General features: G+C 40.7%; 2 protein-coding genes across 4 annotated transcripts; one reads left to right on the top strand and one right to left on the bottom strand.

The window, feature by feature from the left end:
• Window positions 1-15,086: 15,086 nt before the first annotated feature.
• tut4 (terminal uridylyl transferase 4) lies at window positions 15,087-57,843 on the bottom strand. 3 transcript variants are annotated; one of them, XR_013093920.1, is made up of 31 exons: window positions 57,701-57,843; window positions 57,444-57,589; window positions 55,845-56,407; window positions 55,602-55,753; window positions 54,376-54,492; window positions 54,109-54,286; window positions 53,894-53,982; window positions 53,755-53,806; window positions 53,497-53,566; window positions 49,516-49,642; window positions 48,992-49,111; window positions 34,780-34,968; window positions 34,513-34,687; window positions 33,902-34,434; window positions 33,038-33,188; window positions 31,513-31,599; window positions 25,941-26,044; window positions 25,782-25,839; window positions 25,576-25,679; window positions 25,375-25,464; window positions 24,648-24,761; window positions 24,444-24,521; window positions 23,979-24,156; window positions 23,843-23,890; window positions 22,209-22,291; window positions 21,985-22,100; window positions 20,745-20,899; window positions 17,935-18,032; window positions 17,124-17,261; window positions 15,720-15,869; window positions 15,087-15,611 (listed from the first exon to the last, which is right to left on the bottom strand). XR_013093920.1 is itself a non-coding variant. In XM_014411379.3 (31 exons), the coding sequence occupies exons 3-31, from the start codon at window positions 56,326-56,328 to the stop codon at window positions 15,523-15,525; spliced, it is 4,575 nt and encodes a 1,524-aa protein (XP_014266865.2). In that variant the 5' UTR covers window positions 56,329-56,407; window positions 57,444-57,589; window positions 57,701-57,843; the 3' UTR covers window positions 15,087-15,522. The 3 variants fall into 3 exon arrangements, 2 of the variants coding, with proteins under 2 accessions (XP_014266865.2, XP_076732206.1); XM_014411379.3 differs by having other exon boundaries at window positions 15,699-15,869; window positions 16,697-17,261; XM_076876091.1 differs by having other exon boundaries at window positions 16,697-17,261.
• Window positions 57,844-60,198: 2,355 nt separating this feature from the next.
• Window positions 60,199-69,359, top strand: gpx7 (glutathione peroxidase 7). Its single transcript, XM_004572335.2, has 3 exons — window positions 60,199-60,415; window positions 64,920-65,181; window positions 65,363-69,359. The coding sequence occupies exons 1-3, from the start codon at window positions 60,284-60,286 to the stop codon at window positions 65,524-65,526; spliced, it is 558 nt and encodes a 185-aa protein (XP_004572392.1). The 5' UTR covers window positions 60,199-60,283; the 3' UTR covers window positions 65,527-69,359.
• Window positions 69,360-72,089: the final 2,730 nt, after the last annotated feature.

Below are 72,089 nucleotides of genomic sequence, written 5' to 3'. Positions count from 1 at the left end.
CCAACTCGGAATATTCGGTTTCAGAAAGGCTGATAACAATAAGTTCAGTCAACGCGGAGTTGCTTTAACCCCAAGTTAAGCGCGCGCACGAGGATACATAAAGCCCTGATTAGTGGAGCACAGATTAAGCGAGTCACCATGGAGACGGAGGGAAAGAAGGCGCGGTCAATGTATTTTACAGCGCTTGAGGCCGAAATTCTGATGGCAGCATATGCCGATAACGTGCAAATTTTGCGGAAAAAAAGTAACACAGCCTCAGCTGCAAAAGAAAGAGAGCATGCATGGCAAAACAAAGCCGACAGAGTCAATGCGTGAGTGTTAATTTAAACATTGATCTAGGGATTTCCACCCATTTAACACGTTATTTTATTATATTTCATTTTATTTTTTATTTTATACATTTTATTTTGTGACGTGATGTGAGCACAGGTGCAACCCAACAGGTCCCAAACGTTCCTGGCAGCAAGTAAAAATGAAATATAAAAATATAGTCCAAACAGGTAAGGTGTAATTGTATTGTGAGCCATAGTGCTTGGTCTGTTTGTCCGATGTAAATCAATTGCAGTGAGAGGCTACATTAATTTTCTTTCTGTAAGCACTTATTGAAATTATCTGAGCACATTACAAGTACATATTTGCTCTGTATGCTCAAATGTGACCCGTTATAGCCAACAGAAAAAAAAGCGGAGGCCCGAAAAACAGGTGGGGGTCCTCCACCACCACCACTCACAGAGGCTGAGCAGTTGGCTTCCACATTTGTGATAATGTTGACAGCATCACATATGATCTTCACAGTGCACAGTCTCCTTCATTTACTGAAGGAGCAATGATTGGAATGTGAGTGCCATCTACAGTGGGGCAAAAAAGTATTTAGTCAGCCACCGATTGTGCAAGTTGCCCCACCTAAAATGATGACAGAGGTCAGTAATTTGCACCAGAGGTACACTTCAACTGTGAGAGACAGAATGTGAAAAAAAAATCCATGAATCCACATGGTAGGATTTGTAAAGAATTTATTCGTAAATCAGGGTGGAAAATAAGTATTTGGTCAATAATAAAAATACAACTCAATACTTTGTAACATAACCTTTGTTGGCAATAACAGAGGTCAAACGTTTACTATAGGTCTTTACCAGGTTTGCACACACAGTAGCTGGTATTTTGGCCCATTCCTCCATGCAGATCTTCTCGAGAACAGTGATGTTTTGGGGCTGTCGCCGAGCAACACGGACTTTCAACTCCCGCCACAGATTTTCTATGGGGTTGAGGTCTGGAGACTGGCTAGGCCACTCCAGGACTTTCAAATGCTTCTTACGGAGCCACTCCTTTGTTGCCCGGGCGGTGTGTTTTGGATCATTGTCATGTTGGAAGACCCAGCCTCGTTTCATCTTCAAAGTTCTCACTGATGGAAGGAGGTTTTGGCTCAAATTCTCACGATACATGGCCCCATTCATTCTGTCCTTAACACGGATCAGTCGTCCTGTCCCCTTGGCAGAAAAACAGCCCCATAGCATGATGTTTCCACCCCCATGCTTCACAGTAGGTATGGTGTTCTTGGGATGCAACTCAGTATTCTTCTTCCTCCAAACACGACGAGTTGAGTTTATACCAAAAAGTTCTACTTTGGTTTCATCTGACCACATGACATTCTCCCAATCCTCTGCTGTATCATCCATGTGCTCTCTGGCAAACTTCAGACGGGCCTGGACATGCACTGGCTTCAGCAGCGGAACACGTCTGGCACTGCGGGATTTGATTCCCTGCCGTTGTAGTGTGTTACTGATGGTGACCTTTGTTACTTTGGTCCCAGCTCTCTGCAGGTCATTCACCAGGTCCCCCCGTGTGGTTCTGGGATCTTTGCTCACTGTTCTCATGATCATTTTGACCCCACGGGATGAGATCTTGCGTGGAGCCCCAGATCGAGGGAGATTATCAGTGGTCTTGTATGTCTTCCATTTTCTGATGATTGCTCCCACAGTTGATTTTTTCACACCAAGCTGCTTGCCTATTGTAGATTCACTCTTCCCAGTCTGGTGCAGGTCTACAATACTTTTCCTGGTGTCCTTCGAAAGCTCTTTGGTCTTGGCCATGGCGGAGTTTGGAGTCTGACTGTTTGAGGCTGTGGACAGGTGTCTTTTATACAGATGATGAGTTCAAACAGGTGCCATTCATACAGGTAACGAGTGGGGGACAGAAAAGCTTCTTACAGAAGACATTACAGGTCTGTGAGAGCCAGAGATTTTCCTTGTTTGAGGTGACCAAATACTTATTTTCCACCCTAATTTACGAATAAATTCTTTACAAATCCTACCATGTGAATTCATGGATTTTTTTTTCACATTCTGTCTCTCACAGTTGAAGTGTACCTCTGGTGCAAATTACTGACCTCTGTCATCATTTTAGGTGGGGGAACTTGCACAATCGGTGGCTGACTAAATACCTTTTTGCCCCACTGTATACAGTGGGGCAACCGTGAACCGTGAGAATAAATGTAAAATTTAAGTAGTAGTCCAAGTATCACCACATCATGAATTAAGTTTCGTTCATCCTGATACCTGCAATTTTGTGGCATCCCTCTTTGATAAATTTTGTGGGTCTATGACCGGGGAACACCACAGACGAGTACAGGAGACGTTTCAGTGCAACTGTAACATTCCTGACTGCCCGACAGACGGTAGCCTTGGAAACGTGCTCAGCGTCACCAATATTATACAGAAAGCTCCCGTTTGCAAAAAACCGAAGTGCAATACAAATAATATGTACAGAACTGAGAGAATGTCCGCGATGTGTCACATGAGCAATATTACGCCTGAGGATGTTATTCAAATGAATTATAGATTGTGCTGAAAAACGGTAACGTTCACACAGAAAATCATCAGGAAATGATAAAACGCGCTCTAATCACTCTCTCCCGGCGGAGAGCTCTGCGGAGAATTTGGGCTTCAACATCTACTGGCTCTTCAAGGAAGGAGCACGCCATGTCTGACACTTCCTACAGTCAGGTTTCCGACAAAGAGGCGGAGAAAGTCAGGGTTAGTTGAAGTAAACCTGCTAGGGGGCAGGTTAGCTTAGGAGTGTGTCGTCATAGTAACTCACTCGGAATTAATCTAAACTCGCTTTGTGAAACCGAAAACCCAGAGTTTTTGTTAACTCAGGGTATACTTACTCAGAGTTTGCACTAAACCGGCTTCCTGAAATAGGGCCCAGTACAGAAATGAAGCCCAAAAATCATGTTTTACTGTCCTGTGGTCTCAGCCTCAGATACTTATCAAATCACACAAAGCTCTTGTAGCAACAAACAAACAAATAAACAAAATATGTTCTCCTTCATTTCTGTCAAACGAAGTTGTATGACACGTTTCCAGTGGTTGCTAGGCAACCTGGGAAGCGCGACGGAGACTAGACCGTCGCATACAGACAAACTTGCCGGTTTTTTTGCAAATCGAGCTCAACACTGCCCCTAGTGTCCTGGAGCAATTCCCCTTGTGTTTTGGAATTTGCATGTGTTTTGGAATTTGCATGTGTTTTGGGGTTTGCAAGTGTTTTGGAGTTTGTACGTGTTTTGGAGTTTGTACGTGTTTTGGAGTTTGCAAGTGTTTTGGAGTTTGCACGTGTTTTGGAGTTTGCACGTGTTTTGGAGTTTGTACGTGTTTTGGAGTTTGCACGTGTTTTGGAGTTTGCACGTGTTTTGGATTTTGCAAGTGTTTTGGATTTTGCAAGTGTTTTGGAGTTTGCATGTGTTTTGGAGTTTGTAAGTGCTTTGTCTCTAGGGGCCACCGTAGGGGCTAATGACTTGTGATTTATTAAACTAATTGAATTCAATTTACTTTTATTTACATAGTGTCACATCACATCAACAGTTGCCTCAAGGTGCCTTAAAGTCTATAGTTATATGAAAGTAAATATATAAGAATACCTAAATCAAAAGAACAACAAAAGAAGACTAGTTGGGTTTTAATAAGGTAGTTAAACAATTTTATTAACATATAGTCTTATGTTAATCACCTTATAAAAACATGTAAGCTGACTACCTATTTGCTAAGCGTTACTAAAAGAACCTACTATAACACATTACATTGTCTTATCTATTCAACTAATCTGTTTCTTGTAACATAGTCTCACACATTTTCAAACATTGCTACATGTTCCCATGTTTATTTGTCCTTTGGTGACTTGTGAAGGACATCATAATGTAACATATTTCCTGAGCAGGTATCCCAAGCAGAAGGCATTTATAAAAATGTTAAATGACACTGCCATCAGAACTAAAGTAGGCACTGGTGATGGATGACTCAGAGCACAGCAGGAGTGCTGGGGATCCTGTACGTGACGATTTGATCAATGTGTCTCTCCACGCAGCCGGTCAGGAGATGTAGTGCCTGCCATGTTCAGACCCCATTGTTTAATCCAACACATCATTAGCACGCAGGCAAAGGTTAACGAGACAGAGATAACCCATTAAATAATCAATTGATCATTCTTCAATTTACCTAAACTCTTGTCCTTTTCTCACCAACACGGATCACATAAAACTACTCTAAGAAAAACACAGAGGCACAGTTATTCACAAGACATCTAGAAACACTTATAAACTTCAGATAAACCCTTCAGGACTTGCTCTGCTTTATTTATTTCTTGTACTTTCCTCTTTGTGGATTTGTCTGCTTTATCTCAGCTCAGGAATTGAGCTAGCTTTTGGGTGCATTTTCAGTTAGCCTGGACATCCATTATCAGTCTGAGGCAAACCTGATTTAGAACCTCAGAATTATTTGGTGGAGAAGAGGACATAGTCATTCTGTCACCTTCTTCTCTACTGTCAGTCCCATTGCTGCTCTTTAATAAGGCTGCTAATCAATTAAGGCATGTGTGCAAAAGGGTCATCTCAGCCAAGTATCCAAATGAGGCCAACGGTCAGATCAGCGAGACACTGCAGGGTTATTGAACAGAACACATACCTGTCTTCCACATTGTCCAGCTCAACTTAAATTAAGCTGTAAACTGACCATGCACATAAAACATTATTTTCTGAACGTCTGCAGAAAGTTTCTGTTTATCTTGAACTTAGTTAAGGATCTTATGATCCCTTACATGTTTGCCTAACAAACAAAGATGCCTGGTTTGACGCTTGGAGGAGCCACAAATTGCTTGGGGGTTGCGTCAGGAAAGGCAAGTAGCATGAAAATGTAGAAAATCAAATATGCAGAGCTGCATGCTGCTGTGACTGCTCAAATTAAAGTAAAGCCAACAGTCATTATGGCATTTAAAACTTTATCTGTCAAAAATTAGTTTATTCAGTAGAAACAGTGTACTCAAACCAAAATTTAAACCAAACAGCAAATCAAGCAATTAAATTAAATGCAGCCTGCATGGCATATGCATGGCTGTTGTGAGTCAGCTGCTGCTTGCAGAGTCAATTTTTTTATTTGTTAATTTTAGCATCTATGCCCAAAATATTCCCAAAGCTTCTTAGCTTGTGTCGCCTCTGCTTTTATTGATGTGCTCATCACTTTTAGATCAATAGATCAGATGTTGTCTTTGCATTTTAGTCAAATATTTATATGTTGTCGGGTTTTGTTTTTTGTTGTTGTATTTTTTTTTTTTTGGGGGGGGGGGGGGGGGGGGGTATTAACACCAGTGTTTTAAAAGATTGTAACACAACTCCTGGTTGCTTCTAACAGGCTGTGCTCTTACTTTTTTTTCTAAAGGTGTGCTGTTAACATTTGTAAGCAGCACAAAGGCTCAGAATGAGAAGACACAATTTCATAGCTCTCAGATTGGTGAGGATGCCTCTCTACTCATGGCAGCAAACCTTTTACAGCTGCTTTGTTGCTGCTTGCTCGATCATACAGATCCGGACATTGTGTTTGACTTTCACACTTCAGCTGTAGCAGGACGTTTAAAAGGGTCTGTGATATGTAGAAACTGACAATGTCAGAATAAGCAGCCATTTTCACACTTATTAAGACCGTTTAATAAATTAATTCCTGCAAATCAAACAGAGAGACACTGATCTCCTGTGGCTGTACCTGGCAGTGTGCCTGGCTTAGACTCAGTCTGTACAGTGGTCCACCTCCTCCTTATTCTACGAAAAGATTAGAGGGTTGCAGGACTTATTGACTCCTCCAGGTATTGGAGTAATTAATGTAATTAGGCACTGTATCTCTGCTTAGGCCTTTTATCAAAGCTGTTTCTTTATCACTTCTGGAAATTTAATTAGAAAAATTGTTTTAATTAGAGATTTTGTAAAAATAAAATTAACTTCAGTCAGATGATTCCCTTGTTAACTGAAGAAGTATATAAAAAGAATAGTTGGGAGTTTTGTATTAACCACTTAAGTCCCACACAATTTTCTTTAAAATTTCCATCTGAGAAAATGTAGTATATATATATATATATATATATATATATATATATATATATATATATATATATATATACACATACATATATATATATATATACATACATATATATATATATATACATACATAGACTCGTTCAACCATGCTGGTATTTTAGTAATGTGTATGCTCCAAAAGCAGACACAGTGGATACACTGAGGCTTGGCTTCACTAACAGTGACCGTCGCCATGTTTCCAACAGGCTGTGTGTGATGGCGCCCTCTGGTGATTGCTCACTGCATCCAGAACAGTTGAAGTGGATATAACAGAGCAGGTTCGTCTGTAAAACACAGAATTTAAATGTTTTATTGTCCTCTGGTGGATGTGGATAAAGTCAAATTCCAAAAGTGCTATTTCATTGCTGCATTGTCTGTGCTCCACACAATGGATTCATACTGCCAAACTGGACTGTTGCTAGATGACTAGATTTTTCTTGTCTGAAAGCATAGCTGGACTGGCTAATGGAATAAATTTTGTTCCTTCTAATATATGTTCTAAGTATTTGATTCCTTTACCACTCCAATATGGAAAGTTTATCATATTATTGTTTTGTAATATGTCAGGGTTGTTCCAGATAGGTGTACGTTTGCATGGGATTAATGAAGACTCCGTCAATTTTAGAAACTCCCACCATGCTGTCAGAGAGAAGCTGATGTTGATGCTTTTGAAGCATTCATGTCGTTGGAGGTTTGAGCTGATAAATGGTAGATCTGAAATCTCTAGATTATTGCAAAGTGCTTGTTCTACATTTAGCCAAGGTTCGTCTAAGAGGGTATGTTTTAGCCATCCTGAGATAAATTGAAGCCTGTTGGCTAAGAAGTAGTGCTGAAACTTAGGTAGTTCTAATCCTCCTCTATCCTTGGTCTTTTGTAGTGTTTTTAAGCTTATACGTGGGGGTTTATCTTTCCAAAGGAATTTGGAAAATATTGTAGTTTCGATGTTTTTAACTGTATGAGTAGTCTATCAAATTAAGTAATCTACGTGTATTTGTTGATGAGTGCCTACCTTTTATGAAACCAGTTTGGTCAGGACGAATTAAGAGGGGGGTTATTTTCTCTAATCTCTTTGCAGATTATTTTAAGGTCTACATTTATAAGGGATATTGGATGACAGCTTGAGGGATATACAGGGCAAATGCCCGGTGGGCCGATGGTGATTTTTCGTTTTTATGGGCTGTTTTTTTTTTTTTTTTTTGTAACGGTATAAACAATGAAAGGTGGTGGATTGGCCAGATGCTGGTCGATCTGTAAAAATAATTCAGTTGTTTGGTGGTGGCTATGGAGCTTCCACAGAGGCCAGCAGGTGGATGAGGGAAAGGTGAGGCAGGAGGAGAGACCTGAGGTGGCCGCAGGTCAGGTGTACTGAAATTCAGGTAAGAAGTTATGACCTGCAGTCTATCTGGGTCAGATATAAACCAAGTTTAGGTGGAGTTTATTTTTGTTGTGCTGACTTTTTACAGTCAGTTACAATCAGAGAGTAACGCATTACTGTAATCTGATTACTTTTTAAAAGTAACGAGTAAAGTAAGGGATTACTATCGCGAAAACGGTAATTAGATTACCGTTACTTTCCCGTAGGAACGCTGCATTACTGCGTTACTAAAACCGTGATTTTTTTGCGAGAATGTCTCATGACAATGATGTAAGCGAGTGCGACGTTCGTGACAACAGCTGTGTGCAGATCAACAGTGGATCATATATCGAGTGCGGGAGAGAGTATGAGCGTGCAGCGTTTAAAGCGTGGAAGTACTGATCTTACTTTGAGTTTGATTCCATAAAAAGTGACAAAAACATTAGTGTCCGTTGTGCGTGGGAAGAAAACTTCTTTTTACAGCGAAAAAAACCCCTAAACTTCCGAGCAAGCACCAAGTGCGCTACGACGTAATGGGAAATTCACAGAGAAACTCGCGGATTCTTCCATTGACCGCGGCACACCTGCACCACGCACACCTCCGCCTACGCCACTCCTGCTATACAGGTGAAAATAGAGCAAAAGGACCGCTAGTCTGTGACTTTATTTATTTTCTGCTGTGTTTTACTTGCATCTATTTGAAAGACTGAGTGTAAACACAAAAAATATTTTATTTTATGTGCTGGAATTTGCAGAAAATAGATTTAAATGTTAAACTAATTTCTTCCAGTCAGAGAATGGAGCATATAATTTAATTTTTGCTTGATGCATAAAGTTAAAAGATTAAAACTGATAAAACAAGTTTAAAAAAAAGAGACTTTTCCATTTGATTACATTTTGTATGATGGATTATGCAGAAAAAGTAGAATTGGGCTGAAAGATCTATTGCTTTATTACCTATTCAGGTTGTAAATCGTGTTTTTAAAAAGTAACTAAGTAATTAATTACTTTTGAAAATAAGTAATCAGTAAAGTAACGGGATTACTTTTTGGGGGAAGTAATCAGTAATTAGTTACTGATTACTTTTTTCAAACTGCACCCAGACCCAGGTGGTGTTACCCTTTCCCCTGGTGTGGAGAGAAGCAGACCACCCCGACTCAGCAGCAGCAGAGAGGCCCCACACTCCAGACCCCAATCGGACAGCCAACTCCTCCTCCTAGCCCATATGTAGTGTTGATGCATGTGTGTTCTAAGGTGCATTTAAAACCCAGGAGGGCATGGAGCTACCTGCCAGAGAGCAGCAGGTAAGCGCATAGCCCCTCCTGCTAGCCCTCAATGTCTACGTGTATTTAAAATTGAGAGGTGGGCAACGACGCCAGGGGTGAGGTTGTACACCCTGATGGTAATTTGGAGTCTGTGTATCGTGCCCACCCCCAAGATCCTATATGTATGTGTTATGAGAGTGTGAGTAATGTGAATGTCTAAGTTGTGGGATAAAATTGACGCACAGGCAGCCAGAAGGGGACAGAGGGGAGGATGCCTCCCCTGCACCCTGGTGACACACCTTTACCCCAAGGCCCTGCATGTGTGGGTGATTGTGGTGGAGCGGGAAGAGGGAGGCAGCTGGAGATGGGGAGGGAAGGAAGGGAGGGGCAAGTGACCCCTCCCTGGGGCCAGCTCCACCGCTGACCCCAGTAGGCACCCCTACACTCTGCAACCCGCCAGGGAAAGGGGGCCCAGGCCCATCCGGACCGGGGCCCAGTTCAGCAGCACCGCTGCTGTATATTTTGGATAGTAATTTGGGGGTTTTAAGAGTAAGAAATTGTACCACACTTGGTGGTGTTTGTAGTTCGACTTGACCCGGTTTAAATTTCTTTTTTACTATGGATTTAATTTGTTGATATTCTAAAAATCTTTTCTTGTTGATCCCCATATTGTGGAACTAGTCTGTCTAATGGAATAAATTTTGTTCCTTCTAATATATGTTCTAAGTATTTGATTCCTTTACCACTCCAATATGGAAAGTTTATCATATTATTGTTTTGTAATATGTCAGGGTTGTTCCAGATAGGCGTACGTTTGCATGGGATTAATGAAGACTCCGTCAATTTTAGAAACTCCCACCATGCTGTCAGAGAGAAGCTGATGTTGATGCTTTTGAAGCATTCATGTCGTTGGAGGTTTGAGCTGATAAATGGTAGATCTGAAATCTCTAGATTATTGCAAAGGGCTTGTTCTATATTTAGCCAAGGTTCGTCTAAGAGGGTATGTTTTAGCCATCCTGAGATAAATTGAAGCCTGTTGGCTAAGAAGTAGTGCTGAAACTTAGGTAGTTCTAATCCTCCTCTATCCTTGGTCTTTTGTAGTGTTTTTAAGCTTATACGTGGGGGTTTATCTTTCCAAAGGAATTTGGAAAATATTGTAGTTTCGATGTTTTTAACTGCATGAGTAGTCTATCAAATTAAGTAATCTACGTGTATTTGTTGATGAGTGCCTACCTTTTATGAAACCAGTTTGGTCAGGACGAATTAAGAGGGGGGTTATTTTCTCTAATCTCTTTGCAGATTATTTTAAGGTCTACATTTATAAGGGATATTGGACGATAGCTTGAGGGATATACAGGGTCTTTGCCTGGTTTTAGCAGGAGATTAATGTTTGCAGAATTCATATTTGATGGAAGTCTGCCCCTTTCTTTGATTTCCAACAACGTTCTGTAAAAAAATAGTGCTAGAATCGTCCAGAATTCTTTGTAGAATTCTGCAGGAAAGCCGTCTGGACCTGGAGCCTTATTATTGGGCATACTTATCAGGGCTTCCTGGAGTTCACCTGGTGTCAGTGGTGAATCCAGTGCCATTGCTTGAGTGTCCAATAATTTTGGAAGAGTTATGTTGTCCAAAAACTGATCAATTTCTTTTTTAGATGGGTTTATTTGTGGTGCATACAACGTTTTATAGAAATCCCTGAAAATGTTGTTTATTTGTTTCGGGTCATATATTGTGTTCCCAGATGAATCTTGAACAGCACATATAGTTGTTTTTTCTTTATTTATTTTTACTGGTTTGCTAGAAATTGACCAGATTTATTACCATGTTCATAATTTTGTAAGCGTAGTCTTTGTACTAAGAATTTTGTTTTTTTATCAATTATCTCATTTAATTCTAGTTTTGTTTCGCGTATTTTGTTCAATGTTTCCTGATCTTGGTGTGACACATAAGCTTCTTCTAGTGATTTGATGTTTTTTTTCTAATTCCTAAATATTTTTGTTTTCTTCTTTCTTTTTATGTGATGAGAAAGAAATTATTTTACCTCTCATCACAGCTTTCCCTGCTTCCCATAGAACAGAAGCTGATGTTTCGGGAGTGTCATTATAGTCTAAATATAGAGTCCATTCTTTTTTTAAATATTTAATAAAGTCTTCATCTTTAAGCAGTGATGTATTAAATCTCCAGTTGTTACTTGGCGTAGTGTTATTCTTGTGCATTAGTGTTAAAGATACAGGAGCATGATCGCTGACAGCTACAGGGTGAATCTCAGTGTCTGAAATGTCACTCAGCAATGAGCTGCTGACCAAAAAATAATCCAGACGAGAGTAGGAGTGATGAACATGTGAGAAAAAAGTATATTCCTTACTGTTGGGGTGAAGGGAGCGCCATGCATCGCAAAGGCCAAAGTCTGTTTGATCATATTTGTGGACTGCCAATTATGCTGAGTTCCTGCTGTATTGAGCCTATCCATTTCTTCATTTAGTCCAAGGTTGAGGTCGCCTCCAAGAACAAGTGTGCCATCTAAGTGTTCAGAGAGTGCACTGAAAAAACCGTGAAAGAATGAGGGATCATCAACATTTGGACCATATACACTTACAATACATAGCTTTTTATCAAGTATAGATAGTTTAATGATTAAGAATCTGCCCTCTGGATCTATAACTATATCGAGTACTGTGAAATTAATATTAAATTAATTAATATACTGTTTATGTAATAGCATGCCACATCTGGCCTGATTGTGGTTTGGTGTATATGGCCCAGGCTCATAGAAAACAGGTCTGGCCCGGTTCCGGCATCAAGCTGGCACTTCTAACTGACTGGTATCATGGCAGGGTGTATGTCAACCAGATGTGGGCCAGGTCTGGCAATGATGGCAATATTTATGTTCCTATTTTCCTATTTTAGTTAGAAGATACAAATGCCATTTTGCAATACTATACTGCTATGGTGGCCAACGTTTCAAATGCAGGTTTGACAAGTTTGTGAGTGTACATTTTATCCAAAACCTAGTGAGGGTTTACTCATATTTACCACTGGGTGGTTGTAGCTCAGGAGGTAGAGCAGGTCACCTACTGATCAGAAGGTTAGTGGTTTTATCCCTGGCTCCTCCAGTCTGCGTGTCAAGAGTGTGAATGTAGTTAGCAAACACTCAGTTTAGAGAAAGTGTGTGATTGGGTGAATGTGACGTGTTGTATGGAGCACTTTGAGTAATATGGGTGTGGCGGGGCGTGGCCTGCGGTGCCGTGCAGAGGAGGCGGACACACCTGCACGGCAGCCGCAATCACGCCCCGTCGAATTAAATATTGTACTGGTTCCTGTGGTTGGCGTTGTTGTTGTGGTTATTATGTTGAGCTGGCAGTGGGAGAGCTGCAGCTCTGGGTGCGCATGTACAGCAACCGTGAAAGTGTTAATAAAGTATGCTGCAAAGCATGAACGTGCACCAGGATCTGCCGTGGTCGTTTACAATGGGAGAGTAGAAAAGCACTATTTAAGAATCAGTCTATTCACTGTCTGAACAGAGTTACGTCATGTTACTTTTGCACTACTATGTTCCGGCACATGTTGTTATTACATGGCTTGATTAAGGTACACATTAGGCTGACATCTGGGGCCAGAGCTGAAACTGTTCTGGACCAGCACAGGGCCAGCAGTGTGTCTGCAACTGGCCATGTGCTGGCCCATGTGTGGGTTTACCTCTGGTAAACCAGATCTGGGCCACCAAAGGTACGTCATTCTTTGCGGTATGTGGGCCATGTGTAAGCACATTGTGTGGGACAGATCCGGGCCATACCAATTTTGCTATGTGGGATGAATTATGTAAAAATGGAAACATCATAAAATTGAAAATGAACATAAAGTAACATGTACTGAATAGAACATCAGTATGGCCATCATTATTTGCTTGGAAAGTCTAAAGTTCCATGGCTTTGAATAGCCAAAGAACACAATGCCCAGCTTAGAGCGACTAAAAGTAACTTCTTTTAACATTCTGTCCACTAATAATAGTAATTTGAAAAAAAAATATTTGGCATTTTTCATCAGTTTGGGTTCCTCTGTTTATAGTAATTAACCCAAGTTTTAGAATAGAATAGAATAGAATACCTTTATTGTCACTATACAGTTGTACAGTGAGATACAGAGCATCTCCTACTCAGTGCAAACATGCAGGGGGAGGGCTCTATCCGCCTTAGTGCAGCTTCCGTACCATACCGTGATGCAGTAAGTTAGCAGGCTGTCAATGGGCGAGTGCTGGAAGGTCAGCAGAGGATGTCTGGGATGATTGTACTAAAGGCTGAGCTGTAGTCCACGAAGAGCATTCGGACATAGCTCTGCCGCTGTTCTAGGTCACTCAGCACAGAGTGGAGGGCGATGGAGTCTTCTGTGGACCCGTTTGTGTGGTATGCAAACTGGTGGGGGTTGAATTCTGGGGGGAGGTAATCCTTGGTGTGCTGAAGGACTAGTCTTTCAAAGCATTTCATGATTACCGGCGTGAGGGCCACAGGGCGATAATAGTTCAGGCTGGTGATGGGAGACTTCTTTGGCACTGGGATGATTGTGGCTGATTTTAGACAGGATGGGATGGCTGCTTCATCCAGTGAGAGGTTGAATATTCTGGTAAAGATTAGGGTGAGCTGGTGGGCACATGCTGTTAGCACTTTACTTAGCACTGACCCTGCGCTGTATTCACCTAGAGGCACTGTGTGTAAAATCAATTTAAATAGCTCTCATGCTTAGTCTGGGTTTTAGTTTGGTGGCCTCTTGTCTGGGGCGACCGTGGCTCAGGGGGTTGGGAAGCGCATCTGTAACCGGAAGGTTGCTGGTTCGATCTCCAGGCTCTCTGTCCTGGTCATTGTGTCCTTGGGCAAGACACTTTACCCTACCGCCTACTGGTGTTGGCCAGAGGGGCCGATGGCGCGATATGGCAGCCTCGCTTCTGTCAGTCTGCCCCAGGGCAGCTGTGGCTACAACCGTAGCTTGCCTTCACCAGTGTGTGAATGCGAGAGTGAATGAATAGTGGCGTTGTAAAGCACTTTGGGTGCCTTGAAAAGCGCTATATAAATCCAATCCATTATTATTATTTCTTGTGATGAGTCTTACTTCCACTGTCTTCTTATTCCCAATGTATCCCTGCTGTGTTATGCATCTGTCTCCAATTCATCCAAACCATTTTAAATTACAATAAAGAAACACCAGAGCATTAACCACAGCCGAATACTGTGGATCGACACATTGCAATTATAATTTTTGCCTTTTTCTTTGTTTATTTTTTCCATGTTGTATTATAACTTACAAGGATTTGGCTCCCTCCCTATTAGATTATATCGACACAGAACAGAGAAGTGCATCAGGGCTGTGACCACAAAAAGGAGAGAAGAAATCGCTACTCGGAATGCTAATGTTTCAAAAGTGATTCAGAGCAGCGTTCGATCTCAAATCAAATGGGACTTATCACATTAATGCTAGATTAGATCACAGTGCTGCTGTGGTTGGTTGTGCATGCCTTTAGAGGCAGGGTCTGCTCACTGAATCAACTGTAACAGCTGTAAAGTGCTGTTGTGAAATTGTTCTAAAACACTGAGGACCATGTTCCCATTTGTGAAAACAGCACCATTGCTTTCTTCTTGCCATTAGAAAGAATGCACATCTGTACTCGACTACAGAAATCTCTTCAACTGGCATCTTTAATATACGTTGTACACATTACTGCTTCCACTCTCTATAGTATCTCAAGAAACATCAGCGCAGCTGATTAGAAAGATAAAAGAAGTCTCAATCTTAATGTTACAATGTGCACTAGTCCACTAAGCATCTGGGTGCAAACGTTTTGGGGGGCTTTCAGTGGAGCCAGTGTACCTAGATGGAAGGAAATATTCCTTCCTAGATGGAAGGAAATTGAAATATTCAATTTCCTTCCATCTGTTCTCCACATGGACTCAATGCAGTCACAACCTGCTCAAACATCATTGCTTGTAGTCGGAGTTCTAATGACCAAAGCACAAATGCAAACTAGATCATACATATTATGCTGGAGTGTTGGTAAGAGACATAAACACACAGGACACAGTGAAGCGGTTTGCTTTTTTGTTTATTTTTTTATAGCTTTTTTTTCCATTATTATTTAAGACTTTTCCCCTTTTTTCTTGCTATCAATGCTTTTGGCACTACATACTTAGGGTGACATGTTAGATTGTTTTTAAAACAAACATCTATTCAAAGCCTTCATCTTGTGGCAAGCAAAGTATGAATAAAGCTAATAAAAATAAAGGTTTACATTTGTCCTCCTTACTTTACACATAAAATAAAAACACTTTTTTGGACCCCCTCAAAAACGGGGGTATTAAAATATTTGACATTTGTATCACAAATCAATGTAATGACACAAAAAGTAAAACTTAAAAACTGTACAAAAATGATAAAATTCATTTTAAAAATCGTCTTGTGATCAAATGATGCTTTATGCGTTGTTTTACTGACCATAAGCCTGATTAAAAAAAGATGCCAGTTTACTTCTTCTGTTGGATGAAATTCAGATTCACTGGATGCCGGACATGAGGGACCAGTGGGAAGTTGGGATTCGGATGCATCATAGAACCTAAACAAAGAGAAAAGAAATCCCTTAGAAAAATAATGTCTCTTTTCCAAAAGTAATAAAAAAGCATTGCTGTTCATCATATCTAACCTTGGGCCACAAAGGGTTTACCATGGTGGTAGCCTCCGTTGCCCTGCTGGATGAAGTTCTGGGGCATTCTGTAGGGCCAGGATGGAGACAGAGTGTACTGAGGGGTTTTATTGTGCTCCCATAACCGAGAGCCTTGGCTCACAGCTACAAATGAAGCCGGGTGGCCAGACTCTGTAGACAAAGGGGAAAAAAAATCTTTCTGTAACTGTCAAAAAGAGACAATTGGTACCGGTAAGAATTTTAATCCTAGTGCAGATTTTGCAAATCAAATGGTGTTTTGTGGGTGCAGCACCCATAAGGTAGTAATCAGGATTAGACTAACAAGCTGAAATCAGCATGCCACAGGGAACTGCAGAAGGGTCAACACTGAAAATGCTGACTACTTGCATAAATTTGATTTATTTACAAATTAAATCATTAAAACTTGTGAAATGCTTATGACTATAATAATATCATAGAAAATAAAAAAAAAAACCAAACAAACCAAAAAAACCCCCAACTAAATACAAACTAAAACAGCTAAGTGTATGAAACTGACACTGACAAGCCTCAGAGCTCGGGTAGACTGTCGCTCCTGTGTACCTCGTTCTTTTCACTAACATTTTTAAATTGTTAGGGTCAAGAAACAATCCTCGGTCTCATGCACAATCTTTTTGACAACTGCAAACTCATGAGGGTTTGGTAACATTTCCTCTACATTTGCACCATTTTCTTTAGCCTCTCCTAGCTGTGATTGAGATCTACAGTTTCCTAAGACATACACAACCTAAATCCGAAACATCATCCTGGAACAAAAACTCCAGATTTACTTCTGAATGAAAGAATTCCTTGATTTTCTCTGTAAAGAAAGTGCAGACTCTAAAGCAGCTATACCTGAGCACTAGAGTCAGGTGATTGTGTAATAAAATAAGAAATGGTTTGATGCTTTTATTTAAAGCTAAAGATAGAGACAGAATCCCACACAGACAGATGGTGACCCCAAATCACCCAGTGAATACCTGACTTGACTACAGTGCCATTGCCCATGAGTGACCCAGGTTGTGCCAAGTGGTTGTGCCAGTGTCCTTCCCGTCCTGGCCCGCTGATGCCCAGCTGTCTCCCCGCCGGCTGGGCGAAGATTATGCTGGGGTCATTCAGATTCATGGTGCTGGGGTTTCCACCTGAACCTGTGGGACTCCCGTTCCCAGACGCTGAACGCAGGGCGAATTTCATGCCAGGCGGAGAGGGGGCAGTGGGAGAGGACGAGGTGAGGACTGGTCCATGGATAGGCCAGGAGGTGGAGGGAAGGTGGACTGGGTGAGTAGACTGTCCCTGGGACTGGTGTGACTGGTGCTGGTGGGTGGGAAGAAGTCCCAGTGCAGTGAGTGCACTTGGGTGATACTGGCCTGGGTGGGAGGTAGGAAAGCTAAGGAGAGAGAGCGGGACCTGGGGATGTGCAGACTGCTTGTGGGGACCAGCAGAATTGGTCTTAGTGTGGGAGGGCTGAGTAGAACTGGAGTGGGTGGAACTTGGGGGAACAGCAGTGGGCTGTGGTGAGTAGGGTGGAGTCTGACGACTATCAGACTATTAGGAAGAAAGGAAGAAAAAAGGAAGAAGTTAAAAATCAGCAATCTGAACAAGTGATGTGCAAATAAGTTCTAATTTTATTTGTTCGTTATTTTTGGATTCACATATAAAAGTGACGACTCTTTAGACCATGTTTTCTTAAATTCATTCATAAATCACACTAACTACAATCTTTTTTATTTTTATGGCAAAATGTAATCATTGGGATTATTGTAGGTTCTTTACCTACAATATAAACTGCCTTGATTCAACTGTTATTGTGATTTGGCGCTGTATAAATGAAACTGAACTGAATATGCCCAGTAAACTTATTTTCTGTTAATTATTTGCATCTCTTTCCAGAAGCATGCACTTAATTTTCAGTTGTTTAAGTGAGAGAAGATCCTATGACCTACAGTAGTTTGAGAGACATTGCAAAGTTTAATAACTTCCTTCATTATGAAAACTAAAACTACACTGAAGAAAAGCGGATCACATGTTGTTACATGCTGCCATTTATAGTTCTCAGAACTGGAATTGGTACCAAAAAAAAAAAAAAAGAAAAGAAAAGAAAATCACATCTCAGTGTTGAATATGCATCACTTATGAACTTCTGTCATATCTGTGCTAGCCAGTGTCAGTGATTATTTTGAAAGCGTAGTGTGTGTGGAAGGTTAACTGTTGTACTTACACATTCTGAGGCCTGTCTGGTCCTTCCAGGACAGTCTGCAGCTGTCTGGGGAATAGGGATGGACTGAGAGCTCACTATAGTTCGCACCATGTGAGAAGCTGTAAAAGAATAAAAAGCCATATAAGCTATCTTTTGAGTTCCCACTGCAGAGAATATCTGATGTGTCCCACATCTGATAATTATAACTCAAAATCAATAATTGTTAGGGCATTTACATACATTGATATTTAAGATTTTAAAGAGACTCATAATAAGGTTGGGCGATATGTAAAAATCTCCCAACTGACAATTGCCACTCCAATAACAATGATATTCACGCAGATGACTTTTTGATGGGCAGAGCAATCACGCAAACACTGATTAGCACGTTTAGAAATTATACATTTTGTTTAGAGGGAATAATTTACCTTCTTTATATGTTTGTTTCAATATTACCGGTAACCCTTTAAGACCTACCATAGAACCAAGTCCGCCCGAGCTTATCGTTATATTTTTACATGCTGTAGTCCTATTTTGGGGAGTATTTCAAGTTGCTATACATCAATATAGAGCTGGGCGATATGAGATTTTTTCATATCACGATATGTTTTTTTCATTTCAGGCGATAACGATATATATCACGATATAAGCCAAATAACTATATTTGTAAGATTTAAATGTGCCGTTGCTCACAAGTAAAATGTGAAATAATCAGCTTGTTTTTATTTAAATATTTATTTCCCATAATAAGTTCAACAGGGTAGATGTACTTAAGGAACATGAGACTTTTTCAGATAAATAAAGGCAAATATTACAAACTACACAAAAGGCAGCCGCTAAAGCGTTTAAGTTTCAAAATAGAACAAACGAAACAGACTACTAAATTGTCAATTCCACTTAGAAACAAAATATTAATTCTAAAAATAAATCTTAGTTTGTTTTACAGAAGAACAGACAAAACTGACTAACTTTTGTCAATATCAAATAAACTGAGAACTAAAAGGAAATTCTCAATCTCTCCTTGTTGTATAGCTTAGCTTTTCAAACAGTTTTAACAGTTACTTTAGTCTGACAAAAGCCGAATGACGAATTAGCGCTTCCAGTCAGAGACTGAGGCTACGTCCACACGTACACGGGTATTTTTGAAAACTGAGATTTTCTGTTTTCGTTTTAAAAAATAATCCCGTCCACACATAAAGGCAGAAATGAAGGAAAACGCTGCTATGAACATGCCAAAGCAGCAGGTGGCGCTAGATTCCTAACCGTGCAGAAATGTTGGCCAATCAGAAGTCTAGAAGCCTCGGTGGGAAAAAGTAAACAAAGCTGGGGCATAGAAGCAGAACCGAGTCGTATGTGTGGAGGGACAGTAACTGTGTGTATATGTAAGCATTTAAACACTGCAGAGAGTAGAATTAACAGTAACAGTATTGTAGAAATTCATTTCACCGAAACAATAACGTGGCGCACAGTGTGACGCATGCACCAGTTTATTGTATTTCCAGACTTGCTTTCGGCACAATTTACAGTGCACGCTACTCTGTTTTTTGTCAGACTTGAAATAGCCGAAATACCTTCACACTACGGAACTTCTATGGCTCTTCTGTTCGACAATCTCTCCGGCATTGGAACCATCATCTGTTTTCTCTTCGGTCACGCTCGGTTGATTTTTCTAGTCGGCACACTCATTTCCTCCATTAAGCGCTGGCTCCATTACCCGCTGGCTGCTTCCCAAACAAACACACGTGCGGCTTGGCACTTGTGCTGTACGTAACAAGTCACGCGACGTGACGCTGCGGCTGTGATTGGTTCGGCTCTGCGCTACTTAATTTGGATTGGCTGACCTTTTTTTTTTTTTTTTTTTTAAGAGGACAAGAGCGGCGAAGTCTATCGCGATAGTTTAATTTCTCTATCGAGTAAAAGTTATATCGCGATACATATCGTTATCGTTCTATCGCCCAGCTCTACATCAATAGAACTGTTATATCCCAAAATTTTATAAATGTATGCATTAAGTCCATAGTAACTGCATAAATTGCAAAAATGTGCAATAAACTACAAAAAAAAAAAAAAAAAATGGAAAATCGTTTTTTTTTTTTTTTTTTTAACACATATTTCTAGTTACAGAAATTTCAGAGGTATATACCTCAAAACTGTAAATACAAAAAAGTTGCACAAAATAGTTTCCAACCAAAGAAAATTTACTTTGAGTGTCTTCATAGTGTTATTTTTGCCATACACCAATTTTTATATACAGCATGAAAAACGAAAATAAATATTATTATGTAACTTAAAAAAAAAAAAAAAAACTAAACTTTTTCCAACAGTGCAATTTGAGTTCCAAGCATCTCAGAAACTATACAGAAAAGAATAAAGTCAAACATGACTTTTAAAAACACCATTATAGGCTTTTAAAGGCCCTGAAGGTAAAAACTATGTTTCCCACAAAATATGACATCACTTCCGATTTTGGCAGGCAATGGCAGACATGCAATAGTTCGCGCTGATGTCTTTTCCAACGTAGAAAGTGCTATAAACAGCTGATCGGCAAAGCATGTTTCTGGAATACTATGCTTTTGTTGCTGCAAGTGCTTTTTATGCTATTTTTGCAAAGCTATATGTGGAAGGAAACCGTGACTTAGGACAAGCTGAATGCGTAAGAAGTACGTACTCCTCCGGTTTCCTATGCAAAAAAAATTATTGCGCTAGCTTATGTGGTAGCAATTCTACCGGGACTTAAAAATAGTTATGCAAAACGGAAACACCATCCTGACAAATATTCATTTTCATACACAACTTCAAAGGGAAAAAAAGAAGCTTTTTTTTGTGCTGACCTGGTGCTCCGGCAGCTCTTTGTTTGAGGTGACGATATTCAGGGCAGTCTCGCCGTACATGCCCCATGTCCCCACACTGGAAGCAACGCCGATCCTTTGGCTCTCGTTCCTCCTCTTTGATGTCCTCATCTTTCTCATTTTCCTTCTTTTTTATTCTGACAAAAAAATTTCAAAAAAAAAAAAAAAATCATGTCACCACAAGAAGGTATGGAAAACATGCCAGATTTAGTACAAGTCAAATAAAAACAACTTTGACTGAAAATATATATCTGAAGTTTGATAGTTGAAATTAATTTACGTCCAGTGCACTGACTTCGTACTTTAACATCCATGGCTGGTTGATTGAATAGAAAAATGTTAGGCCCCAAAGTTATGATATTATATTCTGTACTGTACAGTGCTGTGCAAAAGCCTTGAGCCACCGCTCTCTTCTTTACATTTTGTTGTCAGTGAGCCTGCCTTTCTTGTAAGGTATCCTGAACAATGGTCTCCACGCTTCCTGAAGGTCTTTCAAAGGTTTTAGGACAATGGCTGCTTTGAGACTCATCTTTGGTCTTGTCCTTGTACCTGACCATTTTCAGAGAAATGTTTTTTTAGTATGTTAAGCCCCTTTCTCGGTCAACAGTTAAAAAGAAGCTTAAAGCAACGGATGAACCAGTGTGATGTCTACACATAACAGATGACAGACAAGAACCAATTTTAAATTGTACCTTTGGGTACTTTGGTAATACTGGCCTGTCCCAAAACACAGCATTAGTTCCCATTTGTTTACTTTAACCTACAAAAATATACCAAAGTTAACACAGTTTGACAACCACAAATACAATGTTTGCACCAACAAGGTGAATCCCAGCATGCTGTTAGCCAAAAACTTGGCATATGCTGGGGTGTGCAATGTACCCATTAGAAAAAACCTGAGGAAACTGGACAAGTAGAGAACAAAAGAAGTTGCTTACCAAAAAAAACAAAAAAAAAAAACTGGAATTTTCCTGAGAGATACAACTGGCCATTCTCTTGATTATTCTATTGTTCATGGAACTCTCATGAGAAATGGTCTCAGTGGATGGGTGGCTGTCAAGATCACATTCTTTTGGACAGTTCCCTCCACAGCTTTAGTTGTATTTTTTAAGATGTGAGATAAAACAACTGAGAGAAGTTCTTCGTATTTGAGCATATTGATTTTTTTCTCAGAAATCTAGCCAACTGAGAGATAAATCTCTGTGACTTAAGAGGGGACCACCTGCGTCTCTTTGGACAGTCCTTCATGTAGTGTCCAATCTTTCCGCAGATCCTGCAGCACCGGTCATTAGGAGCCAATTCACCATCTGTCAGCACCTTAGAGTCAAAAAAGTATTCCTGCAACAGAACAGAAGACATTCAAAACACAAAACACCATTAGGCTGGGATACACAGCACACAGCAGTCAAAGTCTGAACATTCAACTGTGTTACATGAATGACCTACCACTTCAGTGCCCGGGACGGGATAAAAGGGAGTTCCAAACAGCTTTCTCCCATTTATAAATGCCTTCATGATGAAGTTTGTCACTGGTGGAGGAATGAGAGGCAGCATAAGTAACAGGGCATTTTCACAGTTTCAAAGCAAGCTTCTGCAGACGTACCCAGGCCCAGAGCAGTTCTGAATCGATTTACATAGAATCCTGACATTTGTCTACATATTTCCCCTTCATAACAACTGTACGGTGGGTTATTTGTTTATTTTTAATATTCGTTTGGATGGAGTGTGGCCACTTTGACAAGTGTCCTGACACTGTAGGTGGCACTATTTGCTACGGCTCATTTTCACTAAACGCACAGTGGATTCACAAGTAACAACTTTATATAAGCACTAATGTTGAGACTTCAGGACTGGAAAGCAATGGCTGACATCACAATGACAAAACTTATGTTTCACATATAGTCTATGGTTTTGGTGCCCATTAAATTTGTTTTCAACAATGGACGGGAATCAGAATAGCATTCTGCCTGATCTGCTGATGTGCAACCACGGATGATCTGATATCCACGTGTCTGTGTTGTTCCCACATCATCATAATAAATGTTGTTCCAGGTTCAACATTGCAAGTGACCAATCACATTGTTGTGACATCCCCCTTTTGTGCCTTTGAAAAATGCCGCCTTAAAAAAAATCTACTTCACTTGCGAGAAGAGAAACCGCTTCGGTCCGCCGATCCAGGAACTTGAATTCTTTGAATTTCCGGATACTTTTGTTTAATAAACAGTAAGCATTATACATATTGTCCTTACAGAGGCGGTTTCTCTTCTCGCAAGTGAAGTAGATTTTTTTGAAGGCGTTTGTTTTTTTCGAGGTGGCGGATGACGTCACGAGAAGGTGATTGGTCACTTGCAATGTTGAACCTGGAACAACATTATTTATGATGATGAGGGAAAAACACCAACACGAGGATATCAGATCGTCCTGCAACCACACATGCTGCTACACTGTGATTTTGTGTGTATTTACATTACTATCATAACCTGACAGGACCTGCTGTTTTGATCTAGTCTCTAAACCATCACAATTTGTCCTTCTTCTGTTCATTTTCAAGCATCAAAGTACAATGACTTCAACAGGTGAACAACTGTAAGTGTGGGTGCAGGTGTACAAATATTCAACCAGCCTCATCCTCTGGGCTAATCTACAATGGAAATGAAAAGCTGCAAGCAATGTGTGCACGGTGTACATATTAGAGCATTGGTGTCCAAAGACTGTTGCTGACTGTTGCCTGCTTTTACAGGCAACAACTGCAGAAGGGGAGACTAAATGAAAAAAAATGCTGCTAAGATCCACATAAAAGATAATAAGAGGATGAGAATGATGTAGAGGGTGAGCCTTTATAGCACAAGGTAAGACTGGCTACTCAATTTTTTCAGAGTTGTTTGAACCCAGTAGGAGGCTAAACTGACATGAAAAAAGGAAATAAAACCCAAGAATTGTCTAAGATTGTTCAACCACCAAAATTACACCATAACTTGACAGAGGTTTTAGGAAACTTTATCATAACCAAAGACAAGTTTTCAAAGTCTACAGAATGCATCAATAAGATATTTTTTGTATCAGGTATGGCAGGCACTTACTTTTACGAGAAACTCCAGCACCGAGGTTATGATTCAAATCAAAGGGATCTAAGAAGAAGAGCATATCAGTGGGATGAAAACAACTGTGAATCTGGAAGCAAATCAAGTTTACAGAGATGCAGAGCCATGTTAGCACCTTCAATAGCGATGCATTTGCTGGTCCACTGTTTTTCAAACGTGGTGAGGCGTTTCCTTTGGCGAATGCTGATCACGTGCTCTTTGAAGTCAAACTCTTCAGTGTAAAAGCGTAGAAGTCCCAGCCACAGCTCTCCCACAGACTCTGTGTTCTGCTGATTCTCTAAGTGATGACGACGCTGTGAGAACAGAGGAAACTAATTCCAGAGTCATTACAAGACAAACTGTACTTGCTGCTTTTTTTTTTGTGTGTGTGTGTGTGTGTGTGTGTGTGTGTGTGTGTGTGTGTGTGTTGTTTAATTAGATTTGACTGATTATTCGAGATACGTGGTTTTTTTACACCCCAGGGAACGCTGAGACTAAAGTTAACTTAGGTAATGCTTTTAAATAATTTTCCTACATAATTGCCATAAGACATTTTAACGTGGTTGCTAAGCTGCAAAACTCTTTTGTTTTTCCAACTCACCAGATCCTCAAGGTCATCAAAAAAGAAAGCGTTCCAGCCATCTACCAACCGCTGAGGAACAGTATTCCCATCAAAGATCTAAAAAGACATCACGTATCATTTAGAGCTATTTACTTCATGAAATTCAATGCAAACATAATTTTTAAAAAAAGACTCTTCAAGTTTCAGGCACAGCACTTGACTGAGTTAATCAGTGGTAAATACCTCCTGCAGGACAGGAATGACAGGTGGCTGCCTCTGCTGCAGAAAGTAAAGCACCATCAGGATGTAAGCATAAGAAGAGAGGCTCCCTCTGGAAGCGTCACCGATGTCACAGCGCTGTGAGGACAAAAAGTGGGTTAGTTACAGGAAGAGACGACACTCGTGGTGAAGGCTTTTTGTAAGAGGGCACACTAAATCATGTTATAGATCTTGTATTTTCTGTTGCATTTTCTTCCTTGTAAAAGAGATTTGATTTCAACGTTAAATAAAGGTAAATAAAAACACACTAACATACATGTGTTATGCTTGCAGTGAGATTTCCAATTTTTTTTGGGAAGAAAACCCTGCTAACATTTGTTGTAAAACCCGTTCCCAAATTCAAGTGCAGACATCAGAAGAATAAGCTCATGTATGTTTGAAAACATGCAGGTGGATATACGTTTATTTGTATACTGAGCATCATTGTATACATACCATCTTTTATATAACTGCACTTTAATATTCCTTATTTTTGGTTTTGTTTATGCACTGGCCTCAATGCTGTTGAGTCTTTATACAGCTTTCATTTACTTGCTGTGTTGGTTCTGTTACTCCCACTGGTATGGGGTGGGAGATCACTTGCAAATACTGAATTTGTGCTTCTTTGAAAACACCCAAGAAGGATCGTAGATTACTGAATACTCAGCCTGAGTACTCTGGTTACAAACCCAGATTGTCAATTTTCACATACCTTTGCAAAGACCTTCATTGTGTATCCCAGAAACTGCACACGTGGATCCAGAGCCGCATATGTAGCTAGCATCCTGGTGTTGTGTTGAGCCTAGAAAGAAGAATCCTCCAAATTCATTTATAATGCAACATATTTGACAATATAAAACATCTCTTATAACATTACATGACAACAGTCATAATGAGGGCATCTTCCACTCACCAGTGTGTTATAAAGGCTGATATCCCCCTCCAAACCACTCTGTTTGTGTTCAAACTTCACTATAGGCACTTTAGCTGTGGTGATAGGTAAGATGTTCCTCAAACCTGAGATGATGGAAATTATGAGATTAAAGTCAGTTTTTCCACACAGACAGGAGTCTCCTACCAAATTATTCAGGGGGAAATAATAGGAACACTTTAACTGACCTGTATGCTTCTTGAGCACTTTTGCAAGGCCTTCAATGATTTCTTTGCAGTTCAGCTTCTGTTCAGACAGATCCAAAAAAATAAATTAAACACTGATCATATGAAATAATGATCATGTGTTTATTCAAGTGAGTGCATCTGGATGTTTTGTCTGCTAACCTCTGCAGTTTCGTGGCCCTCCAGAGTCATGCAGATGTCAAGGTCACTGTCACGGAATCCAAAGCCATTTTTGGAAGATCCAAACAAGCAAAGCTGGGCTTTTTCTGTGGAAACATGGACGTTTTAAAAAGAAAACCAAAACAAGGCACATCAGTCTTTTAAAGTGTTCTCACAGTGATGTTGTACTCTCTAAACTCCATCCATCCATCCATCCATCCATCCATCCATCCATCCATCTTCATCCGCTTTATCCGGGGCCGGGTCGCGGGGGCAGCAGCCTAAGCAAAGAGGCCCAGACCTCCCTCTCCCCAGCCACCTCCTCCAGCTTATCCGGGGGAATACCAAGGCGTTCCCAGGCCAGCCGAGAGATATAATCTCTCCAGTGTGTCCTGGGTCTGCCCCGGGGCCTCCTCCCGGTGGGACATGCCTGGAACACCTCACCCAGGAGGCGCCCAGGGGGCATCCTTGTCAGATGCCCGAACCACCTCAGCTGGCTCCTTTCGATGTGGAGCAGCAGCGGCTCTACTCTGAGCCCCTCCCGGATGGCCGAACTTCTCACCCTATCTCTAAGGGAGAGGCCAGCCACCCTTCGGAGGAAGCTCATTTCTACCGCTTGTATCCGCGATCTCGTTCTTTCGGTCACTACCCACAGCTCGTGGCCATAGGTGAGGGTAGGGACGTAGATCGACCGGTAAATTGAGAGCTTCGCTTTTACACTCAGCTCCCTCTTCACCACGACGGACCGGTGCAGCGCCTGCATTACTGCAGCTGCAGCCCCAATCCGTCTGTCGATCTCCGGCTCCCTTCTCCCATCACTCGCGAACAAGACCCCGAGATACTTGAACTCCTCCACTTGGGGCAGGAACTCATCCCCGACCCGGAGTGGGCACTCCACCCTTTTCCGGCTGAGAACCATGGCCTCAGATTTGGAGGTGCTGATCCTCATTCCCGCTGCTTCACACTTGGCTGCGAACCGTTTCAGTGCGAGCTGGAGGCCCTCACCCGATGAAGCCAACAGAACCACATCATCCGCAAAAATCAGAGATGAGATTCTGAGGCCACCAAAGCGAAACCCCTCCGCCACTTGGCTGCGCCTAGAAATCCTGTCCATAAAAATTATGAACAGAACCGGAGACAAGGGGCAGCCCTGGCGGAGCCCATCACCCACCGGGAACGAGTCCGACTTATTGCCGGCAATGCGAACCAAGCTCTTGCAACGGTTGTATAGGGATCGAATGGCCCGTAGCAATGGGCCAGACACCCCATACTCCCGCAACACCTCCCACAGGACACCCCGAGGGACACGGTCGAATGCCTTCTCCAAGTCCACAAAACACATGTAGACTGGTTGGGCAAACTCCCATGCACCCTCAAGTATCCTTGAGAGGATAAAGAGCTGGTCCAGTGTTCTGCGACCAGGACGAAAACCGCATTGTTCCTCCTGTATCCGAGGTTCAACTAGCGGACGAACTCTCCTTTCCAGCACCCTGGCATAGACTTTCCCAGGGAGGCTGAGGAGTGTGATCCCCCTGTAGTTGGAACACACCCTCCGGTCCCCCTTCTTAAAGATGGGGACCACCACCCCGGTCTGCCAGTCCACAGGTACTGCCCCTGATCTCCACGCAACATTGCAGAGGCGTGTCAACCAGGACAGCCCTACAACGTCCAGAGCCTTCAGGAACCCGGGGCGGACCTCATCAACACCAGGGGCTCTGCCACCAAGGAGTTGTTTAACTGCCTCAGTGACCTCGCCCCCGGAAATTGGCGGGTCATTCCCCTCAACCCCAGACTCTGCTTCCTCCTCGGAAGACGTGTCAGTGGGATTAAGGAGGTCCTCGAAGTATTCCTTCCACCACCTGACAATTTTCTCAGTCGACGTCAGCAGTGCTCCACCAGCACTATACACAGTGCAGGTAGAGCACCGCTTTCCCCTCCTGAGACGCCTGACAATTTGCCAGAATCTCTTCGAGGCAGTCCAAAAGTCTTTTTCCATGGCCTCTCCGAACTCCTCCCACACCTGAGTTTTTGCTTCAGCCACTGCCCGAGCCGCATTCCGCTTGGCCTGTCGATACCTGTCGGCTGCCTCCGGAGTCCCACAGGCTAACCAAGCCCCATAGGACTCCTTCTTCAGCCTGGTGGCTCCCTTCACCTCTTGTGTCCACCATTTGGTTCGGGGATTACCACCACGGCAGGCACCAACCACCTTGCGGCCGCAGCTCAATGCAACAGCTTTGGCAATGGAGACGCTGAACATGGTCCATTCGGACTCAATGTCCCCCAGTCTCCCTCGGAATGCTGTTGAAGCTCTGCCGGAGGTGTGCGTTGAAGATCTCGCGGACTGGGGCCTCTGCTAGACGTTCCCAGCACACCCTCACTACGCGTTTAGGTGCACCAAGTCTGTCCAGCGTCCTCCCCCGCCACCTGATCCAACTCACCACCAGGTGGTGATCAGTTGACAGCTCAGCCCCTCTCTTTACCCGAGTGTCCAGAACATATGGTCGCAGGTCTGCTGATACGATTACAAAATCGATCATCGACCTACGGCCTAGAGCGTCCTGGTGCCACGTGCACTTATGGACACTCTTATGTTCGAACAGGGTGTTCGTTATGGCCAAACTGTGATTAGCACAGAAGTCCAATAACAAAGCTCCTGTGTTCACTGAGATATTCAACATCTCTTTATCTCAGTCGGTGATCCCCACATGCTTCAAAGAGTCCATCATTGTTCCTGTCCCGAAGAAACCCCACCCTGCTTCTCTCAATGACTATCGCCCTGTAGCCCTCACCTCAGTAGTGATGAAGTGCTTTGAACGCCTGGTCAGAGACTTCATCATTTCTTCACTACCAGACACGATGGACCCACTACAGTTCGCTTACCGTCCAAATCGTTCCACAGACGATGCCATCTCTCATCTCCTCCACACATCACTCACTCACTTGGACACTAGAAGGGGGAATTATGTTAAAATGCTCTTCATAGACTACAGCTCTGCATTTAACACCATAATTCCCTCCACACTCACCACCAAGCTGGAGCATCTGGGACTCAGCTCATCTATGTGTCAGTGGATCTCCAACTTCCTAACTGGCAGACCACAGGCAGTAAGGATGGGCGGACATGTCTCAGCCTCCACCACTCTCAGCACTGGAGCCCCCCAGGGATGTGTTCTGAGCCCCTGCTGTACTCTTTGTACACATATGACTGTGTGGCCACTACCAACTCCACCACCATCATCAAGTTTGCTGACGACACCGTCGTGGTGGGCCTGATCTCTGATAACAACGAGACGGCCTACCTGAAGGAGATTAGGAATCTGGAGAACTGGTGCCAGAGGAACAACCTCCTTCTAAACGTCAGTAAGAGAAAGGAGCTGATAGTGGACTTCAGCACTAAGCAGGAGAGGAACTACCAGACCCCCGTCATCAACGAGTGCCCAGTGGAGAGAGTGGACAGCTTCAAATACCTCGGAGTTCACATCACGCAGGACCTGTCATGGTCCTGTCACATCAACACCGTGGTGAAAAAGGCCCGACAGCGTCTCTACCACCTCAGACGCTTGAGAGACTTCCAACTGCCCCCCAAGGTGCTCAGGAACTTTTACTCGTGCACCATAGAGAGCATCCTGGCGGGAAACATCTTAACCTGGTTCGGGAACAGCACCATGCAGGACAGACGAGCTCTACAGAGGGTTGTGCGGTCAGCTGAGCGCACCATCCACTCCGAGCTCCCTGACCTGCACTCAATCTACAGCAGGCGGTGCTGGACCAAGGCCAGGAAGATGGTGAAGGACCTCAGCCATCCCAACAACAGACTGTTCTCTCTGTTGAGGTCAGGAAAGCGATTCCGCTCCCTGAAGACCAACACAGAGAGACTGAGGAGGAGCTTCTTCCCGCAGGCGATACGGTCTCTCAATCACACCACCACACAGTACTGACCCACACATATGGTTCTTACACACACACTGGACTTTCTGGACTTTGTTTTTGCACAACACTGGTCACTATATTCTTCATTTCCGGTTAATACTTGTACAGCTGCTGTTATTGTGTATATATTTATTTATATTTAGATTTCTTCATACATTCTTATATAGTTCTATATTGTGTATTTTGTTGTACAGTTATTTTATTTTCAACTTTAATTTATATATTTTATCTTATTCTCCCAGTTAAATTTACCCTTCATTCTAATTTGTGTTGTACAGTTATTTCATTTTTAACCTTACTTTATATTTTATTCCTTCCTAGTTAAATTTACCCTTTTTAATTTTTCATATTTATTTCCTATCTTATTCATAGCCTTTTCCTTTTTTGTTTTCTTTAGGTCACGAGCAGTTGTCCAAGCATTTCACTACATATCGTACTGTGTATGACTGTGTACGTGACAAATAAAATTAGAATTTGAATTTGAACAAAGCACCGCTCGGGTTCAGATCAGGGAGGCCGTTCCTCCCAATCACGCCCCTCCAGGTCTCGCTGTCATTACCCACGTGAGTATTGAAGTCTCCCAGCAGGATAACAGAGTCTCCAGGTGGAGCACCCCCCCCCCCCAGGGACTCTAAGAAGGCTGGGTACTCCGAACTGCCACTCGGCGCATAAGCGCAGATGACAGTCAGGACCCGTTCCCCGACCCTAAGGCGCAGGGAACAAACCCTCTCGTCCACCGGGAAAAACCCCAACGTACCGGCAGCAAGCCGAGGAGATATTAGAATACCCACCCCAGCCCGCCGCCTCTCACCAGGGGCAACTCCAGACTGAGACAGAGTCCAGCCCCTCTCCAGGAGACTGGTTCCAGAGCCCAAGCCATGCGTAGAGGTGAGCCCGACTATATCTAGCCGGTACCTCTCAACCTCACGCACTAACTCAGGCTCCTTCCCCACCAGAGAGGTGACATTCCATGTCCCTATTGCCAGTCTTGGCAGACGGGGGTCAGTCCGCCAGGGCCTCCGCTCCTGGCCGCCACCCGGCACACAATGCACCCGACCCCTATGGCGCCTCCTGCGGGTGGTGGGCCTGCGGGAGGATGGGCCCATGCCTCCTCTTCGGACTGTGCCCGGCCGGGCCCCATGGACTAAGGCCCGGCCACCAGACGCTCGCCCTCGGGCACCCTCCCTGGGCCTGGCTCCAGGGCGGGGCCCCGGTAATCCTATCCCGGGCAGGATAAACTGTTCCCTCGATGTTCTCTTCTGAATCGCTCTTTGTCTGGTCCCTCACCCAGGACCAATTTGCCATGGGAGACCCTACCAGGGGGCAAAAGCCCCCAGACAACATAGCCCCTGGGATCCCTGGGACACACAAACCCATCCACCACGATAAGGTAGCGATTCAAGGAGGAGCTCTCTAAACTCATTTCTATCAATTCTACAAAATCTGCTAATACTCATTAAGTTCATGGAACTCAACAGTCGCTTCACATTGAATGTATTCCTCAGTATATTGTGTCTTGTCAACTGCTCGACAGCTTTTAACTTAAATTGTGCAAAACACACAGTAACACTACACAGCAAAGTTACCAAGGAAATGGAGAGAAATGTTTGAGACTTTTGTTTGCAGTAGGTTGTTTCAGGCTCACCATTGTATTCCTTCCTTATAAACCTCTCCAGGCTAGCAAGGATCTGCTCCCTCCTCTGCTGTTCAGCATGTGTAGGTGACAATTCATCTACCACAGCAGATGACACACACACACACACACACACACACACACACACACACACACACACACACAAAGAAAGAAACAACGATGCCTTAATTATTGAAGTTTTTTCTTTTTTAACAACTGCTGAAATACTGGTTTCAGACTGCACAATATGAGAATTATCTGCTTTTGATGCCATTTGTTTTCTCGTGTATTAAAGGAATTTTTGATATGTTTCCTCAAGCTTTGTAGAGTCTTTACATTTTGATCAAATATAATCATAAGGTATTTGCCAGCTGCCCACCATATGCTGAAGAGAAGATGGGTTTTTATTTTACCGTATTTTCACAACCATAAGGCGCGCTTAAAAGTCTTAGATTTTCTTCAAAAAGTACGACGCGCCCTATAGCGCAGTGCGCCCTGTGTGTTGTAAGGAGGACGTAGTAGAGAACACCATGAGAACGCTAAAGGGTGAAGTGTGGGCGTTGATCGTATATACCGGACAATCGCACATACCTGTATAAAAGGACAGGTATGTGCATTATGTGGAACATCGTTGTTTTAACAACCCTGAAAATGGCAAAGAGACACGCTTATGAAGCACAGTTTAAACTGAAGGCCATCAGCTATGCGGAGGAACATGGAAATCGAGCAGCCGCGAGAGAATTTAAGATTAACGAATCGATGGTTCGCAAATGGAGGAAGGCAGAAAACAAGCTCCGGCAGGTCAAGAAAACGCAGCTGAGTTTCCGCGGACATAAGGCGAGGTGGCCCGAGTTGGAGGAAAGACTCGAGCGGTGGATCATCGAGCAAAGAACGAGTGGGAGAAGCGTTTCGACGGTCACCATTCGGCTAAAAGCAGTTTCACTAGCTGAAGAGATGAACATTGAACATTTCCAAGGAGGTCCGTCTTGGTGCTTTCGTTTTATGAAACGGTGCCATTTTTCCATCCGGACCAGGACTACGGTAGCGCAGAAACTTCCAGCGGATTATAAGGAAAAGTGAGTACCAAACTTTGTTTTGCTCCTGCTTTATTTTTAAATACGCACACTTGTATGCTTGTGTGTTGTTGATGATGACGATTACTGGTAATAAAAATGTGAGTACCAAACTCAGTTTTGCTCCTGCTTAATTTTTAAATATGCACACTTGTATGCTTGTGTGTTGTTGATGATGACGATTACCGGTAATAGAAATGTGAGTAAGGTACCGAACTCAGGTTTGCTCCCGCTTTATTTTTAAATACGCATACGGTACTTGTATGCGCCCTATAATCCAGTGCGCCTTATGTGTGTGTTAAATACAGTAATGGCACACATAACTGAGACTGCGCCTTTTAGTACAGTGCGTCTTATGGTCGTGAAAATACGGTACTCAAAGATAATGGCTATACAAGCAAAATGATTCCTTGCAGGAAAATGCTAAAGTGAAACAAGTTAGAAGTGCAATGTTCGCTACATACAGTAACATAGTTTGCAGAGGCCATCGAGGATCTCTCTGAAGCGGTCATTCATAGGGGGCAGAGGCTTCAGCTCGATTTTCTTAAAGTCTTCAGGGCACTCGTCCTTCAGGTGACCATCTCGTTTGCAAATGCTGCATACGACAGTTGGAGGCTGGAACAGGAAAATTAACGATGTCCAGGAACAGCTTTAATGTTATGTAAGAGTTCCGAATGTCACATATTGCAAAGCTTGAAAATATTTCCTTATGTTTGCTTTAATGTGTCTAAATACTGAAGCAAGTCATATTGTCGCAATCTTAAAAATACTTGAAACTGCCAGTGCTACCCCTCAGCCTCTAAGTAGACACACCTACGTTATCAACTTCAAAATCCTACATTGCCTTGTTCTCAAGTTATTACATTCACATGATTTTCAAATAAATAAACCAATTTAAAACTACTGACCCACCAACTCATCCATCCACCGATCCATTCATTCACTTTCTTATCCTATTCTGAAGCTTTCCCAGCTGTCAAAGGGAAAGAGGTGGGGACAAGTCTACCACAAGGCTAACACTGAGACAGACAACCGCTCACACTCTCATTCACAATCACTAATTAACTTAGCATGCATGTGTTTGAGGAAGCCGGAGTAAGTGGAAAATAACCCACAAAGCTACAGGGAGAACACGCAAACCACACAGTTATGTAGCATGAGCATCTAAGATGATGCTTCTTCTATACTACAGCAACAAGTTTAATGGATCTCTATTATAAACAGGTCAGAAGCTTTATCTCAAACTACATTACATACAAAATGTTGTGCCTTGCTAAGGCATTTACAAATATTTATCCAATGGATGGATGACATTAATTACTATTTACCTTTCCACAAGTGAAAATCATCTTGTCAAACACATAGTGCAGATCATCTGGTGCAACAGGCCCGTCATCCTCTGAAACTCCGTTATCCTCCTCTTCCTCTTCTTCTTCCCTGTCACTGTCCAGCAGGCCATTGGGGGAGGAGGAAAGTGTGTTTCCCTCACTGAGAAGCATGTCCATGAGGCGGGTGTCTAAAGTGCTCTCATTTCTTTCTTTGGATGGATCTGAACCATCTTCATCATCACTGTCAGGCTCTTCGTCCTCCTTTGATCCCTGGTGCCCTCTTTGAACACTCTGGCTTTTTTCTGCTTTGATGTTATTCTCATCCTTGTTTGTAGATGAAGGCTCTTTCTTCCCAGCTTCTTCCAATTTTACACCCTGTGCCCTTGCTTTCTTCTTTGTTTGGTGTCCTCCGGTGCCCTTTTTCTGAGGGCAAGCAAAGTACTTGTAAGCTGTTCTGAAACGCTCTTGGATGTACTCAAAGACCATCTGGCTGTTCAAGCTTCGAGCAACGTTCCTCTTCAAGGCAAACGGATCTAGGAATATAAGAATGAATGAATTTCTCCATTTCTCTATGCTTGGAAAGTGAGTTTTGCAATAGAACTATCTCTTACCTTCGATAGCAAGCCTGCGACGAGGCCAGTTCTTCACTTCCCTAGAGAGGAGGTCCTTTAAGCGGATGCTGATGATATATTCTTCAAGTGCAAATTCCAGTGTGTAGAAACGTAAAAGCTCCAACCATAACTGGCCCAGCGCAACATCTTTACCCACGTTGAAGGTTAGGCGGATCTTTAGGTGAAAGCAGCTATGGTTAGTGCAAAGCCCAGGGGCAAAAGCGAGAGTATCAACACTGTCACTGAGTTAGGTAAAACAAATCTTACCAAACCCTCTGAGTTAGGGGCATCATTGCGGTGTTGAGGTTTGGCTCTGCCTTCTCCCCTGGCCTCGTTTCTGTTCTCTCCCCGTCCTTCGGTAGAGGTCGGAGGTCTATGCTCCCACTGGACATACATGTCCATTGTAATTCCAGTCAAATGATATTCATCCACATGTTTGACATCAAAGCCTTCAATCTGCAGGAGAAAAGCAAAGCCAAACATAACAGAGAGTAGAAGCAAAGTAAAACAGTTAGCAAAGAGATCACTAGCTTGTTTTTAATAGCCATTTTAGCCTGTAGAATCTGATATCACAGCTATATTTTTACTAATATTTACTACTGTCGTACTTTTGATACATCGCAAAGAAGGTCAAAAGGCAGAAGCCTGACTGAAAATCAGTGGTCTTATGGAGTGATGAATCTGATTTTTAAATTTGTGATTCAAATCATTGTCAACACGGGAGTGTCTACAGTAAAACACAGCGGAGGCCCCGTCATGATTTGTGGCTGCATTCCAGCTAGTGGTGTTTGAATTTTGTCAAAACTAATGGAATTATGAACACTAAAAATACTGTCAGATTTCAGTACCATCTGGAAGAGTTTGGCAACAATTTCATTTTCAGCATGATAATGACACAAAAAACCAATGCAGTCAATTCATACAGATAGAAAAACACATAATGGAACACTGCCAGTCATGGAATGTCCCCACAGAGCCAGATCCCAACATTATTGAGGTGCTGTGGGATCATAACAGGTAGCAAAACAAAGCAAGCTTCTCTTAGAATGTTTTCACACCGGTTTGGTCAGTTTAAGGCTACATCCACACTAGCCCAGATAGATTTGAAAACGGCGTTTTCGCCTGAAAACGCTTCGCGTCCACACTAGCGTTTTCCATCGTTTTCACAGAGTTGTGCGTCCACATTGAAACGGCCCAAAACGCTTATATTCCAATAATGCGCATGCGCCAAAGCAAGTGAGAATTAAAGAATTTGAAGAAAAGCTATCTGGAGCATGTACAAGCTGATATTAATCATTTTTAGGACTGTCAAAATTGAGAGCAATGAAAACAACTGCTGTATAATGCCCTCCGCTATCTTTGTTTAATTGGTCACATGACTGCATCACATGACTAAAATGTGTCATCGTTTTAGAAAGTCTGCGTTTTTGAGTCTCCACACTGCGGCGGGACAGCTCCGTTTTGAAATGTATGTGTTTTCGAGAGCGTTTTCAAAACGCTGCGTTTTTCCTTGAGGAAAACGCCGTCTCAGTGTGGACAGGAGGCCAAACGAAAACGCATTAGTGTGGACGTAGCCTAAATCAAACCCTGTTCATTTTCCCCTTGGTGTGGTGTATTTGTTTAGGTGTAAACACAGTAATCACACTTGGGTGTCGACCAAAGCAACCGCACAGAGACACTTTGGAGGGGGTGATCTCACTACAGTTCCAAATGAACTTGAGTGGTTTGTTTGTGGCGTGAAAGTGACCCCAGCCCGAGCTAAGAAAGTGTCCTGTAGCAAAATATGCTGTTTATTCTCAATGTGGGAAAATGCTCTGCACTATAAACTAGAGATGGACCGATCCAATATTACGTATCGGTATCGGTCCGATACTGACCTAAATTACTGGATCGGATATCGGAGAAAAATAAAAAATGTAATCCGATCCATTAAATATCACGAAAGCACCTCACAAAACTTGCAACACGCCGTAACTCACCTCAGAACGTTAGCACGTCGGAGCAGTATGCATCACGTGATAGAGCGGCTGTGGCATGCAGGACCTGTCGGTGGTCTGGATAGCATTTGGAGCTTCGCTAGCAACCCGGCATTTCATCTCCGACAAAGTTATCCCGAGAGAAGTAAAGCAAGTGTGTAAGTCCATCTCTGAATGTTTGTAAAGCATTCCTGCGTTAAGCTTAACAAGTGATATATGGAGCGACTGCCTCTTCTTGCTGCTACTTCAATCATGAAACTGCTTAATGATCAGCTGATCGGCTTTTCTGTAGCGAGTCCATGTCTCTAGTTTGCTTTTGGCCCACTTTGCACCAGAAAGAGGAAACCAGCGGCTGAACAACAGCAGCACGTTTAAACTTGATCAGCTGTTGTTAGAATTTATTTAATATTACTTTCTACTCGAGGATCTTTTTCTAGTAGCTGACGCTGGTAACTGTGCAGGGGCGGATCTAGCAAAGTTTAGCCAGGGGGGCCGATAGGGCATTAACAGGGAAAAGGGGGCACAAAGACATACTTTTCTTTCTTATTCTCATTTGTCTCATTCTCAAATGTCTAGCTTTTAATAAATAATTATCTGACACCCAAAGTTTTAATTTGATGCAAAATGAGTAGAAGTCCATTACTGTATATAGTAACTATTAAGTCTAATAAAAAAAATATACGTGTATACACGTATACACACGTATACACGTATACAGGTATACACGTATACACACGTATACACGTGTATACACGTGTATACACGTGTATACACATATACACGTGTATACACGTGTATACACATATACACGTGTATACACGTGTATACACATATACACGTGTATACACGTGTATACACATATACACGTGTATACACGTGTATACACATATACACGTGTATACACGTGTATACACATATACACGTGTATACACATATAAATTGAACCGTTCGATACAGTGCTTTCGGTTCGGTACGCATATGTATCGAACAATATATATTTTTTAATTTATTTTATCAACTTTTCTTCTGACGATGCTGTCTGTGTTGAGCGCTCAGTGAATCTGCGTTCGACTACTCCGCCTAGGCTGCACTGTCGAGCACAGATCCACTGAGCTCCAACCACATGCATTCAATCAAGCTAGCAAGACAGAAGCTAAGCTCATTGCAACATGGCAACTGCCTCAGTGCCTCCTGAAGTCGAACCTCCTCCACTGTCATTGAAATCTGGCGTTTGGAACTTTTTTGGCTTTCGTGTGAAGTATCACCCTGATGGTAAGCGCGTTGTGGACAAAACTACAACAGTATGTCGGATGTGCCATGCCATGATTAATTATATCGGTGGGAACACAACAAATATGAATGCACATTTACGCCGACATCACCCTAGTGCAAAGACGAGTGAAGGCAGCCAAAAACAACAACAAACACACATGCTACAAACTTTGTCGGAGTCATTTAGACAGCCGTTAGCGCATGATTCTAAGAGGGCAAAAGAAATCGACAGGGCAATTGCTACTTTTATTGCTGTCGACATGCGACCCTTTTCTGTTGTAGAAAACACCGGGTTTCGGGAAATGCTGAGAGTACTTGAGCCCCGTTACAGTATTCCTTCACGAACCTATTTCACCGATATCGCAGTTCCTGCTTTGTACAAGGAGACAAAAGCTAAATTAGAGACGACAGTGTCAGCAGCACCCGCTGTTGCTCTGACCTCAGACGGCTGGACGTCAAGAGCTACGCAGAGCTACCTCACTGTCACCGCGCATTACATTGATCCGGAATGGCAGATGAAAAACTGTGTTTTGCAGACACGCCTGGTCGAAAGTCACGCCACTGACGACTTAGCCAAAGGTCTCTCTGAAGCTGTGGAAGACTGGAAGTTAGTGCGACCAAATGTGACAATATCTGTAACTACTGACAATGCGAAGAACATAGTTAATGCTGTCACAGCTGCTGGGCTGGGGCCACAAATCGGATGTTTTGCACATACAATTAATATAGCTGCTCAGAAAGGAATGGCAGTGCAGAAGGTTTCCCATCTCCTAGCAAAGATGAGAAGAATTGTCTCCTTCTTTCACAGAAGCACAACAGGATGCAATGTGTTTATGAAAAAACAGCAACTGCTGCAGCTTAGTGGAAAAAAACTGATTCAAGATGTTCCAACTAGGTGGAACTCCTCTCATGATATGATGGAAAGATACCTTGAACAGCAAGCTGCAGTGTATGCTGCTATGGCCGACAATACTGTGAAGAAGAGTATGAAGAACATTCAGAATCTAACTCAGGAAGAACATGCACTGGCTGAAAATCTTGTTACAGTCATGAAAACCCTAAAAACTGTGACAGTCATGATGTGTGAAGCGTCATCTCCAACAGCATCCATGATCCTGCCACTTAAAATGAACATCCTGAACTCTATGGCGCAGTCTGGTGATGACAGCCCAGCAGTGAGAGATGTAAAAAAAAAAAAAAAACATCAGGGAGGACCTGGAGAAGAGATACGCTGATCCTGCCCTTCAGAATTACCTACACAAGTGCACAGCTTTAAATCCTCGATTCAAGTCCCTGCGACACTTGGATAATGTCACTCAGCTGAGAGTCTATGGAGCACTCACCACAGAACTTGTCTTGAGCATTGAACAAGTAGGTGTTCTTTTTTTTATTTTTGAAATTTTATTTAGCTACTGCTTCATTTATAAATATTATTTAAACAAATACAATTAACAGTTTGGTTGTTTATATTTCCTCAAGACCAAGCCGCAGGCACCACAGAAACTGCGACCTCCGCAGAGACTCAAGCAGCAAACTCTTCAGATTCACCATCAGCATCTCCACCAGAGAAAAAGTCGGCCATGAAGGAGTTGTTTGGAGAACTGTTCATTGCACAGAAGCCAAGGACCAGGTCTGCAGCCGAAGTGGCAGAGGAGGAAATTAACTTGTACAGGTTAGCAGACTGCATTCCCACAGATGATAACCCACCGAGATGGTGGAAGGAACATCACAGCTTGTACCCTCATCTTTCCAAGTTGGCACAGTGTTACTTGGTTGTACCTGGAACCTCTGTCCCAAGTGAGAGGGTGTTTTCCACAGCAGGTGACATTGTCACAGCAAGTAGATCTGTACTGTCAGCAGAACATGTGGACATCCTAATTTTTCTGAAGAAGAACATGGAAATTGAGTAAACTATGTTTTGGTTTGTATTTAACAGGACCGTTTATTTAAGTTGTTTATGCTGTATAAGCAGCTAAGTGCTAGCATTCCAGAAGATGAGTGTTAGGGGAGGTCCATTAAAGAGTGATTCATTTTATGGGTACCTGATTTGTTATATATGCTGCTGAGAATATACCCCAGAAGAAGGGTATAGAATAGCTTTTATTTGTATTTATTTTTTATTCTTTACATGGTGGTGTTTTTTTTGTTTGTTTGTTTTACATGGTGCCAAGTCTGCACAACAGAAAATATGTGAAGTATAGCTTTACCAGATTTAAGTTTTCATGTGTTTTCTGTACACTATAGAACATGGTTCTAAAAAATTTTTTTCATGTCAGGGATTGGGTGTGTTTGTTTTATATTCTGCCAAGAATAGAAAATACCGTCAGGGATTCCCAAACAATGCAGAACTGTATGTGGTTGATACCTTGTTTTTAGAACATTTCAAATGTTTAAAAATATATTTAGGAAGGCCTTTCTGTGCAATACATTTTTATTTAAGTTGTTTTTGTTGTATATGCAGCTAAGTGCTAGCACTCCAGAAGATGTGTGTGAGGTGAGGTCCATCAGAGAGTGGTTCATTTTATGGGGACCTGATATGTTCAATATGCTCCTGAGAATTTACCCCAGAAGAAGGGTATAGCATAGCTTTTATTTTGGAAAAGGACATTTCTCTGAAATAAACTCGTTTCCAAACTCTTTTATTCTTTTATTATTTTGTTGTTTCAGCAACATTTCATTTAAAAACTGTATTTTTGAGTTAAAATAAATATTTATAATCTTAATAAATTACAAATTAAAAAAGGCATGAACATTTTTTTGTATCGAAAAAATATCGAACCGTGACACCAAAGTATCGAACCGAACCGTGAATTTTGTGTATCGTTGCACCCCTAATATATATATATATATATATATATATTAGGGGTGCAACGATATTCGTATCGATATTGAACCGTTCGATACAGTGCTTTCGGTTCGGTACGCATATGTATCGAACAATACAACATTTGTAATTTATTTTATCAATTTTCCTTCTGACGATGCTGTCTGTGTGGAGCGCTCAGTGAATCTGTGTTCGACTACTCCGCCTAGGCTGCACTGTCGAGCGCAGATCCACTGAGCGCTCCACACAGACAGCATAGTCAGGAGGAAGAGCACAGGGCAAGCTAGCGAGACAGAAGTTAAGCTCTCAGCAACATGGACCTCCCCCACTCTCATTCAGATCTGGCGTTTGGAATTATTTTGGTTTTCATGTGACGTATGACCCTGAAGGTAAGCGAGTCATGGACTAAAGTAAAACAGTATGTTGGATGTGCCATGCAATGCTCAATTACATTGGTGTGAACTAGTGTGTTAGCACAGTTAGCTCGTTAACGTGTTGGCCGTCTAGCCCCACACACGGGGCGATCGGCGGTAGCTCGTTAACGGAGATTTGCCGTGTTGTGGCGTTAAGGTCATTTCAACGAGATTAACCTGAAAGCACTAGTGGGAACACAACGAATATGACTGCACATTTACGCCGACATCATCCTAGTGCAAAGACAAAAACAACAAGCATGCTACTAACTTTAGCCGAGTCATTTAGACAGCTGTTAGCACATGATTCTCCTTATGCTGCTGAGAATATAGCCCAGAAGAAGCGGATAGTATAGCTTTTATTTTGGAAAGACACATTTCTCTGTAATAAACTCTCTTTTCCAAAGATGAGTGATTCCTCAATCAGATACAGGGCTCGCAATATCGCTAGCCCGACGTCCTGGAGCTAGCGATTTTTTCAGTCGGGCTACCAAAATCTATCTCTTCCCTGCCCGTCAGGCTATTGTAGGAAAAATATATGTCAATGCTTTTGCATTCTTTCAGAAATGTAGCTGGGTAATTATGTCATTGGCATCGGTGAGCCACTGTCAATATGTGACATATTGAAGTCGCGTTTGAATTTGCGCTTGTTTTTTTGCTTTCACTTTGCAATCGCGCGAACTGTGTATAGAGAGCGACAGCACTGATCTGTGAGTGATGATAATTTGTGCACCAATTCCTCTGACATCGTCTTATTAATCGTTAGCTTACTATGCAAACATGACAAGTGAAATCTCCTGCAGCAAGCTTAAACATGTGAGAGGTTGATCGCGCAGAGAATCGCTGAGCTTATGTGAGTGCGTGTGTAAAAGCAGCAGGAGAAGTTATGACAAATCAGACTATAAGGCAAAAAGAAAGTCCAGCTTTATGGTTTCAGGGACAAAATAATTTCTGTGGCTGCAATATGACGAGCTAAATAACCAGGGCTGCACATAAGTGGTCCGCAGGTGCGCATTCGCTGTCAAAATAAAAAACACGCACAAGGGTTAGGGTTAAATTTAAAAACTGTACTTTTGAGTTAAAATATATATTTATAATTTTAATAAATGACAAATTAAAAAGGCATGAACATTTTTTTGTATCGAAAAAATATCGAACCGTGACACCAAAGTATCGAACCGAACCGTGAATTTTGTGTGTATCGTTGTGTGTGTGTATATATATATATATATATATATATATATATATATATATATATATATATATATATATATATATATATATATATATATATATATACACACACACATACCCTAGTAAGCTATAGTACTTTTTCCTTTGGGAAGGTACCATCTGTGCAGTCTGCAATTTTGTTGAAGAAAGATGTTGAATCTATTTAATATTTCTTGAAAAATAATTGATTTCTCTGCATTTTTTTCACACTGCATCAAATTAAGGTTGATTATGTCGATTAAGCATCATGAGGTGGCGCGTGAAGGGTGGTTCCCTATTTTTTATTTATTTATTTTTGTTGTTGCTGGGAGTTGGAACGCTATTAGTTAGGTTGCTTAATATTTATGCTAAGTACTCTTTAAAATACCAGAATAGGGAGAATGGTGGTTCAAGTTTATTAGATTGATCAGTATTGCTGAACTATGAAATATTTTTTTTTGCATACAGGTATCACAGAATAGCTTTAGTGTAGTTGTTGTTTTAAACTTGAGTATGAACTTCTACAAAATGCAGCAAGATATTTAAAAAACAGTTTTGTTGATTAAAAAACACTATATCGGATTCATATCGGTATCGGCAGATATCCAAATTTATGATATCGGTATTGGACATAAAAAAGTGGTATCGTGCCATCTCTACTATAAATGTAAAAGCTCTGTAAGGTCTTGCAACTAGCTGTGAAATGAATGTAAATTCTCACTTTTCTCACACAGCACTTTCTTCCTGTATTACTTTTATTGCTCCCACCCCAGATACATCTGCCTAATAAGCAGACTGACACATTTTGATTGGCTCGGAGTTCACTTGAATTTTTCTCTATGTGAAAACCAACCAAACCATTGTAAACCTGTAGTTTTTCCCCAAACTCATCACCTAATTCAGACAGAGGAACTATAGGGTTTTTTTTAATGTTGTATATTTGCACATTTTAATAAATCATTATATCTTTTTACAATTTCCTAGCAAAATATAAAGAAATAAAAGGTGGCCTAAAACCTTTGCACAGTACTGTATGTTTAAATCCCCAAAAAACACTTTCTTTTAAGATCTTTTAAGGCTGCAAAGCAGAAATATGGCAGCTTTGCAGCCTTAAAAGATCACCTAACTGCAGATTAAATGTATATGTAAATGTATATTTTTCTAGCCTGCCATGCCACTTCTCACTCTAGATTGTTAGCTGCCCAGTTTTGGAAACATGAGCTATAGAGATGATGTGCTTAAAGCATCAAAAATACTTTTAAAATATTCATAACCAACATCCTTTCCAAGAAATGTTTTTCCGTTTACACAAAACGATCCACAAACAGTTTGGTTTGACGGGTATATAAGAACTACTCTTCTTCCTGTCTAAGGAGCTTGAAAAGTAAAATGTCTGGACTTCAAGTTTCCTTGAAGAGGTTTCACCTCTCATTCGAGAAGCTTCTTTACTTTTAGAACTGAAGAAGCTTCTCGGGTGATTCAGGTGATTGGATGCCGGATCAAATTAAAATTTGACAGATTACAACTTAAGTGTGAAAAAGCTATAAAACCTCTGTATGTTACTCAATGTCATTGTAGCAGGTGTGCATCATTAGAGTGGCCTTACTTGTTCAACCAGCACAACAAGTAGCTCCGTCACTCACATAGAGAAGCTACTGCCACTAGAATTGACACCTTCTCATATCCTGTTCTGCAGGGGATGTTTTTAGACCTTACACTATTTAAAAGCAATGAATCTCAGTGAGCAACATTAGATCAAGTTTGTAATGAAATCATTTCTGTTCTTCACCCTGTGTCATCCACATTTGTAACCATGTGGAAAACTGCAACAAGTCTCATAAAACCTATTTTATTTGTTTAATTTATCTTTTTAAAAACTAACAGGAAAAAAGATCTGCTAAACATTTCATAAACAGTGAGTTTATCATTACCTTCTGATAAATGCATAGATATAATATAGGTAGGCATCTTTAAAGAAAACTAATGATTTACAGCATCAGAAGAGTTTTCGTTATTACACAGGCAGAGCATACAGCATAGTGCTCAAAAAGTCTGATGAGATAATCTAAGCAACAACACGGGATATTTTTAGTGTTGTACTTTTGCATCAATGTGTCCATTCGTGACAAGAATGATACAATTTTCCATCAACGTCTTGTATTTACACCTAGTTTCCAAATAGAGACTCGAGCCATGTGGGATTGTTTTTTTTAACCAAACTATCCTGAAGACACACAGACAGAAAATGTGGGTCATTTTGTCCATTAGATGCTCAGACACTGTCAACATTACACTGTCTGGGCCCTGCTACCACTGGTAAAACCTTTGACATAGGGCTGCTCGATTATGGCAAAAATGATAATCACGATTATTTTCACTGAAATTGAGATCTCGATTATTTGACGATATTTATTTAACCCTTTAAGACCTACTATAGAACCAAGTCCGCCAGAGCTTATGTTATTTTTTTTACATGTTGTAGTGCCATTTGTGGGAGAATTTCAAGTTGCTATACAACTGTTATAGCCCATATTTTAATAATATGTATGCATTAAGTCCATAGTAACTACATTAATTGCAAAAAAGTGCAATAAACTACAAAAAAATTGAAAATCGTTTTTGTTTTGTTTTTTAACATATATTTCTACTTGGAGAAATTTAAGAGGCTTATCCCTCAAAACTTTAAATACAAAAAAGTTGCAAAAAATAGTTTACAACAACAGGAAATTTATTTTAAGTGTCTTCATAGTTTTATTTTGGAGATACACCAATTTTTATATATACTGCAGGAAAAACGAAAAAACAATCCTATGATGCAAATTTGCAAAGAAAACAGCATGTGCATCAAAATAAAATATTTCCAGCAGTGCAATTTGAGTTCTAAGCATCCCAGAAACTATTCAGAAAAGTCAAACATTACTTATAAAAACTCCAGTATAGGTTTTTAAGGCCTACAAGTAAAAAACTACATTTTCCGCGAAAATGACATCACTTCCGGTTTCGGCCAGGAAATGGCGGACATGTGATAGTTCGCGCTGACGTCTTTTTCAAAGTGGGAAGTGTTACGAACAGCTGATCGGATCGGCAAAGCGTGTTTCTGGAATATTATGTTTTTGTTCCTGCAAGCGCTTTTTATGCAATTTTTGCAAAGCTTTATGTGGAAGGAAACTGTGACCAAGGACAAGCTGATGGCATAAGATGTAAGTACAACTCCTCTGGTTTCATATGCAAAACCAATTATTGCGCTAGCTTACACGGTTCAGGTTCTACAGGGATTTAAAAATAGTTACGCAAAACGGAGCGTGCTGCTCTGACCAGATTTAAAGGGTTAACAATAACAATGTATTGAATAATGACTTTAAAAAATAATATAAAATAGTGTGCAACACCACTGAAGTTTTTTTTTTTACCTCTCTTTTCAACCAACAGCAGTCACTCTCCTCTCCAAATAACTTCTGCTTAGCTTTCCGAGCTTCCCTCGGGTCCTCTTAATCAGCGGTCTCCAACCTTTTTTGCGCCACGAACCGGTTTATGCCCGACAATATTTTCACGGACCGGCCTTTAAGGTGTCGCGGATAAATGAGGGAGGGGCTAATAATCGGCTCATTCATTTTTAATGATTGTTGAAAGCCCAGATCGTAATCGTGATTAAAATTCGATTACCGTATTTCCCGGACTACAAAGCGCACCTGAATATTAGCCGCACAAGCTAAAATCAGGGGAAAATCCTGTTTTGTACATACATTAGCCGCACCTGACTAAAAGCCGCAGGTGTTTCAATGTTGACTTATCATATGTAAGAGAATATGCACAAAGGGAATTGTCAGGAAAGAGATGGCTGTTTGGAGACACACCCCTTTTATTAATATTTTGAAAAACAAGTTATGGGTACATATTTGCACATGTAGTACATAACAGTAACCTACAGCACACCAGAAAAATAGATTCGGACTACTTTTTAGGCTCAGGTGAAGTGACACGGAGAAGAAAAGTCAGTCATTCACCATCTTTCTCTTCTTCCTGCACTCGAAAACCACCAAAGTCCTCTTCTCCAATGTCGGAAACGAACAGGCTCAGGATGGCTTCGTCATCCACTCTCCGCTTCTCTCCTTCGTTGTCACTTTCAAAACCAAAGAAATCCTCGTTGTCAGTGTCAGAGTCGAACACCCTCAGAAGGGCCGTGGCGGTGTCCTCCTCTCCATCATGCAGCAGTCCAGCCCTTCAAAATCCGTTGGTGATCGTGGATGTTTTCGCACTTTTCCACGATGTCAGAATCCACCGGTGGAGTTGGGCATAACTTGCTTTTCGCAAGTTTATCGCCGCTCGTCATCCACGCCTCCCGCTGAATGCGTAGCGCTACTTTGAAGTTTGTTTTTCACGCTACTTCGTACGGCACTACGTTGCCTGGCGGACGGACATGTGACTAACATACCACTCTTGAACCTCGATCCTTCCGCCAGGCAACGTAGTGCCGTACAACAGCGGAACAAACAAAACAAATCGTCTTACGATATCACAAAAATCATGGAAAATCCATAGAAAAGCCGCACCTGACTAAAAGCCGCAGGGTTCAAAGCTTGTGCAAAAAGTAGCGGCTTATAGCCCGACAATTACGGTAATTGAGCAGCCCTACTTTGACATGATGTGAAAGTGTCATATGATGTCAAAATTTGTTGTTGCTCTAGTAACACTATGCATTTGTGTTCTCTAATTTGTAACCTTACTTGCAAGTTGCACTTGCAGAGTGCAAACAGTGGATGGAAATTGTTGATGTGGTTACATGGTGGGTTTACCGCTTACCACAGCGGGTTAAAAAACTGAACCCAAGACTGAACATTTTTCAGTTTTAATTAGTGGTGCAACGGATCAAAAAATCTCACGGTTCGGTTCGGATCACGGTTTTAAGTCACGGATCAGATCAATTTTCAGATCAGCAAAAAAGAAAAAAAGAAAAAATTTAACATTTACCTATTAACTTTTTAAGTATTTTTTGCCTATTAAAAACATTCAACTCAAGACTTATTCCACGCAATTATATAAAAACAAATTAAGGTGCAAAATAGGGCAGTACAGGGCTTTATATTTACCACTCCGCTGTGATATAATGAGCGGTCACGTAGCTTTCCGTTGACCTGGAGGTCCACCCGTTTGTAGTTGGGCAACAAAAGATGCCTGGGACAGTTCAGCCATAACGTTAAACTTTTCCTGCTCATACATGCCTGGGTACGATCCTGTCACTGAAGTGGACGCGCAACGGGATATCATAGTGTGGCTCAAGCACGTTCATCATAGTTTAAACCCCTTGTTTTGCACAAGGGAATACGGCCTCCCGTCTGCAGCTAAACACTCCAGTAGCTTTTGTAATAGCTTTAGCCCGGTCGGATTGGGCAGCAAAGGGCTGCTTAAATACCGCAAACTCCTCTGCTCCTCCACTTGGACCGCTAGCGCTGACCATAAATATCGCTTGACAGACTGACCATGCGCACCATACACATACCTTTTTTCCTTCTTTTTCGAATCTTCGGATCACGTGCGTGCCGAACCGTGGAGTGGGATCGGTTCGGATTACGGATCAACCGTGATCCGTTGCACCACTAGTTTTAATATATTACACTGCTGTACAGGCTTCTGAAGCATTACACAGTTAAGTTACTTTAGTTATTCTTAACTGTTCTTAACTAAAAGGTTAAGCAGTTATATGTTTACTTAAGATTTCCACTGAAAATCTATTACTTCTAGGCTGGAGGCAGAGCCTTCAGTTTTCAGGCCCCTCTTCTGTGGAACCAGCTTCCAGTTTGGATTCGGGAGACAGACACTATCTCTACTTTTAAGATTAGGCTTAAAACTTTCCTTTTTGCTAAAGCATATAGTTTGGGCTGGATAAGGTGACCCTGAATCCTCCCTTAGTTCTGCTGCAACAGGCATAGGCTGCTGAGAGATTCCCATGATGCATTGAGTTTCTCCTTTTCAGTCACCTTTTTCACTCACTATGTGTCAATAGACCTCTCTGCATTGAATCGTACTTGTTATTAACCTCTGTCTCTCTTCCACAGCATGTCTTCTTTCCTGTCTTCCTTCTCTCACCCCAACCGGTCGCAGCAGATGGCCGCCCCTCCCTGAGACTGGTTCTGCCGGAGGTTTCTTCCTGTTAAAAGGGAGTTTTTCCTTCCCACTGTCGCCAAAGTGCTTGCTCATAGGGGGGTCATTTGATTGTTGGGTTTTTCTCTGATGTATTATCGTTTGGTCTACCTTACAATGTAAAGCGCCTTGAGGCAACTGTTGTTGTGATTTGGCGCTATATAAATAAAATTGAATTGAACTGAATTGAAAAACGCCACGGTGGTTACCTTTGTGTTCATATTTGAGGTATGCTGTGTCACTTGGTATAATATTGCATCACTACTACTGCACTATAATGCTGATGCTGCTGCGTCAATACAGTTCACACTTTGAAATAGGTAAAGTGTCACTAACGACAGTAACTCTCTGAAGATGAAGGTGGTAAATGCCCTTCATTCACTTGTACTTATAACTGCTGCTGCTCAGAAGCTTTATGCTCCAATCATTGTTCTGTATTTTTTTTCCCTATACTCTCAAAAATCTCATTGTCGCAAACTTTATGGAAATACTCTCAGAAATCTCAGATACAATTTTGAGACTATATCTCCCAACTCTATTCCAGGTTCTAAAATATAAAGAAAGGGATTTAAAAATAATTTTGTTTAACGTTGGTTATTTGCCAAGGAGCACAGATACAGAGTGGCCCTTTCTCAGTAACTTACCCAGGGGCCCAGGTAGACAGGGAGGATAGGGTCTTTTCTCTGCTGCAGGAAGAAGATCACCATGAGGGCAAAGGAGTATGAAGGGATGCCACCTTCAGCCTGACAGTCAATGTGACACAACTGTGTGGATAAATACATAAAAGAAAAAAAAAAATCTATTTTTGCTTTCAGCAAAACATCAAAGCAAAATTTGGTCCAAACAATACATCATACAGACCAACAGATCATCTGTGTTTGTCATTTGGGCATATAAGTTTTATATTTGCACACAAATGAGGTTGAAAATAACTCTTTTAACAAGAGATTTAAAAAAACAAAAACAAAAACCCACTTCCATTACATCATCATTATTTCTGGTCCGTCAGTTTTCATATCCAAAACATCCACTATATCCTTTGTGCCATTTCATAAACACATTAATTATCAAGTATCATGACACAAAGATACTTTTGCAACATGCTGAGAACTAAACAAAGGACACATGTATTAGGTGTATGCATTCTGAGTGTCCGAAACAGGCTTACCCTTGCCCAGTAGCGGAAGGCCAACACCAGTGAAATCAGTCTGGGCTCCAGTTTAGACAGGGCTGCCAGATGATTGGTCGTAAGACAAGCAACATCATTTCCTGCACTCACTTTACACATCAGACCGCTGTGAAGAAACAGAGGTGGGGGAAGATGACAATTAGCTGGACCAAATTCTAACTGTCATAATGTCTCACTGGCTCATGATCTGAAAAAGAGGTCACATTAAAAAACAAAAAACAATACCAGACTGCAGGCCTCAGTGATTTCCCACACACAGGCTTTATATAGGCTGGGCACTTAATACATTTTGATAATTCACAACTTACTTTAGAATTTTCATATTTATTTTTGTAATATATACAGTGGACATAAACAGTGTATACACTTTTCCCATTTTTAATGTGACCTAGAAGCCTTTACAATTCAACTGACAAACAAAGTTGTTAGGAAAAAATATATTCAAAAAAATTAAGCTAGTTGCATAAGTGTCCACATCCTTAAACTAATACTGTGATAAATCAAAAGGTGTTACAACAGACTTCCTGGGAACATGCCTGCCATCAATTAAGAGACTCTGATTAACCCCAAATAGAGTTCAGCTGCTGTCCCGATCTTCACTGTTTTCTGCTACAGCAGAAGTCATGGTTTGCTAAGAGCCTAAAAAGCATCAAAGTCTAGCGGTCGAAAGGTATTAGTCAGTTTTTTGTTTTTTAAAAACCACTTACAAAGCATTAGATATATCATATACATCAAAGTGGATAAAAGCAAACAAAAAACTGGTTACAGCTTACAAAGAAATGCATCAACTCTCCAAAAGGCATGAGAGAAAATGTGTTCCAATCTGATAAAAAAAAAAAAACAAAACACAATTCTGAAAGGTAAGTGTGGGTGGGAGGAATGGAAAAACTTCTATCAAAAGTGCATCACAGGCACGGTGAAGCATTGCTTATGATTTGGGATTGCTTTTATTTACCTACAGCTGTGCTTAAAAGCCAGGTACCAATTCTGCCAAGGAGAACAGTCAAATATAGAGTCAAAATTATCTCAGATGCTTGTTGATGGCTACCAAAACCATCTGGTCAAGGTGCAACTTGTTAAAGCGACATTTATCTAAATGTTACTGGGCTGGATGTGTATACAGTGCTGATCCAAAGTTTAAGACCACTTGAAAAATAGCAAGCAAAAAAAAAGTAATTTACTGTATAGTTTGATCTTAACAAGGTTCCAAGTAGACCCTTAACATTCAACAAGAAGAAATGGGAGTGAGCAAAACATTTGTTTTTTAAGCCTCCTAGGACCTGGCATCCACATATGTGGACATCACATTTTGGGTTGTCTAGACCAAAATACTTAATTTTTTTTCTACAAGGGCCTGATATCCACTTACGAGGACATTATACTGCCACTGTTCTATCAAAATTTAAAACGAATGTGGCTCTCATTTTTCTCAGAAACATAAAACTAGGTAAACAAAAAAACAATCTCGTAATTCTTTGGGACCGGATGAATGTAAAAACAATCAGCCCAAATATCAAAGAAAAATTAAAAATGCAAGCCATGAAAGAGTTCGGGTCTTGGGAGATTAAAACAATGCTTGAACTCAAACAGGATGTTTTACAGCTGTTCGAGTTTAGGACCACACCTCCAAAAAACCTGTGATTCTCCTGGAAGAAGTCCCTTGTCCTGCGGGCATTGTGTACTGTAGCATTGTCCTGTTGAAAAACCCAGTCGTAACCACACAGAGGAGGGCCCTCAGTCACGAAAGATGCTCTCTGAAACATCTGGACATAGCCAACAGCCGTTTGACATTCCTGCACCTCCAGAACCCTCAATTGCTCCACTGAAGGAAAAGGCATCCCATTCCATTATGGCCCCCCCTCCACTGTGGTGCATAGAAAACATTGCAAGTGGGATCCATCAGACCATGAAGGTTAATTTTTTTTTTTTTCGCATCAAACACTTAAACTTTCTTCCACCTTTAAAAATTCTATGTTTGGTGCTCTCTTGGAAAGTCCAAATGGCCAGTTCTGTGGCGTTCAAGGAGATGAGGTCCCTGAAGACATTTTTTGTTTTTGAAGCCCTTCAGTCTCAGATGCCGTCTGATAGTTATGGAGCTCCAGTCAGCACCAGTAACGCCGGTGCCGACTGCAGCCCCAGTAACGCTGATCGAGGATCGTCCAGTTTCTTCAAGGACAGCCAACAGGATCATCAGGCTCACTGCTGGTGAATTTTTTTTTTTTTTTTTTTTTGGGGGGGGGGGGGGGGGTCTTCCACCTGATGTTTTTGTTCCATAATCCTCAGGATCATTTAAGACAGCGGTCCCCAACCCCCGGGCCTCGGACCGGTACCGGTCCGTGAGTCGTTTGGTACCGGGCCACGAGAGTTGAGGCTCAGGTGTGAAATGTATAGTTTTCAGGGTTTTTATCGGTTTTCAGCGTTATTTTGTTATCGTTTACTCTGTTTTCCTTGGTCTTTTCATGTGTGTTATGAATAAATTTTCTTGTTTTCGGTACCGGTACTAGTTTTATTTTGTTGTATTTATTCGCGACACCTTAAAGGTCGGTCCATGAAAATATTGTCGGGCATAAACCGGTCCGTGGCGCAAAAAAGGTTGGGGACCGCTGATTTAAGAAATTCCAAATGACTGTTTTATTGAGCCCCACGTCAGCAGCGATGGCGTGCTGTGAAAGACCCTGCTTATGCAGTTCAACAACCCGACCACATTAGAAAAGTGGAACATTTTTTTTTTGTCTTTGCCATCAGTGACTACCTGACAGACAATGACAATGACTCCATATTTTTGCACAGATTTGGCCATTTAAAGGCATGTGGTCCTAAACTTTTGATCAGGTGTAAAACTGCCTTTTTTAGTTTAAGCGTTTTCAATAAATTGCATGCTCTAAAAATTGTTTTTTTTATCTCTCTCTCCCATTTCTTCTTGTTGCATGTTGGAGCTCTACTTGGAACCTTGTTAAGACCCAACCATGCAAAATATGATTTGCCATTTTTGAGGTAGTCTTAAACTTTTGATCGGGACTGTATTTAAGCCTGTGTGTATAAAAATTGCATAAAAAGCGCTTGCAGGAACAAAAACATAATATTCCACAACAGGCTTTGCCGATCCAATCAGCTGTTCGTAACACTTCGCACATTGAAACAGGTAGTTCGCATGTCCGCCATTTCCTGCCCAAAACCGGAAGTGGCGTCATTTTCGCGGAAAATGTAGTTTTTTTTACTTGTAGGCCTTAAAAGCCTATACTGGTGTTTTTATAAGTCATGTTTGACTTTTCTGAATACTTGCTGGGATGCTTAGAACTCGAATTGCACTGCTGGAAATAGTTTATTTTAATGCACATGCTGTTTTCTTTGCAAATTTGCATCATAGGATTGTTTTTTTGTTTTTCCTGCAGTATATAAAAATTGCTGTATCTCCAAAATAAAACTATGAAGACACTCAAAATAAATTTCCTGTTGTTGTAAACAATTTTTTGCAACTTTTTTGTATTTAAACTTTTGAGGGATAAACCTCTTAAATTTCTCCAAGTAGAAATATATGTAAAAAAACAAAACAAAAACGATTTTCAATTTTTTTTTGTAGTTTATTGAACTTTTTTTTTGCAATTAATGTAGTTACTATGGACTTATAGCCCATATTTTAATAATATGTATGCATTAACAGTTGTATTGATGTATAGCAACTTGAAATGTTCCCACAAATGGCACTACAACATGTAAAAAATAATAATAATATAAGCTCTGGCAGACTTGGTTCTACAGTAGGTCTTAAAGGGTTAAATAAATATTGTCAAATAATCGAGATCTCAATTTCAGTGAAAATAATCGTGATTATCATTTTTGCCATAATCGAGCAGCCCTATACTCCCTAGCCTTACATTTAACTTATTCTGTCACTGAAGATAATGCTGTGTCATAGACATACAACATGGAGGGACAAAAAGAGATCCTGCTAATGCTCACCTGCTAACATCCCGACAGAACACGATAGGTACTTTGGCATGGAAGTCTGACTCCACCTCAGAAAACTCGGCTAGGGAGAAAACAATCAATTACTGTTTGTTTTGTTTTTTTAAATGATGGGTTTCAGCCAAATTGAAAACAAAAAATGCAGATTTGGGGGGGGGGGGGACCCGAAACAGCATTCAGCTAATCTGGAGTTATATACAGCTTAATAACCAGCACATCAACTTAATATAAAATGCAACTGAGAAAACTTACGACTGTTTTTGAGGATTTCCAGCACCTGAATTAAGACTTCAGGTTGTGTCATCTGAACAGACATAAGAAAAGGTCACTGCTGTCATTGTGCTTTTGTGTTAACAGTAAATGGATTGCAAACTATTAGCAGCAGACTTACTGAGGGAGGGTAGGTGACATCAATGTTGATATCACTTGTCTTGAAGGCAAAACGGGTAAGACACGAACCATAGAGACGGAGTGAACAAGCTGGAAACCAAAGAATCAACGTCAGGCAGATCTATAGTCTACGCAGAATAACTCTCACAGAAAGACTGCCAACTGTCAATAAAGATAAAATCAAGGAATTGACTGGATGCGATCACATCATACAACCTGTGAGGTGTTTCTGTATAATGATCTCCATCCTGCTGACCACTGTCTTTCGAATCTCAAAGTCTTCATCTGATATCCCTTGCTGCCTGGCAGTTTCTAGGACAGCGGCATTGACAGCCCACAGCTGAGCAGCAGAAGGAGGTGGCAGGGCACGCAGCTCGTTTTCCTCTTGTTTCTCCTAACATGTCACAAGCAGAATGTGTAAACTATTTTAAAATCTTCCTATCAGTCCACTCAGATAAACACCAGCATATCACAAGTACTTACCATTATGTTTTTTTTGTGTCTCTTTTCCTTGATGTGTTTGTGTGCTCCTTGAATGTTCTCAATGTGCACAGAGCACAGCTTGCATATGTACTGGTAGTTTGGGTACTCAGGGGACTGCTGTAAAAACAAAGACATAGGCAATCAATTTATGTTCTCTACATGTGGGGGATTTGTTATTTGGATCCTCCAGCTTATAATTAAACAGTGGATCTCACCTTGCCATGCTGGGTGGAGATTTTTAAAAAAAAAAAGTGCCCAGTACAAAAAAAACCAAAAACACACATTCTGAAAATGACTCAAGGTAACAGAAGAATGAAATAGCGAAAATTAGGAAGAACAGATCCTGTTATACATCCTGTTTAAAAACTGAATGTTCATATCAAACATTATCAGGGCTTCATAAAAATAAGCTCAGCTTATGTACAGGAAATTCCCATCAGCCAAAACCTTCCAACTACTCTAGAATGTGTTTCAGGCCGTCTTTGCTAAGTATGATCTTAGAGACAGTGAACAGTTTGGGTTTGGTTTGTATTTTAAAGAGGAGCAGCCAATTAGATGAACTGAGGGGCTTCACCATGGTCCAAATGGTAGAAAAATACGATAATGCGTCCAGTTTAAACTGAGCTCAATCTTGAGTTTACTCAGACTTTTCTATTAGAATGAGCCTTTTAGTCTTTTTTCCCCATTTATATGAGACAGAAATGATTAGCCATCAATGATCAGTGCATCAATGTTTAATTAGAATGATCACATTTAGGTTAGCACCAAAAATGAAAATGAGATTTAACACATGATCTGCCTGTGTGCTACTATTTTTTCCCATGTTTAATTTAACTAGACAATTAGATAATTATTATAGTACAGTAGCAATCTGCTTTATAGCTAAATTGTAAGCTGATTTATTCCAATGTAAAGGCAAGACCTTACTGCCAAAATGTCCTCAAGCTTTAGTTAACCCTTTATTTACAGAAGAGCCATTCCATTTGGATATTTTCATTTGTGCTTCTGTTTATGAAAATAAGTGTATCATAAAAATCGATGTATCTCAAAAATAAAGTTATGAACACATTCTAATTAAGATGTGGCTTTTTAAAATTTTTATACATGTGGAAAAATGCAAATTAAAAAAAATTATTGCACTGTCAAGTAATTTAGCAACTCTGGACCTATTACATACATATTATTAAAATTTGGTATACAAAGGTTATACTGAGTGGTTTTCTCACTTTCAGCAGTCGGTAGATGTAGTCTCTGCGGAGACGCTCCTCTGCCTGTCGGAGGCCCAGCTGTTGCTCTGTGAGAGGTCCTTCCTCCACAGTGGGCCTCACCTCTGGGCCCTCTTGCACAGACTGATTCATCAGTGTTGCGGCTTTCAACACTAAAAAAAACAGCAAACACAAAGCACTTTACTGGAGCTCTATTTGATGAAGAAGACTTCTTCATTTCAGGAAAAATGCTTTACAACCCACCTTGGGATTTTTCTTTTGCCAGGGCTCTAGTAGAGCTCCTAGCCTGCTCTGTAAGCCCTTTGTCAGGGGTAACAGGCACTACAGAAGAGCTGCTCTCTTTGTTTGCTGAGGGGCTGCTGTCTGCAGAAAGAGATGTTCTGGACTCAGAAGCCTGTGGCACCAGGTGCTGCTGTAAGCTTGCCCCTTTTCCTTTGCCTCTCTCCCCAGAACCCGTTCTTCCAGTCAGCCTACTCAATCTGGATGGCCGACCTCTTCTCTTGTCCTGGGGAGTATCTGTAGAAGTCTTGCCTTGCCCACGGCTAACCTGGCTGCCTATATTATGTTCATCCTTGGCAGTCGTGCTGTTTTCTTTGCTGCGGCTTGCAGACTTATGACCCTCTCTCTGCACAAGAGTCTCTTTATTGGATTTCTCAGTGGATAAAGCTTTAGCTCCTCTGAGCTGAGACTGTTTGACTGTCTTTACTGGAGTCAAGGACTCATCCATCCCTTTGTTTCTTCTGCTCTTATTCCTGGTGGAGTCAACACCACACTGAAGATGGCCAGGGAGGCAGGCCACCCAAAGTCTAGGAAAAGAAGAAAAAATAAATTGTATCTGCAGTGAAATAATGTGTTGTGCATTGTTTTAACAATTCAGCCGAATGCATATGTAAACTTTGAATGAGTAACTTAGAGAAAAATCTTTAGTTCATAATTGTTAGTTTATTGTTTATTTAAAACTTTTTTTTTTAATAACAGATTTTTTCCCTTTATTTTTTAAAAGAGTTGACTTTGACTCATTAAAAAGGTGAATAATCAAGTTATAAATAAATAAGGAAGTGTTGAGTTAATTTTGGGTCAGATCTTTACCTTTTACTCTTTTGTTTAAAGGATTTATCATTGTTTAAAAGTAATAAAGATGAGCGGGGGGCGTTACAGAGCAACTTTAACTTTGTCTTTAGAGTTCAAACAGATCATTTTTATTATGCATTGTCCACGCTGAACACAGAAAATCCCAGAGCCAAGTTACCAAGTGAGCACATCAATAAGTTTTTATGAAATCAAACTAAAATATCTTGTGAGCACACTAAACAAAAACTATGACAGATGTGCACATACAGTACAATTTATAAAGCTCGTTTGTAATATTCTCAGTTAAAACAAAAATCGTTTAGCACAGAGATCCACACTGCTGCTAATGATCATTTTCATTCGTCATAAAGCAACAGACCAATTTGTCTATAAAATGCCGAAATTAATCAAACAAAAGTTAGCATCGTAGTTCCAACGTAATCAAACTAGCGTTTTTAGATCAAACACAAATGCCAAATAGACAGTTTACCACCCTGATTGCTTTCCCCCCAGGTCTGTTCCTGGAAATCCACCTCCACTATCGCAGTTGGAGATTAATTTCGTTTTACAGTAAACCACAGGTTAGGGGTTGCAGACATTACTACTCACTGGGGCTTCCGTGTGTTTCAGTTTAGAGAAAAACAAACTTAAACACAACACCGAAAGCTAACACACACAGTTAGCTAAACTTCCGAGCAACAAATAAGGGAGGAAGATGCCATCAGGCAGAGAAAAAAATGCGTTAAAATAGAATTAACTTAAAAAGCTTACCATTAAAGGTTAAATGTACCGTCTTACGTTATGGGAATGCTTCACGCTTACTTCCTGGGGTTGCTTTGCTCTGCAGAGTACGTTGTTAGCCCTCTCCGTAATGTTACTGAGGTTAGCTGCGATGCCCGGTCGTCCGCCTGAGCTAGCTACGGGAAATAAATAATACTGGTACTCACTTACTACACAGCAGCAAGTCATAAAAAACACAAAGGAGACGCTTAAACCATTGCAACACAACAGAGCACGCACTGACTTACTTTCGAACTCTTAAGTTGATTCGAAATTATTGTTTAGCTATCTCCATGGTTCTGGTCTACATAATGTTTTCAAATCCCACGGCCCTGGTCAAAACAGCAAGCATTGACGCCATGTTAATACATTACCCCGCTGCATTGTGGGAGTGCCAGTGATGATGAAGAGGGGCGTGTTTCGTGCCGCGTTCATGTACTACTAGGAAGGTCCTTGTTTTGTATACAACACCCTTTCTCTCTCTCCCTCTCCCCCCCTCTCTCGCTATATATATATATATATATATATATATATATATATATATATATATATATATATATATATATATATATATATATATATATATATATATATATATATATATATTAGTGATATTAGTGTCTGGAGAAGCTGTGAAGACTGTTATGTTGCTTGTAGCATCATTCAGCATGATCAGTTTGGTAGTGGGTCAGTGACATATCCATGGAGGGACACATAGAACTCTACATGCCAGATACCAAATGACTGCTATTTGGTATCTGGATGAAATCCTTGAACCCAGTGTCAAACCCTACATTGGTACACTGAATCTTAGTTTCTCTTGGTGCTTGGCATCACATGGCAAGAGTATGCAAATAGTTTCTGGTGGATCAAGGAATTGATTCCATTTACAGGCACCAAAGCTTGCCTGACCTAATAGAACACCGATAGAACAACTCTGGCACATTGTGTTTAGGTCCATCTCACTCCACCTGGTTACACGTCAGACTGTCCAGGACCTGGTCTAGCTGATGCCCTTGTCCAGACCTGGAAGGAGATCCCAGATCTGGATCCAAGATCTATAAGGAAAAAAAGTGCAATTTGAGTTTCATTATATCTCAGTTTTTCTAAATAATAAAGAAAAGCTGCTGTAGTAAATGAACAAAATCCATCAGCATGACTCTTTGGGTTTAAATTGTAAGAAGTAAGTATGTGAAATAATACCGAAAATGATGATAGATCATAGCTGTCCTGTAATTATAAAACAAAGGTTTTGTTAATTCACAGAAAATGCACGTTTCTTACTTTCCTTCTTTCTTTACTTACAGTGTGACGGTATATCATGAAAAGATTCATTAAATATATATCTATTAGTTAATTGCATGAGTGGCTATGGATTACTATTAGTTTTTGGATGAAAGGCCATTGGGAAGGTCTTCCTCAGTAGGGCTGATTCTGGCATGGGCATGGGATGTGATGGTAAGTAATGTGTTTTACACACAGACACATGCTCATATGGTGGAATAGTATATAATAATGCAGTTTTCCTCTGGATAACTGCCCTTCACTTAAGTACCTAAAGCACAGTGCCCAGCAATTTCCCTTAGAATAGTTATCCCTGAATCAGAAACATATAAATTCTCATTCATCCTCCTCTCAATCATCTGAATTTTTGCTCTGTTTTCAGCAAGAAACAACTAAAGAGTAAATGCTGAACTTATGCTATATTATTTTTGTTGATAGGCCTACGTCATACTTGCCCTAATCCTCCCTCATCAGGTTAGCAGGTTTCTGAGTCAATAATTTGCGCTGCTCTTGGTATAATGCTGGTTACTAATTGCTGAAATGCACTGGCTGGTCTTTATATATAAATTAAAGAACACTGTTAATAGATCACACTGTGATTGCAGCATCACAGTCATTTGCTTTGCTTAATAAACCTGTCCCATAGCCTCTAAAATAAAATAGCTACATTGTATCACAGCCATAGACATCCTACTTCAGGATGTCTGTGGCTAAAATAAAATTCCCTCCATTCATTATCCCAACTGACACAAAGAAAAACACAAAATCACACACACACACACACACACACACACACATGTAAATATATATATATATATATATATATATATATATATATATATATATATATATATATATATATATATATATATATATATATATGACAAACCTTAATCTTACAGAGCTTTTAATACACTTCTCAGTTCACGCAGTTCATGATCTACACCGAGAGTTCATGAAAATCTGTGTTTTTCATGCAAGGTAACAACTGGGCACGAGTCAGAATTGTAAAATATAGCTATAAATGATAATGATCTGTGTCACTTTGTCAACTTTGTTGGAGGAATGTATGGTCCATTGCTATGAATTATGAAATGGCATTTTTTTCCTCTCTTTTCATAAAGGATGATCCCAGTTTATACTAAAAGTGGCGATAAAGCAACTATTTCCTTAGTATTTGGTAGTATTTGGACAATTAGAACTGCTCCAAGGCGCCACACAGATACTTCTGGGTCACTGCTCTCACGGAACCTTCCTGAATAAAACTGGAATGCACCCTAAACTGGGCCTCAGGTCCGTTATTCTGAGACATCAAGACACACTTTCCTCACGAGTTTACAGGCTAAATTGCTAGTTTCTGCTCATACCGAATACAACCGAAGACCAATAAGACTTTTATTTTTGTTAAGCGCTTCCTGCCCAGGAAACGCTGATCGCTGTGTGTAGCTTGAGTGCAGAGGAGGTGCGCAGACTGCTGGTGACTGCGGGGCGGACGGAGAAAGACTGCAGGAGTTTATCTTGGTTCCGCTGGTGGTTTGACTGCAAAGATGTTTCCTGCAGTGCTCACAGTGTTACTGACTTTCTTCAGCCTCGCTGAAAGCAAACAGAAAGACTTTTATACTTTTAAAGTTGTGAATAGCAGGGGTAAGCTGGTATCTCTGGAGAAATATCGGGGTTCGGTAAGTACGACTCACAGCAGCTTAAACTACAGATGTTAGAGCGCAGTTTCTCGGCACGCCAGCCCTTTGCTTGAATGAATGTTGCATGGGAATGTTGGCTTCTTTCTTTCTTTTACTTCTCTCCATGAAATGTTGTTTGTAGATGTAACTAACACAGCAGTGATGAGAATCAGTTTGATTGTGGGCTGCTGGTGGGGATGTCCCGTCACGTAGCCCGGATAGCCTACGTGGCAGGCCTGCAGCCCCTGAAGCTGCAGAAAGTGCTGAGATTTCATTCAAACAAGTTACGGATCACCAGACCGCGTTAGCCCTAATCTGTCTGAAGACTTCACTCTATCTTCACTCTATCCGTCATCAGAGGTAACGGAACATACATGAGTTTGGTTTTTACCCCAGTTATTACAATAACTGTTGATATACACCTAAATAAAAATAAATAAACGTAATAATGCAACAATGATGTATATTACATATGACAACCTTTATATAAAATGATAATAATAAGACAAACTGCATCTTTTTTGACTTAGCTGTCTTTGACTTTATTTGCTTCCAAATTCTTAATCATGGAGCTTTAAATGATTATTATAGACGGTATCTTTCAAAAAGATATCCTTTTTGTAATAAGGTGAAAGACTCTCTGGATTTTGTTTTAACCATAAACACAAACAGACAAATTAAACTATAAATCTTTCACACACTACAGGTGAATGAACACAGTTTGTACACCACAGAGCTGTAGCGGTGCACTTTTTAAGGAAGAGTTACTGTAACTAGTACAGTGCCTAAATGGGTTGAGTGTACGTAAAGTTCCAATTTACATTTCATGTCAGCAAGGAATAATTAAATGTAAAAGCAAGACTGAAAACTGGTGTTCCATTACACATGAGAACTTTGCTGGACCTGCTGTGCTGCCTTGTAGATTAGACAAACAACCATTAAGATAAGACACTTGCTCACACACTGACATTCAAAGATGTTCAGTAATACGTACTGGATACCAAAGACAAGCAAAGCTATAGTCTAAAAAGTGAAGCCAGTGGGAAATGCTTTTAAACCTGCATTCTTTTTCAGTGAGTCCAAAAAATGGATGATCTTTGAACCAGTTGAAGACAACAGTAGCACAGCATGATAGTTATTCACTGCATCTCACTTCAAAATGTTATATTCAGTTTCAGTTCAGTTGTATTTATAGTGTTAAATCACAACAAAAGCCACCTCAAGACACTTTATATTACAAGGCAAAGACCATCCAATATTAGAAAAATAACCCTAATAATTAGGGTAAGCACTTCTACATAACATCTGCAGCAGTATAATGTCAAGGACTTGTTTGAACCATTTTCCCTTGATGTCCTTGTGCACATCCCATAGTTGAAAACAGTCGAACAGAGTCACTCTCATTTAATGGGTTATTGTGTTTTCCGTCTCCCCTCCTCCATCCTACCTCACCTCACCTCACCTCACTCTTTTCACACCCTCTTCTCATTCTATATGCATGTGTGTCACACATTATTATTAAGTTATAAAAATAAGATATCGGCACTTTGTGACTTTGTACTTTGTGACTAATAAATCAACACCAGCTGCTTCTTCAGTGAGATCCACATTCTGTGGATGAACTCCCACTCCACTGTCGCAGATTCCAGCATGCTGATTATAGTCCTTGATCATACTGTAGTGTAACTGTGGTTTCTTGTATTTTGTTCGAGTTTTTTGTTTGTTTTGTTTTATTTTAACTAGAGTTGTGCTTTGTGTGATTTTGGGGTGCATTTCTATTTGCTGGTGTTTTCTTGACCTCTCAGGTCCACTGTATAAAAGGCATCAAGGACTGCCAAAACAGCAGCCCTACCAGTAACTTTAATTCAAAAAATGGGAGTCATCCAATGACCCCATACGCTACCTTCTCAGCATTACACCCACTAAGTTTGAAGTTAATCATATTAATTGTCTTTGAGATATGGTACCAGACACATAAAGAGCTTAATTTATTAGAGATGTGGATATTTTCAGTATCCCATGTCATATATGTCAGACTTGCAATTGTATTATCTTGACACCAGATGTCACTAGATGATAAGATTACACACTGCTTTCTCAGGAAGCCATACTTCTGCAGTGATGATCTTCTGTAGTTTAACTGCGAGTTAAAGTATGAAGCTGTGACATGTATTAATGTGTATTAGGATACTTATTAGTCTCTGTATCTGTGAATGGCGTCTGTAACATGTAAAGGCCTAAATCACAGTTATCTGTGGTTCAAATAATTAGTCAATCAGTGGGACGGCCAGACTTCACTTTTGCTTTTTTTGAAGAAGGAGCCTGTCTGTCTGTCTGTACACAGTGGGGCAATATGTGTGTGTGTGTGTGTGTGTGTATATATATAAAAGATGACAGAGGCCTGTAATTTTCATCATAGATATACCTCAACTATGACAGACAAAATGAGAAAAAAATATCCAGAAAATCACATTGTCTGATTTTTAAAGAATTTCTTTGCAGATTGTGGTGGAAAATAAGTATTTGGTCAATAATAAAAGTTCATCTCAATACTTTGTTACATACCCTTTGTTTGCAATGACAGAGGCCAAATGTTTTCTGCAAGTCTTCAAGGTTTTCACACACTGTTGCTGCTATTGTGGCTTATTCCTCCGTGCAGATCTCCTCTAGAGCAGCAGTCCCCAACCTTTTTTGCGCGATGGTTTATGTCCGACAATATTTTCACGGACTGCAAGATGTCGTGGATAAATACAACAAAATAAAACCAGTAGCAGTACCAAAAAAAAAAAAAAATTAATTCTTAACACACGGGAAAACACCCAGGGAAACAGAGTTAACAATAAAAACAATAAAAAACAATGATAAAGACCAAAAGAAACCATAAAAAAAATTCACACCCAAGCCTCAAGTCCGGAACCAAACAACTCATGGTCCGGTACTGGTCCGTGGCCCAAGGGTTGGGGTCCGCTGCTCTAGATCAGTCATGTTTTAGGGCTGTGGCTGGGGAGTCTTTGTCTGGCCTGTGAGCCTTCTAGGACTGGGCGATATATCAAGTTTAAAAAAAAAAAAATCGATATATTTTCGTACGAGATATAAGATGTGACAATATCGTTTATATCGATATAGTATATGTTATGTTATAATTATACTCGTGGAGTCGCAAGTTTGCCTTTCTTTCGTCCACTTTTGTCTCTCTGCAACGTTACTCGGCCTCGCCTCTCCTTCACTGAACACAACTCCCCCCTCCCCCATCGCTTCACCTGCAGGCAACGGCAAGCTGGACACGGCAAATCTCCGTTAACGAGTTACCGCGGATCGCCCCGTGTGTGAGGCTGGACGGCGTCAACGTGTTAGCGAGCTAACCACGCTAACGACATGCATGGCCTAAAATCCTTTCATTTTCTGTATGTATGAATTCTGGTTGTGCCTACTGACCGCGAACCGATTTTATGTGGTACACGGCGCTCAGCAATCTGTCAAGAAATGTTTTAGTTCCACTTTGGAAAGCTACGGAGCTGCACCGCTTGATGGATTGTCGGAGCAGTAGGCTACCGTATTCCGGAGCCTCGCGGAGTGATACGTACTGTGCTTCAACGTAATATTACCGTATTGTGTGTGTATAAGCACCATAAATGGCACCTGTTAAGAGACACGGTTACAAAGCAGATTTCAAACTCCAGGCTGTCAGTCACGCAGTACAACTTGGGAAAAGAGCAGCTGTGAAATCTGTCTTTGTTATGCTCAGCGTCTTTTAGTTTACATTTTGACTGCACAATTGTGAGCTTTTTGTTATGCACAAAAACATCATTGTTTTCTTTTATTTATGGAGCATTATTATATAATAAATGCTGATAATTTATTTTTGAGTAATTTCTTCATGTACATCTACGCTGTATGTTAATAAAAGTGCCTGTGTGACATCTGGGACACAGCTTTGACTAAGAACTCTCTTTTTGTTCTTACCTTATGGCTTAAAAAAAATATCGAGATATATATTGTATATCGCCATCCAGCTAAAAAATATCAAGATATGAATTTTGGGTCATATCGCCCAGCCCTAGTGCCTTCTCCACTTTGCTGTCCATCTTCACTGTCACAGTGCAATAAAGACAAAAATAGTCTAAAAAGAGACAACTAAACAAACAATTTTACATCAGATATGGTCTCAGTGAAAGTAACCATTATTTAACATAAATTAATGAAAAAATATCCATATCTGTTTCAGTTATAGCAGGTGGCCTCTTCACTGAATGTGTCATCCTCAGCAGCCTTGTAAAATTGGTCAATGGCAACCTTTAACTAACACATATAGCTTCATAGATCCAACATATACTGTATAGTGGGGTGATTCAATCCAGTGGTTGCCAACTTTATGTGAACTACATGCAAATAAAACTGCAAGTAGTTCATTTAATTATGCATGTTTAAAGAAACATATATACTGACACATATTAAGCTAGGAAAGCTTTTGTGGTGTTTTTACAGTGTTTTCTGGTGGCTTTAGGTTTCCCTGGTGGTAAACGTAGCTAGTGAATGTGGCTTCACTGAGGAACACTACAATCAACTGCAGCAGCTCCAGCGGGACTTTGGTCCATATCACTTCAATGTGCTAGCCTTCCCCTGTAACCAATTTGGACAGCAGGAGCCTGGCAGTGACAAGGAGATTGACAGCTTTGTGCGCAGAGTCTACGCAGTCTCCTTTCCTCTGTTCAGCAAAATTGCTGTTGTTGGCACTGGAGCCAACAATGTCTACAAGTACCTTCTTGGTGAGTAACTGCCTCTTTGGGGGGGGGTTATGAGAGAGCAGTCGTGTGCGGTGTAGAAAAAAGAGAGGGGAAAAATAGAGACCTTTGAAGCAAAACTTAAAACAAATAATGTTTTTTTTTAAAGGTTACAAGCTTACACGAACCTGTTATTCATACATCTATGTCATTTAATCTTTTACAGAGGCATCTGGAAAGGAGCCTGACTGGAATTTCTGGAAGTATCTAATTGACGTTAACGGCAAAGTGGTGGATGCATGGGGACCAAAAGTCTCTGTCAAAGAAATTCGCCCTAAAATTGCTGAAATGGTGCGGCAAATAATCTTGAAGAAGAAAGAAGAGCTTTAACACATTTCGCTTCAAGACTCTACTTAATGTTAATACCACAGGGAAACTGTGGCAGGTTTGAGCAGAAAATGAGTCACTGCTTTGGTAACATTACACTAAAGCCATGGCTTATTCATTTGTGTTAAGGAAGTAAAACGATTTGTGGTAGGTCTTGTTTGTAGCTATAAATAATTTTTTAAAAAGGTGGCGCTACAGGAAATAGAAGATCAAATACACTGGGGATTGAGGCAATATAAGGTGTGATCAAGCAGCAACCCTCAGGCCAAAGAAAGGTTCCAAACATTCCTTAAATAGCTACACGAAGCTGGCTCCAAAATGCGTCAGTACTTTTGGCTCGCATGTCTAAAAATCCTTGCAGTATTAAAAAGCACACACTGGAATAAAAATTGTATTTGGCCTCTAATGATACCTATGCTAATTTAAGTCTCACAACCTTCTCTCAGTGTTTGTGGTGTTGGAGTTTATCCAAATTGATCAGCTACAACTGTACTTCTTTACTTGATCGTCTTAGTAAGATTCAAAGCTCCCAAATGTGTTATGGAAATTTTCATCCTTCTGACACCTAAGTTTAAGTGTACTGTAACAGAAAATTTAATTTCTCTTGAATCTGTACTAAATTTTCCACAATTTCATTGTAATTTCTTTCCTCTACTTACATTTTATTGTTCTTATTGTCATTCTTCCCATGCTTTGCTCTGGTTATATTTAGAGTTCCTTCAGTTGTCCAAGCCAGTAGTGTTAAATAGTACATGGTCTCTTCTTTTCTGTTCAGCAAATGATTTAATTGGCATATGAATAATTGATCAGTAGTTACAAGACAGATGTCTATATTATTAATTAAATGTTAAGCAAAAATGAACAAAAATATTTTTGTCGGTTCATTTAAAATGTTTGGACCCCAGATTGATTGGATGGCGGAAGTAGTGGACCTCCAGCTATTTTAATAGGGGACCCCTGAGATAGTCTATATAATTATTAAATTGAAACAATTATTTGGGTTTAACATAAGGAAATGTTAGTTAGTGACCGATTAGCCTAGTGACCTTTCCGTGTTTCTCATAATAAACCATTTCAGTGCCTCATCTTCAGCTGCAGGTCTAAACATCCTTCAGTTCAGTTCAATGCAGTTAGAGCAGTAAGGCAAGGCAAGGCAAGTTTTTTTGTATAGCACAATTCAACAACAAGGTGATTCAAAGTGCTTTACAGAGACATTAGAAACAAAAACAAATAAAAAGCATGATTTAAAACTGATTAAAACAAGCAAACAAACAAACTAACTAATTTACAAACAAACAAAACAGTATATAAAATCAAAACAGATAAAATCAGAACAGTAGATAAAATCAGTAGTTAAATGTAAGTTTTGAAATTTAAGCTTAAAAGTGTGGATTTGGTGCTTTATTCAAATGCAGCTGAGAATAGGTGAGTCTTCAACCTGGATTTAAATAAACTGAGTGTTTCAGCTGATCTGAGGCTTTCTGGGAGTTTGTTCCAGATATAAGGAGCATAAAAGCTGAATGCAGCTTCCCCGTGTCTGGTTCTGACTCTGGGAACTGATAAAAAACCGGATCCAGATGACCTGAGGGGTCTGGAAGGTTCATACTGGGTCAGGAGGTCACTGATGTATTTTGGTCCTAAACCATTCAGAGCTTTATAGACCACCATCAGGACTTTAAAGTCTATCCTCTGATGGACAGGCAGCCAGTGTAAAGACCTCAGAGCTGGACTGATGTGGTCCACTTTTTTGGTCTTAGTGAGGACTCGAGCAGCAGAGTTCTGAATGAGCTGTAGTTGTCTGACTGATTTTTTTAGGTAGACCTGTAAAGATGCTGTTACAGTAATCAAGCCTACTAAAGATGAATGCATGGACTAGTTTTTCCAGGTCCTGTTGAGACATCAGATCTTTTATCCTTGAAATATTCTTGAGGTAATAGTAAGCTGATTTTGTTATTGTCTTAATGTGTTTTTCTAAGTTTAGGTCTGCATCCATCACTACACCCAAATTTCTCACCTGGTTTGTGGTTTTTAGGTGTATAGATTGAAGTTCTCTGGTGACCTGTAATCGTTTTTCTTTGGCACCAAAGACTATTACCTCAGTTTTGTTTTTGTTTAGCTGGAGAAAATTGTGGCACAACCAGTCATTAATTTCCTCGATGCATTTACCAAGAGCCTGTACAGGGCCTTGGTCTCCTGGTGACATTGTGACATATATTTGTGTGTCATCTGCATAGCTATGATAGTTTATTTTGTTGTTTTTTATAATCTGTGCCAATGGGAGCATGTAAATGTTAAACAGAAAGGGTCCCAAGATGGAACCTTGGGGAACTCCACATCTGATACTTGTCTGCTCAGATGTGAAGTTACCTATTGATACAAAGTATTTCCTGTTTTCTAAGTATGTTTTGAACCAGTTTAATACAGTTCCTGAAAGACCTGTCCAGTTCTCCAGTCGTGGAGCTCTACTGCTAATGTTCAGACATTAGCAGTAGAGCTAATGTTTGAACTACAGAACTGACTTTAATCAGCATTCAAGCTCATAGTGAGTTCTGTAGTCAAAAATCATTTATTTGTACCGATTAGCTAATGAACATGGCTTTCCCCAACACCCAACTGCTCATCCTTGCTAGAAACCATAAGGGGGAAAGCATAAGATGCTAGTTACTGCAGCCCCAAACAATGACATTCCACCACCATGCTTGACTGTAGGCAAGACACACTTGCCTTTGTACTCCTCACCTGGATGCCACCACACACCCTTGACACCATCTGAACCAAATAAGTTTATCTTGGTCTCATCAGACCACAGGTAATACATGTCCTTAGTCTGCTTGTCTTTAGCAAAATGTTTGCGGGCTTTCTTGTGCATTATCTTTAGAAGAGGCTTCCTTCTGGGACGACAGCCGTTTGATGCATTGTGCGGAGCGTATGGTCTGAGCACTGACAGGCTGACCCTTCACACCTCCAACCTCTGCAGCAATGCTGGCAGCAATCATACATCTATTTTCAAAAGACAACCTCTATGATGCGAAGCACGTGCACTCAACTTCTTTGGTCAACCATGGCGAAGTTATGTTAGGTTCTGACTGGAACCTGTGCTGTTAAACTGCTGTATGGTCTTGACCACCATGCTGCAGCTCATTTTCATGGTGTTGGCAATTTTCTTATAGCTTAGGCTATCTTTATGTACAATAACGATTCTTTTTATCAGATCCTCAGAGAATACTTTCCTATGATGTGGCATGATAAACTTCCAGTGACCAGTGAGAGAGTGTGAGAGCAATAACATCAAATTCAACACACCTGTTCTTTATCTGTACCTGAGACCTTGTAAAACTAACGTGTCACATGACTCCTGGAAGGGAAATGACAAACTGGGCACAATTTGGACATTTTACTTTAGGGGTATACTCACTTTGAAGCAGATTTTAATCAGGCTGGTACAGTTATGTTCAGCCAGTTCTTAAATGCACCGGAACATGTGACAATGATTAAAAGCTACACTTTAGCTATTAGCAGTGGCTCAAGGTCAAAGTAGCCATTCATTTAACCTGAATTCTCGAATCTCTCTCTTCCTAATTATGTCCCTATTTCAGTCATTTTACTTGTTGGTGTAGGTATTATGGGCACCTGAGATGAAATTCCCCCGTTTGAAAAACTGAAATATATGCAAGTATTTGATGTTTAAATTTATAGGTGCCAATTTTTTGTATCTGAAGCGGCACAAGTATTACCTGTTTTATATAAACATGTAAAGAATAATCTTATTTTTTTAATACTATACCATTAGGCTGAATGTATGTTTGTTTGTTTAGAAATAAATATGCTAAATGATATCCCTGTGTGGTGAGAATGAAATAGCTTTAAGATTAAAGCATAGATTTTGATGTTACAGACCTGATCTGATATTTCCCCATTAGAATGTAGTTACCAATCTCCACTTCGCTTTTAGTGTCACTGTGAAGGCTCTTGGCTATTGGTGAGTGTTCAAACTGTATGTACTTTAGTTAAATGGTAAATTAGTTAACCCTCCTGCCATCCTTTAAAAAACTCACACCCATCACCCTAGGGACCATTCTCAGCCACGCCATAAAAAGACCATATATCCATATTTTATTCCACTTTAAATTAGCCAACCTTGTAAAACTACTTCTCCCTGAAATATTCATGTAAAGTTTTAATTATATTTTCGTTGTTTTAACCCTTCAAATCCCAGTGTTATTACATGAGCGCCCTGTGTTATAAGCCCCAAAAACCAAAAAATGAAACTAAATATTTCCACAAAAAAACAGTTGAAGTAATATGTGATTGTCATTATAAGTAGGCCTTTAGATGGACCAAAGATTGGCACCAACATACATTTTGACCTGCCATTATTTTTTTTGCATTTTTTTTGCAATTTAAAAATTAAAACTTCAAGGCCCTGAGTCTTCATTGACATCCAAGAAAAGAAGAAAAAATAAAATCATATGATGATAATTTGGGGTTGAAAAATAGCGTTTATAATGGAAGTCAATGGGCAGAAAATGGTCCCCAGGGTGATGGGTGTGGGGATTTCTGCTGCTCAGCCATTTTAGGCTGATTTAAGGAATTCACACTGGAATATTAACATTGACAGGTAAAAACTATCCTGTGGCAAGTTTGGTTATATTCCACTGAACACAGTGGAAATGGCAGCCATTTAACACATAGCAGTGGCACAAAAAGGTCCCAAGAAGGCAGGAAGGTTAAACTACTACTAAAGTACATTTGCTTGACTTGATGTACTTACCTACGTTAACTGTAATGACTCTTAACAGGATACATTGTTTTAACAAAGTAAATGATGAGACTATTTCGGATTTTTCAAGTGCTTATCTGAGTCAACACAGTGAGGAGTGCCAGAGGAAACAGAATACCCAACCACAATTAAGAGGATACATTCCCAACCCACGGAGCTAGATACTACAGATTACACCCATAATTTAGGAGTGGAGTGGATGGAATGTCACACATGCATTTCTGACTAAAACCTCATTGTGCACTTGTGGAATCAGCGTGAGTGTTGTTTGTGTCACAGTGACCAGCACAATCACTTTCAATGACTTGTGACAAATGCTGGTTGAAAAATGGGATGCCAACCCACACCAGTGTGTGACCAAGCTGGTAACCAGCATGAGGAGGAGATGCCAGGCTGTTGTGACTGTGTATCAGTCACAACAGCCTGTCAGGAAAGGTAACTCTAGTATCAACTTCAGTCTATTAAACATCCGCTCCCTCACTGGTAAGGGACATCTCATCCAGGATCTCCGATCGTAAGTTGGATTTTCTTTGCCTGACTGAAACGTGGCAACAGCCCAATGATTTTGTTTCTCTCAATAACTCCATTCCATCTGAGTTTGTTTATACCTGTCAACCTCGCAACTCGGGGAGGGGCGGGGGTCTCGCGATAATTCACCGGAAGCACTGGAAAGTTCTCCCTGTCTCTGCCCCTCTCTCCCATTCATTTGAAAACATTGCATTACAGCTCCCTGGATCTATCCCCACCAGTATATGTATATCGGCCACCTAAGCCAAATAAGGAGTTTTTAAATGAATTTGCTGCTCTACTCACTCATTTCTCTATACTTTCTCTAAATCTGATAATTGTTGGTGACTTCAATATTCATATGGACAGTGACAAAATCCCCCTTTCCAGAGATTTTACCCCCTGCCTGGAAAGTTTTGGGCTTCTACAGTACATAAAGTTTTCTACTCATTCTAAAGGACATATCTTGGATTTGCTCTGTTGTTGTGGTATTACCTCTACACATTGTAAAGACACATTGATCCCCCAGTCTGATCACATGTTTATTTCTTTTAATGCAAACATAACCACTTTCAAAACCTGTACTCCTCGTAATATCACTTTTAGGAAAATTAGTAATATTAACCCAGCTGTTTTTTCATCTGCCATCCATGACCTTCCATCTATCCACAGCTCCTCAACCCCTCATGAACTTGTTTCTCATTATAATGTCAACCTCCATAACCTTCTTAACATATTTGCTCCCCTTAAACATCGAACTGTCTCATTTTCCCGTTCAGCACCATGGTTTACCCCCAACCTGCGTCATCTTAAAGCTAAAGGACGCCAACTCGAACGTCTATTCATGAAAACTGGACTTACTATACATAAAGAAATGTATAATGATCATGTTTTGTTCTCTAAGGGCTGCATTGTTTCAGCCAAATACTCAAACTACTCTGGTTTAATCAGTTCTAATGAAGATAACTACAGGTCTCTCTTTTCATTGTTCAGTAAAATTACAAAACCTCCAGTCATATTCCCCTTCCATATGTATTCTGCTGAGTTTTGTAATTCTCTTATCTTTTTTCACCCATAAAATCTCAGATATCCACCGTCAACTTAACTCTGCAGGAGCTTCTTAATTTCCTGTTTCCCCCACTGTCTTCCTGTCAGTTATTTTCAAGCTTTACTCTTCCCTCCATAACTGAGGTATCTAGTCTTATTATAAAATCTAAATCATCCACTTGTCACCTTGACCCTCTTCCCACTGTGTTAGTTAAAACCTGTATTCCCTTGT

Source organism: Maylandia zebra, linkage group LG17 (genome assembly GCF_041146795.1).
Source record: "Maylandia zebra isolate NMK-2024a linkage group LG17, Mzebra_GT3a, whole genome shotgun sequence".
Taxonomy (NCBI): domain Eukaryota; kingdom Metazoa; phylum Chordata; class Actinopteri; order Cichliformes; family Cichlidae; genus Maylandia; species Maylandia zebra.
The sequence above is the reverse complement of the archived record's forward strand: the minus strand, read 5'-3'. Positions and strand labels throughout refer to the sequence as shown.

Excerpts from the sequence above, each read along its gene's own strand:
- tut4 (XM_014411379.3), bottom strand. The coding sequence starts at position 56,328 with ATGGATGAGTCCTTGACTCCAGTAAAGACAGTCAAACAGTCTCAGCTC. Across the intron at positions 55,754-55,844 it reads GGCAAAAGAAAAATCCCAAG|TGTTGAAAGCCGCAACACTG; the intron begins GTGGGTTGTAAA and ends TGTTTTTTTTAG. Across the intron at positions 54,287-54,375 it reads GACACAAAAAAAACATAATG|GAGAAACAAGAGGAAAACGA; the intron begins GTAAGTACTTGT and ends GTGACATGTTAG.
- gpx7 (XM_004572335.2), top strand. The coding sequence starts at position 60,284 with ATGTTTCCTGCAGTGCTCACAGTGTTACTGACTTTCTTCAGCCTCGCT. Across the intron at positions 60,416-64,919 it reads TGGAGAAATATCGGGGTTCG|GTTTCCCTGGTGGTAAACGT; the intron begins GTAAGTACGACT and ends TGGTGGCTTTAG. Across the intron at positions 65,182-65,362 it reads TGTCTACAAGTACCTTCTTG|AGGCATCTGGAAAGGAGCCT; the intron begins GTGAGTAACTGC and ends AATCTTTTACAG.